The 72,089-nt window shown below is 40.7% G+C and overlaps 3 protein-coding genes and 1 long non-coding RNA gene across 4 annotated transcripts; 2 read left to right on the top strand and 2 right to left on the bottom strand.

The window, feature by feature from the left end:
- Window positions 1–15,253: 15,253 nt before the first annotated feature.
- Window positions 15,254–21,856, bottom strand: LOC113015424 (uncharacterized). The gene is made up of 6 exons (XR_003271105.2): window positions 20,690–21,856; window positions 19,845–20,013; window positions 18,389–18,899; window positions 17,749–17,816; window positions 16,888–16,931; window positions 15,254–15,970 (listed from the first exon to the last, which is right to left on the bottom strand). It is a non-coding gene; the product is annotated as an uncharacterized LOC113015424 (long non-coding RNA).
- A 17,480-nt stretch (window positions 21,857–39,336) lies between these two features.
- On the bottom strand, window positions 39,337–44,811 carry paqr7a (progestin and adipoQ receptor family member VII, a). The gene is made up of 2 exons (XM_026157451.2): window positions 44,530–44,811; window positions 39,337–41,720 (listed from the first exon to the last, which is right to left on the bottom strand). Exons 1-2 carry the CDS (start codon window positions 44,601–44,603, stop codon window positions 40,625–40,627), a joined length of 1,170 nt encoding a protein of 389 aa, XP_026013236.1. The 5' UTR covers window positions 44,604–44,811; the 3' UTR covers window positions 39,337–40,624.
- Window positions 44,812–57,471: 12,660 nt separating this feature from the next.
- On the top strand, window positions 57,472–62,639 carry tmem222b (transmembrane protein 222b). The gene is made up of 6 exons (XM_026157461.2): window positions 57,472–57,638; window positions 58,226–58,310; window positions 59,303–59,334; window positions 59,428–59,524; window positions 59,617–59,747; window positions 62,202–62,639. Exons 1-6 carry the CDS (start codon window positions 57,523–57,525, stop codon window positions 62,287–62,289), a joined length of 549 nt encoding a protein of 182 aa, XP_026013246.1. The 5' UTR covers window positions 57,472–57,522; the 3' UTR covers window positions 62,290–62,639.
- Window positions 62,640–66,570: 3,931 nt separating this feature from the next.
- Window positions 66,571–68,624, top strand: tpbg1b (trophoblast glycoprotein 1b). Its single transcript, XM_026157456.2, has 2 exons — window positions 66,571–67,091; window positions 67,376–68,624. Exons 1-2 carry the CDS (start codon window positions 66,838–66,840, stop codon window positions 68,223–68,225), a joined length of 1,104 nt encoding a protein of 367 aa, XP_026013241.1. The 5' UTR covers window positions 66,571–66,837; the 3' UTR covers window positions 68,226–68,624.
- Window positions 68,625–72,089: the final 3,465 nt, after the last annotated feature.

The raw sequence follows: 72,089 nt of genomic DNA, 5'->3' as shown, positions 1-72,089 counted from the left end.
AAATGATAGATGTTACGACCCGGCTCAAAAGCCGCAACATAAAAACAGAGATGAATAACAGAGTGTTAGTGTGAAGAGGCTTGATCTTAAAATGGCATAGCAGGTTGGCTCAAATGGCTGGTACCACCAAGGCAAAGACTAGTGAGCTCTCTGGACGTTTGCCTCAGGTATGTTTTTATCCACACCTGACTAGGTGTGGCCAATTAGCACCAGCTGAACACACTGAGCAGATTAGAGGCTGCAGAGGGACGTAACAGATGTACATTTGTTCTTTCCTATTATTCTAACTGTTTGAAAATAGATCTTCTCTTGAGCTTCATGTGCTCCTGGTACTTCAGTTAGGTTTATGATGTCATCTTCAGTGATAAAATAATAAAATGATGGCAGAACCTGCGATTTGTTACTGGTCAAACCTTTAAAGTAAGTGATAAAACTGATGAAAACAGTTTGCATCAGTCAGCTACTGACAATCACTGCAACCATGTTCATCAGCCTGTAGCAGATCTGGCAGGCTCCCTGGTTGCTGACTGAAACTGCATCCTCCATTCCTGACACTGAGGTTTCCTTCTACTTCTGTTAAAAAAATTTTTAAAAATCACTAAACTTAACTAAAAGTGAATAAAACTAATGGTCAGTAATGGTGGCTTTGATTTCTGTATCTCAATGGTTGTGCTGCCCCCTCAAATGTCAGTACCGGGATGTGAGTGTGGTATACTTGAGCTGCTCAGGTATAATCTTTCTAAATATCCTTGAAGGAATCACTGGGTTTGATGCACTTTTTTTCCTTTATTTTAGAAGTCTTTGTTGTTGTTGTCAAATTAATGTAATTTCATGTATATGGTTTGGAGTAGAACCTATGATGATTTAGACCTCATGGGGTGAACCCAACACTGTGATGGTTCCCAGGCTGTGGCAGGGTCGGCACGCTTGAAGTACGCGCACTACGCACGGTGCGTGCGGAAGTGAGAGGCTTGTGAAATGGGACGGTCTAGTCTCCGTCGCGCTTCCCAGGTTGCCTAGCAACCATGATACTAACCGCTGGAAACGTGTCATACAATTTTGTTTGACAGAAATGAAGGAGAACATATTTTGTTCATTTGTTTCTACAAGAGCTTTGTGTGATTTGATAAGTATCTGAGGCTGAGACCACAGGACAGTAAAACATGATTTTTGGGCTTCATTTCTGTACTGAACAGTCATTTAAGATTAGTTAGTAAATAACAATTAGCTAATGTTGTTCATGAGACAAAAGTCATATCACTTTGGTAATGTAAATATAATATGGCCAACATTATAGTTATTATATTAATCATTATTAGCTATTACAGCAATGAACATGAACTCTGTGTCAAATACTGAGCCTCAGTACAGATTCAAGTTGCAGTTATTTATATGTCTTATCACCTTAAATCTTCACTCAAAGACAAGTGTCTTTGACAGTGCATCTATAGGTGTATCATATATAGGAGACAAATGCTGTTCCTTCAGTATGTTGGCATTACTAAATTTGGCTCATTGCTTACATAATTTATAAAAAGAAAATGTACAAGCTGTGATAACTGTTTCTGATAAAATGAAGAGTAGACTGATATATTAAATATTCCTTTATTGTCATAACTGCTTTAAGTCATACAGAATAGATATCAGAGCCTTAAACAGGCTGGCTTCTGCTAAATGGGTCAAACTGGGCAGAAGTACATTTATTTTTAGGTCCATTCTGCTGCTGATACATACAAACCGGATTGCAACAAAGTTGGGACACTAAACAAATTGTGAATAAAAACTGAATGCAATGGTGTGGAGACGGCAAATGTCAATATTTTATTCAGAATAGAACGTAGATGACAGATCAAAAGTTTAATCCGAGAAAATGTATCATTTCAAAGGAAAAATATGTTGATTCAAAATTACACGGTGTCAACAAATCCCAAAAAAGTTGGGACAAGTAGCAATAAGAGGCTGGAAAAAGTAAATTTGAGCATAACGAAGAGCTGGAAGACCAATTAACACTGATTAGGTTAATTGGGAACATGATTGGGTATAAAAAGAGCTTCTCAGAGTGGCAGTGTCTCTCAGAAGCCAAGATGGGTAGAGGATCACCAATTCCCACAATGTTGCGCAGAAAGATAGTGGAGCAATATCAGAAAGGCGTTACCCGGCGAAAAATTGCAAAGACTTTGCAGTTATCATCATCAACTGTGCATAACGTCATCCGAAGATTCAGAGAATCTGGAACAATCTCTGTGCGTAAGGGTCAAGGGCGTAAACCCATACTGGATGACCGTGATCTCCGGGCCCTTAAACGACACTGCACCACAAACAGGAATGCTACTGTAAAGGAAATCACAGAATGGGCTCAGGAATACTTCCAGAAACAATTGTCAGTGAACACAATCCACCGTGCCATCTGCCGTTGCCAGCTGAAACTCTACAGTGCAAAGAAGAAGCCATTTCTAAGCAAGATCCACAAGCTCAGGCGTTTTCACTGGGCCAGGGATCATTTCAAATGGAGTGTGGCAAAATGGAAGACTGTTCTGCGGTCAGACGAGTCACGATTCAAAGTTCTTTTTGGAAATGTGGGACGCCATGTCATCCAGACCAAAGAGGACAAGGACAACCCAAGTTGTTATCAACGCTCAGTTCAGAAGCCTGCATCTCTGATGGTATGGGGTTGCATGAGTGCGTGTGGCATGGGAAGCTTGCATGTCTGGAAAGGCACCATCAATGCAGGAAAATATATTCAGGTTCTAGAACAACATATGCTCCCATCCAGACGTCATCTCTTTCAGGGAAGACCCTGCATTTTTCAACAAGATAATGCCAGACCACATTCTGCATCAATCACAACATCATGGCTGCGTAGGAGAAGGATCCGGGTACTGAAATGGCCAGTCTGCAGTCCAGATCTTTCACCTATAGAGAACATTTGGCGCATCATAAAGAGGAAGGTGCGACAAAGAAGGCCCAAGATGATTGAACAGTTAGAGGCCTGTATTGGACAAGAATGGGAGAGCATTCCTATTTCTAAACTTGAGAAACTGGTCTCCTCGGTCCCCAGACATCTGTTGAGTGTTGTAAGAAGAAGGAGATGCCACACAGTGGTGAAAATGGCCTTGTCCCAACTTTTTTGGGATTTGTTGATACCATGACATTTTGTATCAACATATTTTCCCCTTAAAATGATAAATTTTCTCAGTTTCAACTTTTGTTCTGTGATTTACGTTCTATTCTGAATAAAATATTGACATTTGCCATCTCCACGTTGTTGCATTCAGTCTTTATTCACAATTTGTTTAGTGTCCCAACTTTGTTGCAATCCGGTTTATACTTTAGGTTTCTGAATATTAAACTTGTTTCTGCCTTTCATAGTGTGTAACTTGAAGGCCCTGAGTACTTTCTCCCACACTGAAAACACTGGAATGATAAAATATTTTGAACATTACCTAATGAGACTGAGTCAGGACAGGCAATTAGTTATTTTAAACTTTCCTAGCAGTCCTTCACAAACAGGGAACAGTCTGTCTATCCTCTCCATCTGTCAGCTGCTGCTGGCTCTTCCTCCTCCTCTTCCTCACACACTGCTGAGTTTTTCCTGGTGGATCATCAGGGGTGCAAAGCCTCACAGGTGATGTGCTGCAGTGGGTCCCTCAGTCTGTCCTCACTCTGGACACTTGCAGTTGTCACACATGGAAATCAAATGTGTGATAAGCTGCAGGATTCAAACACAAGTGTAACTTATAAATACATGTTATACTTTTATTACACAATCAGAGAGAGAGAGTGCAGGACAGACAGACAGGTGACAGTCTCAGGTGTAGACACTGCTACAAAACGGCACAAGAGAAGGAAGATTTAGTGTTTGTGTTATTACGAGTGCTCAACAAGAAGAGTTCCCAGTGGACACATGTGTGACTCCTGTGATTAAAGCATCTTTCTTTCAGCTTAACGAGTGAACCGTCAGCTCGTTCAAACACATATTAAAGCCCGTTTGGCTCGACACCACCGAACAGAGGCAGCAATATAACATAGCTAACATTAACAGTGCAGTGGATCCTGCTTGTGCCATGATATTTGGCAGCATTCACTGACTTTCAGCTTGTTGTGTTTGTGGATATATGACTGACTTTAATTATCCATAAAAGTATCACATTTTCTGTAAGATTAATGTCAGGTATATATATAGCGGCGTATATTTTAAAGTAAAGGTTTTAAAACCCAGTTAGTACTAACATCGCTAATGGCACATAACTTTGCCGGCATGTAGGTGTGTAAAGTTAGGGTATTATTGTTTTTAGCGTTGCTTTAATGAATTTTGTATATTACAGCAACTTGTTGTGGTATGAGGCCACTTGTATGTGACCGTTTGTGTGGTGGAACCACAGATCACTTGTGAATGTGATTATTCGAGGCTGCTCTGATTTTGTGTTGTAGCAGGTTGAATAATCGTTTTGGATTTGACTTTTGTACCCCTTTATGTTGGTCACATGTTAGTCTTTGTGCAGTCAGTGTGGCAACTTTAAATCCTAATGCAGGGGCATCCTTGCTTAAAGATGCCAACTTAAGAAATGCGAGTATTTAGTTTTGTGTCAGGAGAGCAGGTAATAAACTGCTCAAGTTTTGGCTTTGGCTTAATAAATTTAGGGGTCCTAGAGGAACCCTTTTGAGTGAGGTGGTGTTACGCCCCTCTGCAGCCCCTAATCTCCTCAGTGTGTTCAGCTGTTGCTAATTGGCCACACCTAGTAAGGTATAAATAAATGCATACCTGTGGCAGGCTATTCAGGAAGCCTGTTGCCTTTGTGGCAACAGCCATTTGAGCCAACCTGGGATGTCATTTTAAGCTAAAACCTCTTCTCACTTACACTCTGATATTCGTCTCCTTTTTTATGTTGCAGCCTCGAGCCGGGTCATAACACCTCCCCTTAAGTTTTCCAAAAAAAAAAAAAACAGATAGATGATCCTCAAGTACTTAGGGAAAATATTCTGTGGAGTCATGAGACAGTTTGTGGATAGTTTGAATTCTGTTATTTGTGGTAGTGAGATCATAAAGCTAACACAGTATTTCATAAAATGAACATCAAACAATTGATGGAACCATGATTCTGCTCTGTCTGAAAATCCTGAATGCTTTTCTGGGTTCTCCATTAGGTCATAGTAGTTCACAGCCCGGGATTCCAAGCATTCTGATCAGGTACTACACTGTGACGTCGTCAGACTACATGCCACCGATTGGCTGATAAGTAGCGTCAGTTAATGAGTCATTGAGCGCCATTTGCGAAAATTAAAACCGCAATTTTTGAATTTCGGTGATCATATTTGAATCAGGGAAATTTTGCCCCATACAGTCAGAAATATTGTATTTCTGATCACTTATCAGTACATATCCTTGTTTTTACATCTATAAAAACAAAGCTGACACTTGTGAGACTTGATCAAAGGTGTAAGCATCTCAGCAGATGCCTTTGTGTCAAAGTAACTGAGGATAATACAGAAAAACATGAAGGAGATTTTCCTGGCCTGGGATTTTATAGCAGATAACCTTAAAATATTCTGCAGTATATACATTTGTTCAGTATTGAAGTGAAGAAATTAGGCTTTCGTGTTGGAAATGTCCGGCCTGTTTTCCAGTGAGATATTTAAAAGTATGTATTTAAGTAATGCATACAAAACACTGACTGTTTCTTAAGGCATTAAAGCAGACTAAATTATATGTTCTATTTTTAAGGTTCGCATTGTGGCCTAAGTGAGGAGGGTTTGAGAGGTCTACAGAGCATCATCCTCAGAAAACGACAGAATGTGAAACAAAACAAGCTGCATGCAAGACAGTGTTACATGCAAGTTTTGTCAGGAGCAAAGAACATTAACCTTGATCATACTTCCGACGATGACTTTTACAGTGACTCTGAATTTTCTAATTAAAGCCGGTAATAAATATCTGTAATATATCAGTTTGTCCTCAAAGTTATATCAACTTCCTACCTTGCAGGTTTAATGCTGGGGGCCCCAATTTTTTCAAGTTGGCCATAGACCAGTCATTGACAGTGCATTCCCAAGACTTCATCACATCAATGCATATAGTTTTTTACAAAGACAGCTGGCACATTTTTATTTAATGTCATTCGTAGAGCTAAAAACAACCCTGTTACACTGTTTTTAAACATGCATTTTGGTAATACATAATAGTACACTGTTATGTATCAGAGGGAGATTTTGTACTTTTTACATTTTTGTCATGTTAAGTTACTGTAATATATTTTTGGCTCACAGAATTTACAAGACATATTGAAATGTGATTGATAGAACTTTGTAAGCAAATTTCAAGTATGCTTGTCACAGGTGAGAGTTTTCAGTCTTGAGTATTTTGATGTACATGTTAAGTATATTTTCATGGTATGTATCATTCGTATCAACAGTATCAATAATGTTTGAGTGCATTACTAGTACTTGTGCTTATTTTTAAAATAATCATACTACAGTACAGTAGGCAGTTCAGCTGATTCTGTCACAACAACCCTGATCCACAAATTAACTTTTGGATATATAACTTTTTTTGTTTAGTTCCAGTTGTACAGCGATGTGCTCAACCATATTTTTTTTTAAATTTAGAGTATTAATTGATCCAGTGGTTACTAAGCCTACAGTGTCTTAGGGTGGACCAACATCATTGTCATTTTACCCCCACCAAATTTCATTAAATTGTCTGTATCACTGTAGTTTATTTGTTTTTATATTACCAATGACCACAATCAAATAAAGTTGAAAAATAACTGTCAGTTTGATGTTTTCATGCAGTTTCAATGGATCATTTTGTCACCACAGTTAAAATTTAGCGACATTTATATTTCCATGACAAAGACATAAAACACATTTCTGTTTAATATAGTTATGACTGTAGACTTGATATGTAAAAACTGAAAATGACTGCCAATCATGTAAGTAACTTGTGAAAAAGAACGTAGAAATCTATTTCACAAACAAAAACAATTTCTTATTATGCAACCCTTTCAATACTATAGCCCACACCAGATCAAATTTAGGTATTTGTGACACATACAGCACATAAATTTATTCCACAAAAGGAATAGATGGATGGCCACTATGGAGAAAGGCAGTCCTGAAACTTCATCAGGAGGACAAATCGTTGTGTGCATCAACTTCACAGTGTCTTTTGGTCTTTTATCAAAAGATATTTGCCATTTTTTAGTTTCTTTTAAAGTTCTTGGTTAGGTTTAGGGATTAAAGACCAAATCCAGATTATAATATAAAAATATTGTGACACATCATCAGTAGTGGGCCTTGGATTCATTGGGTGTTTTGGCCCTTACCAGTAGACACCCTCATAAATGGAGGCCCTGCCAGGGTTGATCAGGCCCCGCGGTGTGTCACTGGTTGATGTGAAATTGTTATTTCTCTTCTACTTTTTCCTATTTAGTTTTCTACAATTTATTTTCTTCTATCACTTCACTGCAAAACGATAAGTACTATTTAGGTCTTTAGTGCTTAAAGAGCCTCACTTCTTAAAGAGATAGAAAAGGTGAAAGAGAAAAGAGATAACATAGAAGAGAGGAGAGGAGAGCCGGAACTGGGGCATGTGATCTGGCATCCCATACCTCCGCGCCCAGATCGGGCTGTACCCTCTACATCTCCACTGCCTCCCACAAACAGGAAAAAGAGCTGAGGGTAGAAGCAAAACCTTTTTTCATTCCTGCCTTATGTTTCACTACCATGAGGTTAACTGCACAGCCCCAGGAGCCCTGAAACAGCTGTATCAGTCAACAAGGCTTCAGGTCTATCACAGTACAAATTATAGTGTTATGTTTTCTACCCTTTTGATGCCCCCTGCTTAGGTAGCTCCACCACAGTTTGATCAATTCTGGGCATGTGTGTTGCGGATAGCTGACTGCCCAAGTGATCTCAGCCCTCTTTAACCACAGCCAGTGATTGGCCCACTCAGCAGTGTTAGCTAATTTTCTTATAACCTGCAGCAGCACCTGTCCTCTGGCTCCAATCTCTTTAAGCAGTTTTGCTATTGTACTGGCCCCAGGGCCGTTGCTAGCCATTTGGGTGCCCTAAGCACAAATGCTTTATGGTGCCCCCCCCCCCGCCACTGAAAAAAAACAAAACAAACATTAATACTTTTGAATTTCTCAGTGGAATTTGTTTAATTAAATAACAACAAACATGACAGTTAAACAAATAAATAAGGTTAAAGGAGGTTAAAAATACTGTTACAAATAAATACTGAAACAAAAATTGAACATTGGAACAAGAACAAAGAGCCTGGCAATAATGTGTAATTTTTTTTATAAAAAAATAATATATATAATATAATAGTATTATTATTAATATATTTACAAATAGTTTCACAATAGAATTTAAATAAGAAACTTAAATAAGAAAAATAAGAATTTGAACACAAAAGCCACATTCCTTAAGTAACTATGTTAAACATTTTTACAATTCGTTGTCAGAGTATGCCCTAGACTCTAGGGCATACTCTGACAACCAGAAAATGCAGGCGTGGTGTGACACGATCAGCATCTACAATGTGAGCTGGCCAAAGAGCAGGATCGGTTGAAGGGGGCACACATGTCTCCACAGTGTCACTTTCTGATAGTCTCTCAGTGACAGGACTCTCAGTGGTACTTGTGTATGGAACTGTACCTGAACTGGTGGTTGATGGTTCTTGTTCTTCTTGGCTAGGGATTGTTGCAGGGTCTACAATGGCTGGTGGTTGATGTCCAGGGATGGCACTACTACTGGATGGTTCATCCTGTCCTTGAGATCCTCCTTGAACATATTTAAGCATTGACCCTGCATACAAGAGAAAATATTCAGGGATTTTACAGAAATACAATTTTGAATCTACAGTAGGCCTACGAAAGATTGCATTATAAGACTAATAAATTAAGTAAGTCACTGGTACATTTAAAAATTACTAACTATATTTTACATGTATAGATTTTCATAATGGCAAATGGCAATATAAACATGCTGTACATAATTTGATATAAATGCGCAAGTAGGAAATCTATATTACTGGAAGATATAGGTTTCATATTACAGTTTCACCAACAGATGTCGCCCTTGATCTATGAACCTAAAGAAAGACGAGAACTATTTATGTGTTCAGACGTCAATGGCATAAATAAGATATGCGTCTTTATAGATATCCTGAAATGCAGCAACATACAAAGTAATCTTGTCTAATCTGATAATAATACTTGACTGCATCACTGACCTATCCCAAAGTTAAGGTTAATCAGTAGCATGCATGACGTTAGCCAGCTAGCAACCTGAGGAGGGAAATGCTAGTCTCACGAGTCACGATTGCTAACGTTATCTGAAAACCGTCAATTGAGTGACCATGATGAGTTGCTTTTAGTAGTCCATTCTATATTCATATCCACAACGTAAACAAACTACCCAACATCAATCATTTGCAACATTTGTTAACACAGTATGAACACTACTAACAGGAGCTATCACAGAGTTGACGGACATGAGCGTGCAAGCAAGGGCTACAATAATGAACTTTTTTTATTATTATTATTTAAACATTGCCTTACCGGCAAGCGACGCCTGAGTTTCATCACGCTTCCTCTTCTTCTTTCTTTTCTCCGGTCCCGACTCCTGTTGCCGTTTCGAGGCCATGTTCAAACAGGTGTTTACCAATTATAGAACAGACCACTGGGAGTGGGGGGGGGCACCAGGAGGAGACTGGAGACAGGGCACAAAGCAGATTCACCCCTTTTCTCGGGAAAATTGTTTTATGTTGCTTTTGTATTGTTTAACCATATTAATGCATATGATATTTATAGTATTAATATGGTTTACTTTTTTTTTTTTACGACCCTGATTTTTTTGGTGCCCTACCGGCCATTTGGTGCCCTACGCAGTGTGCGTTATGTGCGTTTGCGATGGCTGATGAGTTTACTCTCACCCACAAAACTATATTTTCAGCCGCTGTCGCACAGAATACTAGGGTGGGACAGGAAAGGAAGATAAAGTCACCAAAGATAGGACTGAAAGATAGACAGGAGGATGGTGTTAATCGCGACTGTTTTTATTGTCGCGGACCCGGACATCTAATCGCTGTCTGTCCTGCGCTCCGGAGGAAAGAGCAGCGCAAAGGCTCTAAAAATCCAGCGGGCGTAGGTCTCATCAAAGTTGTCCCTTTGCCTAAATCGCATTCCACTCTCACCCGTGACTTGCACCATGTGGATGCAGAAATAGAGCCACGTTTTAAACCGTTCATCACGAAAGGCTTTGTTTCTGTGACGGGAGAAGAGGGGGACAAAGTGCCTGTTACTATTCTTCGGGACACGGGTGCGCATCAGTCGTTTATGTTGGATAGTGTACTACCATTGTCAGATAAAACTGCTTGTGATTCGGATGTGTTGGTTTGGGGAATTAAGATGAGCGTTCTTCGGGCGCCGTTACACAAAGTCCATTCGCCCGTGAAAACGGGGCATGTCAAAGTTGCGGTGAGTTCCCAGTTGCCGATTAAAGGGGTTTCGTTTATTTTAGGAAATGACTTGGCTGGTGGGACAGTTTTCCCACCGCCTGAAGTGGTGGAAACGCCTATTTCTTCTGTCACTGAGGTTGCCGCCCCTTTGTTAAATGTGTTTCCTGTTTGTGCAATCACTCGTGCGCAGTCATGCAAATTTGATGACGTTATGGATGTTGCTGACACGTTTATGGCGATGCCAGACGAGAGAATATCTCCCAGCCATGAGAGTGACAGAACAAAAAGCGATGTGATGAAACTGATGCCAGAGCTGGATGAGAAATTGAATAGGGATGCATTGATAACCGCTCAGCAGAATGACTCATCACTGGCTCCCTGTTTTCTATCTGCAGCTAAGAATGCAGGAAGTGAATCACCCACTTCTTATTTTTTGCAAGATGGAGTTCTTATGAGGAGGTGGTCCTCTGACCGGTGTGGTTTGCCTGGTGCTACGCAGGTGGTGGTGCCGAAGCCACATCGAGGGCAGGTGCTTAGCTTAGCGCATGATGCCAGCATGGCTGGACATCTTGGGGTGAACAAAACATATCATCGGGTGTTGCGCAACTTCTTTTGGCCAGGGTTGAAAGCTGATGTGGTGGCATATTGCCGTACCTGTACCACATGTCAGATGGCGGGGAAACCTAACAGACCCATTCCACCTGCTCCGTTGCATCCTATTCCAGTAATAGGTGAGCCGTTTGAAAAAGTAATATTGGATTGTGTGGGTCCCCTGCCAAAAACCAAATCCGGACACCAATACATACTTACAATAATGTGTTCAGCAACAAGGTACCCAGAGGCAATTCCACTACGCACGCTGAAAGCAAAACCGGTGCTAAAAGCACTACTTAAATTTTTCTCTACTTTCGGGCTTCCAAAGGTTGTTCAAACAGACCAAGGAACGAATTTCACCTCAAAAATGTTTGCACAGGTCGTGGAGGAGTTGCACATAAAACATGTAAAATCCAGTCCATACCACCCGGAAAGTCAAGGTGCTCTGGAAAGATTCCATCAAACCCTCAAAGCTATGCTGCGCAAGTTCTGCGCGGGGTCGGATAGAGAATGGGATGAGGGTCTGCCGTTATTGTTGTTTGCAGTCAGAGAAGTCACTCAGGAATCCTTGGGATTCAGTCCGATGGATCTGGTGTTTGGACACGTGGTCCGCGGTCCCCTCCGCCTTCTGAAGGAGAAGTGGTTGTCAGAAACTTCTGAAACTCAGCATAATGTTCTGGATTATGTTAGCGGACTTCGGGAAAAGCTTCACCTTGCATGTCAGTTAGCTCGAGAGAATCTGTCACATACGCAAGCTAAAATGAAAACTCGCTATGATAAAAAAGCTGTTTGCAGAAGTTTTCAGCCGGGTGAGAAAGTGTTGGTGTTGTTGCCTGTGGTAGGGTCCAGCTTATCAGCTCAGTTCGCTGGCCCATATGTGGTGGAACAAAAACTCAGTGACAACAATTATGTGATCCAGACCCCAGACCGCCGGAGAAAGTCTAGGGTTTGTCATATTAATTTGTTAAAATCGTTTCACTGGAGGAGTCCTTCGGGTGCGCCGTCTCCAGTGTGCGCCGCTAGTACTGTTTCTCCCTATGAACCCTCTGATGACGGGCTACTCCAGAAAAGTGAAGCGCTGGGTAGCGGCCGGTTAAAAAATTCGGAGATCTTAAATGATTTAGACACATATTTAGTCCACCTGTCTGAACCCGCTCGAGCTGACATCACTGATCTGATAGAAAAGAACTTATTACTTTTTTCTGATCACCCTCGTCAAACTGCGGTCCTGTGCCACGATATTGATGTGGAAGGACATAAACCGATTAAGCAACATGCTTAACGAGTGAACCCAGTGAAAAGGGCGATAATGCAGAAGGAAGTTGACTATCTCTTAGAACACGGTTTAGCCTTTCCGAGCGCCAGCGCATGGAGTTCACCGTGTGTGCTAGTACCAAAACCTGACAACACTCCTCGGTTTTGTAATGATTACAGGAAGGTTAACGCTGTTACCAAACCTGATTCATTTCCTCTTCCTAGAATGGAGGATTGTATTGATAGAGTGGGATCGGCATCGTTTGTAACCAAACTTGATTTGTTAAAAGGTTACTGGCAAGTACCTTTAACTCCCCGAGCCTCTGAAATATCTGCTTTTGTTACACCGGACCATTTTCTCCAGTATACGGTTATGCCGTTTGGGTTGCGTAATGCACCCGCTACTTTCCAGCGCCTTATGGCCAAAGTACTGGCGGACGTGAATAACTGCGATGCCTACCTGGACGATGTTGTCATTTACTCATCCACCTGGTCTGACCACTTACAAACACTCTCTCTTGTTTTCAGCCGTTTTCGGGAGGCCTCGCTTACGTTGAACCTAGCCAAATGTGAATTTGGCAGAGCCACCATCACATATCTGGGAAAACAGGTGGGTCAGGGACAGATACTGCCGGTGACCGCGAAAATACAGGCGATCGTTGAGTTTCCAGTCCCACAAACGAGAAGGGCGCTGCGCCGATTTCTAGGAATGTGTGGTTATTATAGAGGGTTTTGTAAGAACTTTGCCACTGTCGTCGTTCCTCTCACCGATTTGATCAGTCCGAAGAAGCCTTTTGTGTGGACGCCTGTTTGTCAGACTGCTTTCGAGTCTGCGAAAGCATTACTGTGCAGTTCCCCTGTTCTTACGGCCCCGAATTTCATGTCCCCTTTCAAGCTCGAGGTTGACGCTAGTGCGGTTGGTGCAGGAGCTGTCCTTATGCAGGAAGACCATTGCGGCGTGGATCGCCCAATTTGTTACTTTTCAAAAAAATTCAACAAACATCAGATGAACTACAGTACCATTGAAAAGGAAGCCCTTGCCTTGTTGTTAGCCCTACAGCATTTCGAGGTGTATATCGGATCCAGCTCTATCCCTGTTCAAGTGTTCACTGACCATAACCCATTGGTATTTCTCTCCCAGATGCAAAACTCAAATCAGAGACTTATGCGTTGGTCCCTTCTTTTGCAAGACTTCAACCTGCAGATCAAGCATAAGAAAGGGACGGAAAATGTCATCGCGGACGCCCTGTCGAGAGCAATTTTGTAGTTTAGGAATTAAACAATAGGAGGGTTGTTTAAATCTTATGGAAGGGGGTGTTACGAATGTGTTTGTTTGTGCAGGTGTTGTGTTTTTTCTATGTTAATTTAGCTGTGCCAGGGCCCTGTTCCGATTGGTGCGTGGATATACTGCCCCGGCGTGATTGGATCCAGCTGGAGGACCCGCCCATTAAAAGGAGGCTGGAGTGCTACAGCGGGAGAGGCCCTCGCGTTTCTCCTCATCACCCAGCAGTAGTCCTGTGATAGCCGCTGGCTGCAGTATACGCTTGAAAGTTGTGGAAGTGGAGTGGGTAGGGGTGAGCTGCCATTTCTTTTGATCACCCGTTTTCTCCTGTTTTGAGTTAGTTAAGGAGGTCAGACTCTGTCTTTATTTTTGACTTTATTTTGGTGAGGTCAGGGGTGCGGGATTTGTGTAGGTTTGTTTTGTTTATTGTTTTGGCCTTGGCTCACCCTGAAGTGTTGACACTCCCGTTTTGGTTCTCTTTATTCACCTTGTAAATAAATCACTTCACATCTAACGGATTTGTTGCGTGTGACTGCTTGGGTCTTGGGGAGGGAAGCGAGTGCCTCGCTCATGTTATGGCCTGGCCCTAGACGGGTCGTAACATGAGCTACGGCACTGACTGGCCCCTAACCCTAAATAGTAGTTCAGGTCGTATCTCTCAACAGAAACAGCTTAATGCTCTTTCTCCTATGACGGCCAATATTTGTTAGTAATCTTCTAAAGCCAAAAATGACATAGTCCCAATATACAGGGTTAGGTGCTGTTAGAGCTCAGAGGGTTGACTTAACCCTTGTTAGATTCTAATATTATTTTATGCCATGTTATACCCCGAATTAAAGATTGTGAATTATTATGTAGTTTTAGTTTGCATTATTCTCCTGAATTAGAAGAAGCTGATAACTATTACATTAGTTAAACTGATTTGCATTACATTAAATTGCTGACTTGTTGTGAATGAATGATATTGTTTTATGATGCATTATATTGCTGAGTTATAAGAAATACTGTTCGCAGAAGGTTATTGTCTAATTTGTCTGAGTAGAAGAGAACAGAGTGTGCTGGAGTTTTCTGCCCCATTTCAGCAGGAGCAGATAAACAGGGAGCCAAGGTCGTAGCTCAGGCGCTGTGTGAGAGAGAGCATGTGAATGTTTAGGCTTTTTATGATAAGGTGGAGGCACCAGAGGCTATAAAAGTTTGAGCAATGCTCCACCATTTTGAGATTTTGAGGCTGTCTGCATCAGTGTCCATCTCCCACGCGTGTGTTCATTAAAATCATCTTTTGACTCAACCCGGCCGGACCAGTGTTGTTATTGTGGTTTTTTCTCTTGTCTCCATCCCCAATATTTTGAACCTTAACACCCTCTAATAATCAATGTAGTTAAAATACTCAAAAGAATGTTGTCAGTGGTAATGGGACAAAGCCACATTCAATGTTGATTTTAATTTGAAAATATGTGTACATAATCTAACATGCTTATTATTTGTGGGGACATCACACTTGAAATGATTACTGGTAGTGCAATTTGACATTTTCTGTGTTCTATGTATACATTATATGTGCAAAGCAGAAAAAATAATATTTGCATAGAGAATGAAGTTATATAACAGTGTAGGTGGATCAAGGCCAAGTCAATGTTGAGCATCTAAGAAAATTATGAAAGTTGATACTACTAGTAATGGAAACTTTCAGTCTCAACATCAAACAGTACTACAAGTTCTCACATCTCAATAGACCTTTGATTTTTTATTTTACTTTTCATTGACAGTACTCAGTACAATTTCACCAGCCTTCATACTTTAAACTAAACAGAACACCTGTTTACAATAACAACTTCATATGAGAAACAAAGGGAAACAGACTGATGTGTTTTATGGATTGAGTTGCTAGCTGCGGGTCATATTCACCGTAACAATTATAACAGCCTACACTCACTTTTTAAAGAATGTAGCAAATATAAATGCTGTACAAAAACATTCAAGTTAAGAACACAGAACTACTATTGTAGTTAACAACATAAGATAAAGTCTTTTTTTACGTAACACAATGCATTTTAACAAGTATAAATATTTGTCTAACATTTCTAAACAATCAAACTGCTGAAAATGAACATATCCAGTCTGTGAACAGAGAAGATCAATGTGACATCTGGATGTATGGACCTTTGGTTCCACATATTTCTGAAAGTGTTCCTTGTAGACAGTACACAACTTCAGTTTTCAGACATTATATCTTACTTGTTTGTAACATGGAAAAACAAACATCACAACATCATAAGAAGACTTCCTCAGTGGCTGAAGGAGGTGGCACATCTGGCATGGCAAAGTGGTGTTGAAATTCACTGGCTGGCTCCCACGTGTCATCCCAGATTTTCCCACTGGAAAATATAATTATTGAAAGAAACAACACCAAAAACATTAATATCATGTTGGGGATTACTTCGTGCTTTTTATGTTTAACACCAGAGGTGGAACATGATAAAGACATTTCCTTAAGTACTGTACTAAAATGCAAATTGTCATTTTTATGGATATTTTCAACTTCTGCTACACTATTTGTAATTTAGATGGATTACAAACAAAACACTACTGTACAGTTACACTCGACACATATGAAAGACTTAGTTATTGTTTTTCAGTTGAACATTTCATAATATCCTTTCTGTGAAGTGAAAATAAAAATTGTTCAAATGTGATAATTAGTTTCTTTTGGATTATTATAAAGGCTGTTGTTTACTCTTTAATTTGTAGAGATTCATTGCTGTCACACAATTGTAATGCTAGAAATACAGTATGCAAAACAACTGAAAGCTTTCACAGTGTGATATTAGTACTTCTTTGGAAAGTTCAGAATCTGAATACTCCCTCCACTGCTTAGGCGATTTATCCTTTGGCACACATAAATCTGTGTAAGACATGGACAAATTCTCTCCACTTTGTCAAAATCCTGATAGCTTTTATATATTTCTTACAATTAATGTGAGTGCTCTTATGGCCCCAGCACAGTCCAGCTGGAATTATTCCCAGTACTTTTGCATCTAAGTGAGACACTACGTGTGTTTTCTGAACAGTTTCAAATATATTTCTTATTAAATTTGTTATTTTATGATTCGACAAAGATGGCAAACAACTTTGCAATAATCCTTAATTGATTAAATAATTGAGATAGGATAAGAAAAAAAGCGAGAAGTAAGACGTGACAAAACACCTGGTTTTCCATTTTCATTTGTGCTCCAAAAAGGTAATAGATGGAAACAGAACATTCTCAGAGAATGAAATATCAAGAGCTTCTTACCAAACAGAGCAAGGCAACCAACGCACTTTTACTTCTGTGTTCCCCTAGACAGAAGGAATCAGAGAGGCAATCGTTAAATAACATGGTTAATGGATAGGTGTCTTCATAAAGCTTGTGTGTAATCCAGTGTGCACACCTGAGACACACACAGACCCATGTAAACACACTTTGATAGATGTGTAGGTATGTGTATGTAAGGCATTTCTGTTTATAAAAAAAATAATAATAGGATTTTGAAAAGCATGTATCCATTTGTGGCATTCACAAAAAATTATTTTGATCACAGGTTTAGTTAACTGCGTCTATCTGTTTTTGACTCTGGCTATGTTCTTTTCCTCGGAAAGTTTGACGTACTTGTAACATCATACACTGACATAATCAATATCATCCCATTATGAATTGTTTGAATTGTGTCCATTTAAACACTTCAAACTACACATGATTATCTACTATTTATAGTGAGACAGGGCTGGTCAGCATATATCAGGATCTATAAATTGTGCTTTCTATGATCCTGATTCAACAAGAACAACTGAGGATATAGGCTTACACAGAAAAAAATATGATCCTTCCTCATATACAGTCATTTCTATGTTAGCCATGTAGGTTTTTGTAGCAAGATGTAGCAGTATTCAATGTCTGTGATTAATTTTGCAGAATTGTTTAAGAACAAACACATGAAATACAATACAATCTTTTAATGTAATTCCATTAATCATTTCCCTTCACTAATCTCAAAAGTACATTTGAATTTACCCATGTAGCACAGTTCATGGCTGTAGTGCATGGATGAAAACAACTTGAGATAGGCTCACTGTAAAAAGTCTACTGAAAAGCAAATGAAAACATTTTAAGTATTACCTCATTTATCCTGCTCTCAGTGACTTCTTCAAACTGGAACACCTTCTGCCTACTACATCTTCGACAGCCTAAGAAATGAAAAATTACATTTAAAAAAAACATAAGACTCTGTATACACAAGAAATCAAATATGAGTTTTCACTCAAGAAGTGAAAATCTGTAATATCCTCCTGATTGCCATACTCCATTTGTCCTCTGGGGTCCAAAAGTGAACCCACCTCAGTTGAGTTTTTTTTTTAAAGTACATACCATAAATTGTGAATCAATTCTGTGTAAAAACTTAGTTTCACTTAGGACCAACAAATTAACAAAAAAATTCACCCTTCATTTTGCAATTGAGTGCCACCAGACCTTGTTTATATAAATGCATACACTATTTGTTGAGAGAAACTAAAATGTTCTCTCAAAGTGCGTTTTAGGTTTCTCAATCCAATCAAGTTGAATTACAAAGTCCTCTTAACTAAAGTAAGGGATTGACCATATTTAATTATAGTCTTTTTATAGTGTACACCAAAATGCAGCTAAATAACTAGTGAATAATACTTTGCAATGGTTTGTTAGTTCTCTAGGACAACATATGTATCATTTTTGGGTAAGAAACTGAAAAATCTCAAGACATAACATGCAAAGCAATACTTACTCTTTCTCTTCTTATTTTCATGTTGGCCACCCTCACTTAAGGACTGGGAGACTGTTTTTGTTCTCAATCTTGTTCCTTTATCTCCTTCTTCTGTTCCATGCTCCCAGTCTTTCCAAAAAAAGAAGAGAGACAGAAGCACCTCACAAACAACCTCTCCCACCTCTCCACCACCTTTTAAACCCGCAGACCAGCCATCTCTGCAGTCTCTTCATCCACCTGCTAGCCACGCGATCTCCCAGTCTCCCAGTCTCTGTCTGCTCGTCTGACAGGCTCTTTGGGTGCTCCTCGAGGAGCCTAGAAGATTGATGTTCCTGGGTGGTCATCTCAGGCTGCTCCTTGGCGAGGCTCTCTGCTTGCTTGTTGATCAGGGTCTCTGCCTGTTCTTCACTGGGGATCTCTGCGTGCTCTTTGATGTGGGTCTGTTTGTCAGCACAATGCTCCTTGGTGGCATTCTTGGACTGCACAAGCTGCTGTTCTGTGGGGGTATTGGGGTGCACTGGTGTGGAGGTTCCTATAAAACATATTTACTTTCATAAAAATATTTTTCAAAAAAGGCCTTATATTTAGCAGGAACTACACTTTGGCTACGTTCACAATGCAGGCGAAAGCGCAGCAAATCCGATTTTTTTGACCCTCTGCGACCCATATCCGATCATGGTCTGACAGTGTGAACGGCACAAATCCGATATTTTCAAATCCAATTTGGGTCACGTTCGTATGTGTTACTGAATCCGATACATAGCTGATATTTTAGAAAGCGACTGCTGTTTGAACGGTCCTGTCACATTAAATCGATCTTCCACGTCACTGACACAAGACAGACGCCAATTATCAGCGCCAGAGAAGCACCACAGAAGACATCATGAACGCTTCCTGGCCATCCAGCTAAACTGTTGGGAAGACAACGTTGGAGAAACGTGAACATTTTATTTGCAGATTCTGACAGAAATCTGGAACTACTCTTTGAAGCACCGCTCCTCTCTAAAACAGCAATAAGGATCATTATTAGGCCATATGTAAATAACAAAATAACTTAAAGCAAAATTGGGAAACATAAAGTCTCAAACAAGTCTTTATAATAAGGGCCATCAGTCAAACAATACTGTTTGGTCTGGGTCTAAACAGAGCGCAATGTGTGTGACGTCTTCTTTTGCGCATGCAGGCGCTTTGGGCGTTCACACTAGAGCGCGTTTGCTGTCACATTTTATTTGTAGTGTGAACAAGCAGACAAAAAAATCTGAATTGAGCATTAAGACCTGCAGTGTGAACGAAGCCTTTGATAACATATCCTTCAATGGTTATTTAATGACCTTAAAATATACTTACACAATTTGCTTAAAGATTAATGAAGTATTCTGATTGTGAAAGCAAGTTGAGACGACTTGTTGTGAAAAGTTGCTATATAAATTAGCATTAATTAACTGGACTGAAAGTATACAACAGACTTCACTCTTACCCTTAGACAGTATAAATTCATAAGCCCTCTGCATCTTCTCCAGGAAATTTCTTGTAGTAGAAGTGGGGTCCAAATGGGTAATAACATCTGCTACCCACTTATGTGAATCCTTGTCTTTTTTGCCAATAAATAAAATGGGCTTGTAGCCTATAGACTCAAGTTTCTGCACCTGAAATTAATAAAAAAAATAGTTGGCACAAATTAGTCAAACACAGCCTGTTGTTAAATGGTAAACGAAATGACTCTTATATAGCGTTTTCCTACTCTCGTGGAGCACTAAAAGTGCTTTATACAACATGCAATATTAACCCATATTCACACCAGCTTCTTAGAAGTTTCCATTTAAGCATTCACACACAGCGATCGTGGCTCAAGAGTTGGCAGTTCGTTTTGTAATCGGAAGGTTGCCGGTTCGAGCCCCGGCTTGGACAGTCTCGGTCGTTGTGTCCTTGGGCAAGACACTTCACCCGTTGCCTACTGGTGGCGCCAGTGTCCGGCAGCCTCGCCTCTGTCAGTGCGCCCCAGGGTGGCTGTGGCTACAATGTAGCTGCCATCACCAGTGTGTGAATGAGTGGATGACTGAATGTAGTGTAAAGTGCTTTGGGTTCCTTAGGGACTAAGTAAAACGCTATACAAATACAGACCATTTACACATTCATACTGATATGAATACATACAGCCACCACTGATGTATTACAGTTAAAGTAATTGTTTGTCTTTAGCAAAATGTAGATAAAATATTGTTGCATGTTCTCAAAAGCACATATGATGAGCTGTGTTAATGTGCCAGCAACATCTTATAACAACTTAATGATAATATATGAAACAAAAATTTTTTTACTTACTGCAATACGGGCAGAATCAATTATCCGGCAAACATTTCTGTTTTTCAAGACAACTTGTGCCCACTGGCTATCCAATGATTCTACTTTTTCTTTTAGCTTCTTTTTGCTGGACAGACTTCTGAAGCAGACATAGCAGGTTCTTCTGCTTGCCTGATTGGGAGTCTGGCAAAATGTACAGGGCCTGAATTTGGGGCGTGTCATGTTGAAACAAAGAATAATTACAGACAGAAAAGGCAGCAGACAGACAAAAGGCAAATTATAGGTTAACCAGCACACTGACAACAAGAAAAAAGCTGAAGAGTTAAAGAGACAGAAATGCGGATAGAAACAGAGAGACAGACCAATAAGGACAGCAGTAAGAACAGATACAAACAGACTGACGTGGCTCTTAAAAGTGCCTTTAGGAGTTTTTCAAAAAGCAGATGTAAGAAGGAATCAATCAATAATAGGCTGATTGATGAAGAACCTGTTTAGAAAAAAAAAATATTCAGAATTCAGAAGCACCTTATAAATAAATATATACATTAAACCCTATTGTAACGATTTAGATAAACCCTGTTTAGTGTCCATTTGTATTTCATTTGCAGCATAGATGATCGGTCTGCTATTTAATGATTATGTAATGCTGTTATTAAGTTTAAAATCGAGAGAGAGAGAGAGAGAGCCAGAATGAGAGAGAGAGCCATAAAGAGAGAGCTAGATTGATAGATAACGTCTATCTTCAATTTGAGCATCAACCCAATCTGGCAACACTGACCCTTATTAGAACCCTCAAACTTTACAAAGTGGCAACAACAGCAAACGTCAGCACACACTTCTCTATCACTGTACCCTGGATGATGATATATGATAAGCTTAACTTGATAGGCTAACAGAAATGAATTTAGCTAACTTACAGCACATGTGGTGTGGTAACATATATGCTATTAAATGTTAAGTCATTCGCTGTTCTACGAAATTGCTAATCTTAACCCATGGAACTGCTTTGTGAGCTCACTGTTTCGGGTTTTTCTTTTTGGTTTTAAATAAGAAAAATAATTTAAAAAAATCTACAGATTCAGATTCGCACTTACCTGTGGTACGATCGAGTACGTTGACGTCACTGCCGCTCATCTAATATGATAAAAAAAATAAACTTTCTCAAAAATAAACAAGTGAGTCGCTGTGAATTCCTTAACAGCACCTAAAATTTTTTTGCAAAATGTTTTTTTGCCGAAAATGTTTTTGCCTAATAAAAAAGAACAGCTTTTTTATTAGGCATTTAATTTAATTTAATACGTAAGAGCGTGATTAGCCAAAGCAGACGGTAAAATGACTGCATGTATTCAGAGGAGTTGGAGAAGATATCTTACAGCTGTAGCAGAATGATCGACAGATTTTCAAATATCAAAAGGATTGTAGAACAGTTTATAAAACCGGTGCAATAAATTCACCCAATCGCTAGCTGTGCCATTACCCAGCATACATCGCTCACTCCGTCAATGCAAGAACCTATACACAAATAACAGCCTGTAATTAGTTTTATCTGCAGTAATTTTCTCTCAGATAGTTGCCTGCATTATATAATTTATTGTGTTCAGTATCCTCTTCCGTATTGGCGTAATAAGCAAATGCTTCAGCCAATACCTTTTGATTAGCCTTGTCTCATGCTTTCTTGCTTTGTGGTAGATCTTTGTTCTGTATTCATTGAGATATTTGAATGCTAATCAATAAAATAAAATAAAATAAAAAATAGTAACCATCCACAACTATTTTCAGTTGCGGATGATAAAGGATTCAGAAAGTTTATTCATGCAGGTCCATATAACAGAGAATATGCATCTTCTTTTTGTTTTCATATTATAATTTATATTTAATTGTGTTGTGGTTTGCCGTGTTTTATGTTGTTTCACTTTAAATTTGTAAAAGGAAAAAGCTGAAAATTTAAATAGTTATATAGTATTATATGATTTATTTATTACATTTTATGTGGAGTGAATAAATAAAAGTATATTTATGGTGGCCCCTACAGACAAAGCACATACAAACTTCAAATCGTGTACGAACCCTGAAGCACGTACAAACTCCAAAACAGGTACAAACTCCAGTTGGTCAGGATGCTCTCGATGGTGCAGCGATAGAAGTTCACCAGGATGTCTGAGGACAGGTGGTTCTTCCTCAGAGTCCTCAAGAAGAAGAGGCGCTGGTGAGCCTTCTTGACCAGCTTGGCACTGTTACAAGAATATTTTTCTTTCTATTGTTTTCTATTATTTTAAGTTAAGCAGGACAGAGTTCTTTTAAAGAAAGATTTACTTATATTCTCAAAAGTTAAGCATGACAGGCTTCTGTTTAAGAAAGAGACCTGTTTTATTGTGTTAATGTTGTCATTTTGAGCTAAAAATAAATAGCTAAATGATCATTTGTTTCACATGTGTTGATATCACAAAGAATAGAATATGCATCTACTTAAATCAACTTCAAGTCAAATGGTTAAAAAAATAATTTCACACACAAAAAAAGAGCTAGAAAATTCACCACACTGGGAAGGGTGAAGACAACTGGGTCGCCCGGTCCTGGCCACGAGGTGTCCCTTATTTATTTTTCAGGGAGTTGGCAACCCTAACCATGATACTAACCGCTGGAAACATGTCATACAATTTTGTTTGACAGAAATGAAGGAGAACATATTTTGTTCATTTGTTTCTACAAGAGCTTTGTGTGATTTGATAAGTATCTGAGGCTGAGACCACAGGACAGTAAAACATGATTTTTGGGCTTCATTTCTGTACTGAACAGTCATTTAAGATTAGTTAGTAAATAACAATTAGCTAATGTTTTTCATGAGACAAAAGTCATATCACTTTGGTAATGTAAATATAATATGGCCAACATTATAGTTATTATATTAATCATTATTAGCTATTACAGCAATGAACATGAACTCTGTGTCAAATACTGAGCCTCAGTACAGATTCAAGTTGCAGTTATTTATATGTCTTATCACCTTAAATCTTCACTCAAAGACAAGTGTCTTTGACAGTGCATCTATAGGTGTATCATATATAGGAGACAAATGCTGTTCCTTCAGTATGTTGGCATTACTAAATTTGGCTCATTGCTTACATACATTTATAAAAAGAAAATGTACAAGCTGTGATAACTGTTTCTGATAAAATGAAGAGTAGACTGATATATTAAATATTCCTTTATTGTCATAACTGCTTTAAGTCATACAGAATAGATATCAGAGCCTTAAACAGGCTGGTTTCTGCTAAATGGGTCAAACTGGGCAGAAGTACATTTATTTTTAGGTCCATTCTGCTGCTGATACATACAAACCAGATTGCAACAAAGTTGGGACACTAAACAAATTGTGAATAAAAACTGAATGCAATGGTGTGGAGACGGCAAATGTCAATATTTTATTCAGAATAGAACGTAGATGACAGATCAAAAGTTTAATCTGAGAAAATGTATCATTTCAAAGGAAAAATATGTTGATTCAAAATTACACGGTGTCAACAAATCCCAAAAAAGTTGGGACAAGTAGCAATAAGAGGCTGGAAAAAGTAAATTTGAGCATAACGAAGAGCTGGAAGACCAATTAACACTGATTAGGTTAATTGGGAACATGATTGGGTATAAAAAGAGCTTCTCAGAGTGGCAGTGTCTCTCAGAAGCCAAGATGGGTAGAGGATCACCAATTCCCACAATGTTGCGCAGAAAGATAGTGGAGCAATATCAGAAAGGCGTTACCCGGCGAAAAATTGCAAAGACTTTGCAGTTATCATCATCAACTGTGCATAACGTCATCTGAAGATTCAGAGAATCTGGAACAATCTCTGTGCGTAAGGGTCAAGGGCGTAAACCCATACTGGATGACCGTGATCTCCGGGCCCTTAAACGACACTGCACCACAAACAGGAATGCTACTGTAAAGGAAATCACAGAATGGGCTCAGGAATACTTCCAGAAACAATTGTCAGTGAACACAATCCACCGTGCCATCTGCCGTTGCCAGCTGAAACTCTACAGTGCAAAGAAGAAGCCATTTCTAAGCAAGATCCACAAGCTCAGGCGTTTTCACTGGGCCAGGGATCATTTCAAATGGAGTGTGGCAAAATGGAAGACTGTTCTGCGGTCAGACGAGTCACGATTCAAAGTTCTTTTTGGAAATGTGGGACGCCATGTCATCCAGACCAAAGAGGACAAGGACAACCCAAGTTGTTATCAACGCTCAGTTCAGAAGCCTGCATCTCTGATGGTATGGGGTTGCATGAGTGCGTGTGGCATGGGAAGCTTGCATGTCTGGAAAGGCACCATCAATGCAGGAAAATATATTCAGGTTCTAGAACAACATATGCTCCCATCCAGACGTCATCTCTTTCAGGGAAGACCCTGCATTTTTCAACAAGATAATGCCAGACCACATTCTGCATCAATCACAACATCATGGCTGCGTAGGAGAAGGATCCGGGTACTGAAATGGCCAGTCTGCAGTCCAGATCTTTCACCTGAGAACATTTGGCGCATCATAAAGAGGAAGGTGCGACAAAGAAGGCCCAAGATGATTGAACAGTTAGAGGCCTGTATTGGACAAGAATGGGAGAGCATTCCTATTTCTAAACTTGAGAAACTGGTCTCCTCGGTCCCCAGACATCTGTTGAGTGTTGTAAGAAGAAGGAGATGCCACACAGTGGTGAAAATGGCCTTGTCCCAACTTTTTTGGGATTTGTTGATACCATGACATTTTGTATCAACATATTTTCCCCTTAAAATGATAAATTTTCTCAGTTTCAACTTTTGTTCTGTGATTTACGTTCTATTCTGAATAAAATATTGACATTTGCCATCTCCACGTTGTTGCATTCAGTCTTTATTCACAATTTGTTTAGTGTCCCAACTTTGTTGCAATCCGGTTTATACTTTAGGTTTCTGAATATTAAACTTGTTTCTCCCTTTCATAGTGTGTAACTTGAAGGCCCTGAGTACTTTCTCCCACACTGAAAACACTGGAATGATAAAATATTTTGAACATTACCTAATGAGACTGAGTCAGGACAGGCAATTAGTTATTTTAAACTTTCCTAGCAGTCCTTCACAAACAGGGAACAGTCTGTCTATCCTCTCCATCTGTCAGCTGCTGCTGGCTCTTCCTCCTCCTCTTCCTCACACACTGCTGAGTTTTTCCTGGTGGATCATCAGGGGTGCAAAGCCTCACAGGTGATGTGCTGCAGTGGGTCCCTCAGTCTGTCCTCACTCTGGACACTTGCAGTTGTCACACATGGAAATCAAATGTGTGATAAGCTGCAGGATTCAAACACAAGTGTAACTTATAAATACATGTTATACTTTTATTACACAATCAGAGAGAGAGTGCAGGACAGACAGACAGGTGACAGTCTCAGGTGTAGACACTGCTACACAACAGCACAAGAGAAGGAGGATTTAGTGTTTGTGTTATTACGAGTGCTCAACAAGGAGAGTTCCCAGTGGACACATGTGTGACTCCTGTGATTAAAGCATCTTTCTTTCAGCTTAACGAGTGAACCGTCAGCTCGTTCAAACACATATTAAAGCCCGTTTGGCTCGACACCACCGAACAGAGGCAGCAATATAACATAGCTAACATTAACAGTGCAGTGGATCCTGCTTGTGCCGTGATATTTGGCAGCATTCACTGACTTTCAGCTTGTTGTGTTTGTGGATATATGACTGACTTTAATTATCCATAAAAGTATCACATTTTCTGTAAGATTAATGTCAGGTATATATATATAGCGGCGTATATTTTAAAGTAAAGGTTTTAAAACCCAGTTAGTACTAACATCGCTAATGGCACATAACTTTGCCGGCATGTAGGTGTGTAAAGTTAGGGTATTATTGTTTTTAGCGTTGCTTTAATGAATTTTGTATATTACAGCAACTTGTTGTGGTATGAGGCCACTTGTATGTGACCGTTTGTGTGGTGGAACCACAGATCACTTGTGAATGTGATTATTCGAGGCTGCTCTGATTTTGTGTTGTAGCAGGTTGAATAATCGTTTTGGATTTGACTTTTGTACCCCTTTATGTTGGTCACATGTTAGTCTTTGTGCAGTCAGTGTGGCAACTTTAAATCCTAATGCAGGGGCATCCTTGCTTAAAGATGCCAACTTAAGAAATGCGAGTATTTAGTTTTGTGTCAGGAGAGCAGGTAATAAACTGCTCAAGTTTTGGCTTTGGCTTAATAAATTTAGGGGTCCTAGAGGAACCCTTTTGAGTGAGGTGGTGTTACGCCCCTCTGCAGCCCCTAATCTCCTCAGTGTGTTCAGCTGTTGCTAATTGGCCACACCTAGTAAGGTATAAATAAATGCATACCTGTGGCAGGCTATTCAGGAAGCCTGTTGCCTTTGTGGCAACAGCCATTTGAGCCAACCTGGGATGTCATTTTAAGCTAAAACCTCTTCTCACTTACACTCTGATATTCGTCTCCTTTTTTATGTTGCAGCCTCGAGCCGGGTCATAACACCTCCCCTTAAGTTTTCCAAAAAAAAACCAGATAGATGATCCTCAAGTACTTAGGGAAAATATTCTGTGGAGTCATGAGACAGTTTGTGGATAGTTTGAATTCTGTTATTTGTGGTAGTGAGATCATAAAGCTAACACAGTATTTCATAAAATGAACATCAAACAATTGATGGAACCATGATTCTGCTCTGTCTGAAAATCCTGAATGCTTTTCTGGGTTCTCCATTAGGTCATAGTAGTTCACAGCCCGGGATTCCAAGCATTCTGATCAGGTACTACACTGTGACGTCGTCAGACTACATGCCACCGATTGGCTGATAAGTAGCGTCAGTTAATGAGTCATTGAGCGCCATTTGCGAAAATTAAAACCGCAATTTTTGAATTTCGGTGATCATATTTGAATCAGGGAAATTTTGCCCCATACAGTCAGAAATATTGTATTTCTGATCACTTATCAGTACATATCCTTGTTTTTACATCTATAAAAACAAAGCTGACACTTGTGAGACTTGATCAAAGGTGTAAGCATCTCAGCAGATGCCTTTGTGTCAAAGTAACTGAGGATAATACAGAAAAACATGAAGGAGATTTTCCTGGCCTGGGATTTTATAGCAGATAACCTTAAAATATTCTGCAGTATATACATTTGTTCAGTATTGAAGTGAAGAAATTAGGCTTTCGTGTTGGAAATGTAAAAAACAAAAACCAGTGGCAGACAGCGCTGTAAACAACGGTAGCCTGGTGGGTAATAAGCAAGTGAATAATGCAGAAAACAGACTTCTTTATGGGAATCTATTCCTGAGAGAGAGAGACGGAGAGCTCTGCATGATGTGTGATTTTTATCGTGGTGGAGTTAAAACAGCAAAAGTAAGAGGGAATTTAAGGTGTTTATTTAATGTTTATGTGAAGCGAAACATGAAGCTAGTTTGGATCTTCTTTTGCTGCTGGTTCAGTCAATGTTGTTTGAAGATAGATCAAACCTGCAGCTTCAGAATCTAGCGCAAAAAAGACAAACACAAAGAGCGGAGCCGCCGAAATGTGAAAATGTTTCACTCAGTACAGTGCGCTCCAGCTGTGAGGCTCCAGCTGCTGTTATGCAGCTGATGAATTGGTCATTGTGCACTGACTGGTCCTGGTATTCTCCTAACCCCAAAGCTGTTGCTGCTGAGAAAAATGTAATTTACACAGCTGGAGAAGCAATGTACAGGAAGTACCTCCCCACTCTGCTTTTTCTGATTTCACAGTAGTCCTCCAGTCTGACTCCCAGTCATTCTCACACATCTCCATAATGATGTTGGTGGTACAGGACCACTGTTTTATCTACTCAGACAATCACTATCAGACACGTAGTAGTAAACAAAACTAAAGTAAACAAAATCAAACATCAACATTTTTATGTATTTCAAGATTTTTATTATTTGTATTGTAATGGCTGATGGATGGTGAAGACTTTGCAATATAACTGTTGTTGTGAATATTTTCACAACAACAGTTGTGAATATAAAACCCCAACAATCAAATGATCCCCTATGAGCAAGCACATGGCGACAGTGGGAAGGAAAAACTCCCTTTGAACAGGAAGAAACCTCCAGCAGATCCAGGCTCAGGGAGGGGCGGCTATCTGCTGCTACCGGTTGGGGGGGGGGGGGGGGGGGGTGTTATCTGTATTTTACTGCTGTTAATATTTCCATGTCTCTAATAAGCGTGGTGCCCAAGGTGCCACATCCTTGTGTTGTTTTTTAATAATGGGGGCACGCAGCGTTTTCTGTGGTTTAACCGGAAGAGGAGGGAGGGATGGGAGTAAATTTTTATTTGTATTTATGTCCCACCGCTCTAAGCGTGGTGCCCAAGGTGCAACATCCTTGTGTTGCTTTTTAATAATTGGGGCACGCTGTGGTTTTTGTGGGTTAACCGGAAGAGGAGGGGGGTGTGGGAGTAAATTTTTATTTGTATTTATGTCCCACCGCTCTAAGCGTGGTGCCCAAGGTGCAACATCCTTCTGTTGCTTTTTAATAATTGGGGCACGCTGTGGTTTTTGTGGTTTAACCGGAAGAGGAGGGGGGTGTGGGAGTAAATTTTTATTTGTATTTATGTCCCACCTTTCTAAGCGTGGTGCCCAAGGTGCAACATCCTTCTGTTGCTTTTTAATAATTGGGGCACGCTGTGGTTTTTGTGGTTTAACGGGAAGAGGAGGGGGGTGTGGGAGTAAATTTTTATTTGTATTTATGTCCCACCGCTCTAAGCGTGGTGCCCAAGGTGCAACATCCTTGTGTTGCATTTTAATAATGGGGGCACGCAGTGTTTTCTGTGGTTTAACCGGAAGAGGAGGGGGGGGTGGAAGTAAATTTTTATTTGTATTTATGTCCCACCGCTCTAAGCGTGGTGCCCAAGGTGCAACATCCTTGTGTTGCATTTTAATAATGGGGGCACGCTGTGTTTTCTGTGGTTTGACCGGAAGAGGAGGGGGGGGTGGGAGTAAATTTTTATTTGTATTTATGTCCCACCGCTCTAAGCGTGGTGCCCAAGGTGCAACATCCTTGTGTTGCATTTTAATAATGGGGGCACGCAGTGTTTTCTGTGGTTTGACCGGAAGAGGAGGGGGGGGTGGGAGTAAATTTTTATTTGTATTTATGTCCCACCGCTCTAAGCGTGGTGCCCAAGGTGCAACATCCTTGTGTTGCATTTTAATAATGGGGGCACGCTGTTCAGTTGTGCGAACCTTTGCACGGGAACCGTGATCGTTAGCTCTAGCATAAACGTGAGACATATTTAATAAAGGTTGACTTTCAGCAGTATTTTAGACTCAGCGATACTTTAGACCGACCGACTTTGGAGTTTACTGGTGTAGAGTGTCGCCAAGGCTCTATTTATGCTATTTGGAGGCTCCTTCGAAGCACCTTTGTTGTGACGTTGCAAAGGCCTTTGTTGTGACGTTGCAAAGGCCTTTGATCTGTCCGAGCTTAAGCCCCGCCCCCGACGCTGTTGTCTGTGATGGTTCTCAGGCTGTGGCAGGGTCGGCACGCTTGAAGTACGCGCACTACGCATGGTGCGTGCGGAAGTGAGAGGCTTGTGAAATGGGACAGTCTAGTCTCCGTCGCGCTTCCCAGGTTGCCTAGCAACCATGATACTAACCGCTGGAAACGTGTCATACAATTTTGTTTGACAGAAATGAAGGAGAACATATTTTGTTCATTTGTTTCTACAAGAGCTTTGTGTGATTTGATAAGTATCTGAGGCTGAGACCACAGGACAGTAAAACATGATTTTTGGGCTTCATTTCTGTACTGAACAGTCATTTAAGATTCGTTAGTAAATAACAATTAGCTAATGTTGTTCATGAGACAAAAGTCATATCACTTTGGTAATGTAAATATAATATGGCCAACATTATAGTTATATTAATCATTATTAGCTATTACAGCAATGAACATGAACTCTGTGTCAAATACTGAGCCTCAGTACAGATTCAAGTTGCAGTTATTTATATGTCTTATCACCTTAAATCTTCACTCAAAGACAAGTGTCTTTGACAGTGCATCTATAGGTGTATCATATATAGGAGACAAATGTTGTTCCTTCAGTATGTTGGCATTACTAAATTTGGCTCATTGCTTACATACATTTATAAAAAGAAAATGTACAAGCTGTGATAACTGTTTCTGATAAAATGAAGAGTAGACTGATATATTAAATATTCCTTTATTGTCATAACTGCTTTAAGTCATACAGAATAGATATCAGAGCCTTAAACAGGCTGGCTTCTGCTAAATGGGTCAAACTGGGCAGAAGTACATTTATTTTTAGGTCCATTCTGCTGCTGATACATACAAACCAGATTGCAACAAAGTTGGGACACTAAACAAATTGTGAATAAAAACTGAATGCAATGGTGTGGAGACGGCAAATGTCAATATTTTATTCAGAATAGAACGTAGATGACAGATCGAAAGTTTAATCTGAGAAAATGTATCATTTCAAAGGAAAAATATGTTGATTCAAAATTACACGGTGTCAACAAATCCCAAAAAAGTTGGGACAAGTAGCAATAAGAGGCTGGAAAAAGTAAATTTGAGCATAACGAAGAGCTGGAAGACCAATTAACACTGATTAGGTTAATTGGGAACATGATTGGGTATAAAAAGAGCTTCTCAGAGTGGCAGTGTCTCTCAGAAGCCAAGATGGGTAGAGGATCACCAATTCCCACAATGTTGCGCAGAAAGATAGTGGAGCAATATCAGAAAGGCGTTACCCGGCGAAAAATTGCAAAGACTTTGCAGTTATCATCATCAACTGTGCATAACGTCATCTGAAGATTCAGAGAATCTGGAACAATCTCTGTGCGTAAGGGTCAAGGGCGTAAACCCATACTGGATGACCGTGATCTCCGGGCCCTTAAACGACACTGCACCACAAACAGGAATGCTACTGTAAAGGAAATCACAGAATTGGCTCAGGAATACTTCCAGAAACAATTGTCAGTGAACACAATCCACCGTGCCATCTGCCGTTGCCAGCTGAAACTCTACAGTGCAAAGAAGAAGCCATTTCTAAGCAAGATCCACAAGCTCAGGCGTTTTCACTGGGCCAGGGATCATTTAAAATGGAGTGTGGCAAAATGGAAGACTGTTCTGCGGTCAGACGAGTCACGATTCAAAGTTCTTTTTGGAAATGTGGGACGCCATGTCATCCAGACCAAAGAGGACAAGGACAACCCAAGTTGTTATCAACGCTCAGTTCAGAAGCCTGCATCTCTGATGGTATGGGGTTGCATGAGTGCGTGTGGCATGGGAAGCTTGCATGTCTGGAAAGGCACCATCAATGCAGGAAAATATATTCAGGTTCTAGAACAACATATGCTCCCATCCAGACGTCATCTCTTTCAGGGAAGACCCTGCATTTTTCAACAAGATAATGCCAGACCACATTCTGCATCAATCACAACATCATGGCTGCGTAGGAGAAGGATCCGGGTACTGAAATGGCCAGTCTGCAGTCCAGATCTTTCACCTATAGAGAACATTTGGCGCATCATAAAGAGGAAGGTGCGACAAAGAAGGCCCAAGATGATTGAACAGTTAGAGGCCTGTATTGGACAAGAATGGGAGAGCATTCCTATTTCTAAACTTGAGAAACTGGTCTCCTCGGTCCCCAGACATCTGTTGAGTGTTGTAAGAAGAAGGAGATGCCACACAGTGGTGAAAATGGCCTTGTCCCAACTTTTTTGGGATTTGTTGATACCATGACATTTTGTATCAACATATTTTCCCCTTAAAATGATAAATTTTCTCAGTTTCAACTTTTGTTCTGTGATTTACGTTCTATTCTGAATAAAATATTGACATTTGCCATCTCCATGTCGTTGCATTCAGTCTTTATTCACAATTTGTTTAGTGTCCCAACTTTGTTGCAATCCGGTTTATACTTTAGGTTTCTGAATATTAAACTTGTTTCTCCCTTTCATAGTGTGTAACTTGAAGGCCCTGAGTACTTTCTCCCACACTGAAAACACTGGAATGATAAAATATTTTGAACATTACCTAATGAGACTGAGTCAGGACAGGCAATTAGTTATTTTAAACTTTCCTAGCAGTCCTTCACAAACAGGGAACAGTCTGTCTATCCTCTCCATCTGTCAGCTGCTGCTGGCTCTTCCTCCTCCTCTTCCTCACACACTGCTGAGTTTTTCCTGGTGGATCATCAGGGGTGCAAAGCCTCACAGGTGATGTGCAGCAGTGGGTCCCTCAGTCTGTCCTCACTCTGGTCACTTGCAGTTGTCACACATGGAAATCAAATGTGTGATAAGCTGCAGGATTCAAACACAAGTGTAACTTATAAATACATGTTATACTTTTATTACACAATCAGAGAGAGAGTGCAGGACAGACAGACAGGTGACAGTCTCAGGTGTAGACACTGCTACACAACAGCACAAGAGAAGGAAGATTTAGTGTTTGTGTTATTACGAGTGCTCAACAAGAAGAGTTCCCAGTGGACACATGTGTGACTCCTGTGATTAAAGCATCTTTCTTTCAGCTTAACGAGTGAACCGTCAGCTCGTTCAAACACATATTAAAGCCCGTTTGGCTCGACACCACCGAACAGAGGCAGCAATATAACACAGCTAACATTAACAGTGCAGTGGATCCTGCTTGTGCCGTGATATTTGGCAGCATTCACTGACTTTCAGCTTGTTGTGTTTGTGGATATATGACTGACTTTAATTATCCATAAAAGTATCACATTTTCTGTAAGATTAATGTCAGGTATATATATATATATATAGCGGCGTATATTTTAAAGTAAAGGTTTTAAAACCCAGTTAGTACTAACATCGCTAATGGCACATAACTTTGCCAGTATGTGGCCAACAGTAATGTTTTAACGTTCTTCTTTATTAAACATTTGCGCATAAATAAGTGATATAATATTCAGTACTTACTTTAAAAAAAGTTTACTCTTTACTCTTTTGACCTGAATACTGAAATGAGCTCCTTTGTGGTTTAAGTATAAACTAACAGATCTTTGTAATTATTTTGTCTGAATTAATTGTCAGACATAACCTCTGCAGACTACAAGTGTGAATAAATATTTCACAACACACAGTTTTACCTTTGGAGCATACAGTAATGAATTATGCCACTGAGACCTCGAAAGCACGATATAGGAACGCATTTTCATTGCATGTGTTGCCTTTATAATATTGTATTATCACCACAGGACCTGTACATTGGATTGCAATAAAAAAAAGTTTTCTCTGAATTTCTTAGAACGGAAGGTTTTGAAACAAGACAGAGGAGATAAACTCAAATCCTGAAGTGCCTTTTAAAGAAGACATTTTGTACCAATTATACTTTACTCTCAGATCTATTATAAAGGTGCTGCTTTTGGGAGTGAGTCAAACATGAAGGTCATATCTGCATGTTTAGATTTAGGATTAATATTGGAATAATACTGGATTTTTAGCATAACCCCTGTTCCTTTGTGTTCGTATTCTTATTCCAATTTATTCTATTTATCCCTTTTGTATACTCTGTATTAGGGGTGGGCGATATAAACGGAATAGGGTAGAAACGATAGAAATTTAGCCAACGGTAGAGATTTTAGAGTAAGTAAGGTTAGGGTTTTATTGTTTTTAGCGTTTTAGGCTGGGAGTTGCTCACAGTAAACCACTGGCACCAAACTTGGCAAGAGGTTTGAATTAGGGGTGGGCAGTATAAATAGATTACTGTTATGCATTTTTGTGGATCACAAGGTTTAAAACTACTAATAAACACACACCCACACACACACAAATTAATTTCACCAGAGTGCCAATTTCAGGTCACTTTTGCTGGTCCAAGCCCGGATAAAGAAGCAGGGTTGGAATTGTGACATTAAAAAAAAACAATAATTCCTAAAAGAAATTTAATTTGTAGTTCTAAATAAATTCGAAATGCATTTAGGACATTTTACTCACTTTCTCTTCCACGATGTTATTTCTCTCTCCAACAACGTAGGTTACAGGTCTCTAGACGACACTATCAACATGGCTCTACACTTCATCCTGTAGCATCTGGACTCCCCAGGAACCTACGCCAGGATCCTGTTTGTGGACTTCAGCTCTGCCATCAACACCACCCTTCCAGACCATCTCCGAGGCAAGCTTTCCCAGATGAATGTGCCTGATTCCATCTGCCGGTGGATCACTGACTTCCTGACGGACAGGAAGCAGCATGTGAGGCTGGGAAAGAATGTCTCGGACTCCCGGACCATCAGCACCGGCTCCCCTCAGGGCTGTGTTCTTTCTCCTCTGCTCTTCTCCCTGTGCACCAACTGCTGCACCTCCACCCACCAGTCTGTCAAGCTAATCAAGTTTGCAAATGACACCACCGTTATTGGACTCATCTCGGACGGGGATGAGTCTGCCTACAGGAGGGAGGTTGAACGTTTGGTGTCCTGGTGCAGCCACAACAACCTGGTGCTGAATGCCCAGAAGACAGTGGAGATTATTGTGGACTTCAGGAAGCACACAGCTCCACTCCCCCCCATCATCCTGACTGACACCCCCATCACCTCTGTGGACTCATTCCGCTTCCTGGGTACCACCATCACCCAGGACCTGAAGTGGGAGCCCACCATCACCTCCGTCATTAAGAAAGCCCAGCAGAGGATGTACTTCCTGAGGCAGCTGAAGAAATTCACCCTGCCAACACGGATGATGATACAATTCTACACTGCAATCATCGAGTCCATCCTCACCTCCTCCATCACCGTGTGGTACGCTGGAGCCACTATCAGGGACAAACAGAGACTGCAGCGTGTTGTGCGCTCTGCTGAGAAGGTGATTGGCTGCAGACTCCCATCTCTGCAGGACCTGTACACCTCCAGGACACTGGGGCGTGCAGCTCGGATCACAGCTGACCCTTCTCACCCTGGACACAGTCTGTTTGAGCTGCTCCCCTCAGGCAGGAGGCTCCGGTCCATTCGCCATAAGAACCTCTCGCCATAAGAACAGTTTCTTCCCCTCTGCTGTTGGTGTTACGGGTCCCAGATGTGAAGACCACAATAACAAAAAGAATACAAATCTGTAAAAATAAAGGTAGAGTCTCAGAGAAAGAATCACAGGAGCACTCGTATCTTTTCCCGAATTGCGTCCCTTATTTCCGATCAACAAATATAATTTACATCCAGTGCTTTCACTTGTCAGATATGCTCAATAACTGTAAAAGGTAATTAAAAGGCATTTGGCAAATATATGCATCTATGGTCATTACATTTCTCCAGTTTACACTGTTAACTACACTACCACCGCTGCTGTGCCGGGCTTCAGTAACTTTCAACTAAACCCCACTTAAGGTTACATCGGCGGTGTCAACATAACTCTCAGTAAACACCGAAGTAGAACGAGGCACAAAACCCTCATACACTGTATTTTTAAGACGATACTGACCTGTAAAAATAAAGGTAGAGTCTCAGAGAAAGAATCACAGGAGCACTCGTATCTTTTCCCGAATTGCGTCTGAGAGGACAGGAAGTTGGTCCGCTCTAGGCAACCGCGGGCGAACGACTACAGTGTCAACAGTTCCGCTTATTATTTCTCACTTTTACTCTCCTCAATTGTTATCGAATACACGTAATGAATGTAAAATAATAATTGTCTTAATTGCTGGCATATGTTTTTCTTAAAAATAATAAAATTTACCAAAATATGGTAGCACATTTGTGTGTGGCCATCTTGTTTTCCCAGTAAAGAGGAAGCCTGCCTCAATTGCAGCTCTTTTATAGGCCAGTCTGTATTAAGAAGGTGTGTCTTTAGAGTATTTAAAGGGAGCAGGAATTGGATTGGGAGCCATTTTGAGAAGTTGCTGTCTGCATGTGCATGATGTTGGCAAGAGATAATAAAACAATTACTTTAATTAAGATAGAGTGAAGTCTGCTGTTTCCCTCACCACCCCTCACTGTGTAACAGGCACTGATCACAACCTGCACTCATGTATATATCTATCTACTTAGCACTTTTAATTCTTATTTTTATGTCTATTTAAGCGTTATATGACAGTATGTTTGCACTAAGTACCGCAGCAATTTCCTAATGTTGTAAACCTGCTCAACATTTGGCAATAAAACCCTTTCTGATTCTGATTACAATGACATTAGCATGACCTATTATGCAAATTAGGCGATGACGTCTTTTAGCGACTTCTAGCGACTTTACGGTCAGCCAATACTGATTTTCCTTACTGAGGAGTTGGCAACATTGCGTGAGGCTCCTGACTACGGCAGCCGTAATGCTCCAGCAATCCATCAAGCCATGCGCCATCATAGCTTACCAAAGTCGTACTAAAACATTTTGACAGATTTCTATGTGCCGTGTACTACATAAAATCGGTTCGAGGTCAGAATTCATACATAAGGCACACTGTCGATTTTTGAGAAAATTAAAGGATTGTAAGTTGCCTTATAGTGTGTAAAATACGTTATACAGAAGAAAAGAATATATCACGATATATATCGTTACCGCAGATGCTTCAAATTATACCGTGATATGGATTTTAGGCCATATCGCCCAGCTCTACTCCCCAGTGCCATCAGCAGTCATGCAGTCCCAAACAATGACATCTCACCACCATGCTTGACTGTAGGCAAGACATAATTGTGTTTGTACTCCTCACCTGGTTGCCGCCACACAACCTTGCGAACCATCTGAACCAAATACGTTTCTTGGTCTCATCAGACCACAGGTAATCCATGTCCTTAGTCTGCTTGTCTTCAGCAAACTGTTTGTAGGCTTTCTTGTGCATTATCTTTAGAAGAGGATTCCTTCTGGGATGAAAGCCATTTGATGCAGTGTATGAGCACTAACAGACTGACCCTCTACGCCTTCAACCTCTGCAGCAATGCTGGCAGCACTCATACATCCATTTTTAAAAGACACCCCCTGGATATGATGCTGAGCGTGGCGAGGTTTGTTCTGAGTGGTACCTGTGCTGTTAAACTGGTGTATGGTCTTGGCCCCCACGCTACAGCTCAGTTTCAGGGTGTTGCCAGTCTTCTTATAGCCTAGGCCATCTTTATAGAGAGTAAAAATTCTTCTTTTTTTTCAGATCCTCAGAGAAATCTTTTCCATGATGTGCCATGTTAGACTTCCAGTGACCAGTATGAGAGAAATAACACCAAATTCAACACACCTTCTACCAATTTGCACCTGAGATCTTGTAACACTAATGAGTCACATGACACCAGGAAGAGAAATGGCTAATTGGGCACAATTTGGACATTTTCACTTAGGGGTGTACTCACTTTTGTTGCCAGCAGCTGTGTGGTGAGTTATTTAAAGGGGATGGCAAATTTAGACTTATACAAGCTGTACACTGACTACTTTACATTGTATCAAAGTGTCATATCTTCAATGTTCTCCCATGAAAAGATACAATAAAATATTTACAAAAATGTGAGCGGTGTACTTACTTTTGTGAGATACTGTATATATGTACATATAATAGATACAAAGTAAGAAAAAATCACTTGCATAAAGTTTTAAGAAACTATTGGCAGAAAGATGTTGTCTCAGTTGCGCAGCCTGACAAATTACTTTTCAAAACTACAAATCCTCAATTTAATGCTTTAAAAAAATTTTAGCAGTAAAATGATGTGTAATTTCAATTCAGCTTTACTGTCATTTCAATCATGGCAGAGTCTGTGCAATAGTGCATAATAAAACTGTGGGTCAGTATTATCACCATTTTTGCTTGTACATACTCATATGGTAGCAAACTGTCAATCACAAGACAGGCCTGGCCTGAATCAGACTGAGCTTTATCATGCTGTTTGATTCTAATAAGAACAAAAAAACAAAATTCAAAATAAACATCATTTTGTATTCACTATGATGCGAACCTCACAACTGAGGGCGTAAATCCGGGACAAATCAAGGGCTTGAAATAAAATGTTTCCCTCTGCTGTTACTGCAGCTTACTGTAACTTTGTCTCTGAAAAGGACATGGTGGACTATTGAGTTTATTACATGCTTTCTTACTCATCATTTGTCTCAGAAATATTAATTTCATACACCAAAGCATATTTTGTGCTTATTTTCTATGACTTTTATAGTACTATAGGGCTAGTATAGTACTTAAGCTGTTAGTACTGGCTAGACTAACTGAATGTGAACTGACAGGCCTATACATAGTCAGTCACAAGCTGGTTTACATAAGGTAAAGAGGTAAACTGTGTTGCCTAACTCACGTGATTTTAATTTTTGGTTATTATGAGTTCACTTGGTGAGTTTTGGGTTTGTTGCTCATGTCATGAAAAACGCTTTGCAACAACTACACATCTCTGGGCACTGAAAATGTCTGCCGCGTCTGACATATGAGCTACGATGTTTGATCCAGGCTAATTTACAATATAACAAGAAATATGACTGAGTGACCAATAAAATTACAAAAGCATTATATAAATGCAAGTATATGACATTATACTTATTCTCTTTGTTTCTAGCAGCAATACCAACAGGTACCCTCATTTTGTATTGCTCATTGTTAATACTTTAAGCTGTGGCAAGATTACTACGACCCTGGAGCTGAGCAGCACATTACCTAACACCCTCATTAAAAAAAAAAAAAAAAGCACTGTTATGGCTTCTGTGGTTGTGCAAGTATTGTTACAAATTCACACAATGAATAGAGAAAGGGTTTAATACATGAAAGACATTTCACATTGTTACATACATAACAAAACAAGATTATTTCTGCCTCCAGAGATGCTTATTTGACTAATCCCACTAGTTTACCTCTTGGTCAGTAGCATTATCATCTCCCACAAACACCAGCAAAAACCTCCCTTGCTTTGCACTTATGTGACATTCATAATCATTTCTTTTACATTCTAAAGGCCCGCTTAATCACTGCCAGTAGTGGTTACAGTAAAGGTATATACCTGAAGAATACAAGGGTACAAAAACAAAAGGAAAAAACAAAACTGAACTGAAAACGATTTTCATTATATATTAAATCCCTCATACAAAAAAAGATCTAGCTCTCTTAAATACATTAAGTACATATTCCAAAGTGCTATGATGCTGAAACTTGTGGTGGCACAGCAACAAAAAATGAGGTTTAAATCTTAGACTGGCAGTCGACATCAACATTCCAGTGTGTCCTCAGAGCTTTAAAGCCTACATGCAGAAACCCAACGCTCTCCTTCGAAGACTCCGCACACTGTGCTATTATTTGATGGAGTAACCTTCAAGGAAAACTCAGCCTTCAAGGCAACTGAAGAAAATGCCTACCAAGGCACAAAGTGAAGGTCTGAAATACTGCAGCTCTCTGGCAACACTATATTATAATAGGACTTAGTTTTACTGTAGTGTTTGAACAGGAATTATGTAGCAGACTTTATCTTAAAGAAATGCAGATTTTAGCTGTGATCAGTAATCACCTTTAAATAATACCTATAGTTACATTGTTAAAAACCAACGTAAATCCATCCCTCTATCCATATATCCAGTTTCTTTTGTTTATCCAATTCAGGATGCTTGGAGGGGGGGCATTATTTTGCACATTATTTGCACCTGAATTTGCAATTTGCAAAATAATTACTTGCAAATTGCACAAGATCCTCTCCAGACATTGCTACAAAAATATCCTTACAACATGACAATTTAACAAAGTACATATCATCTGTTTAAATAACACTACTGTAAATTGACAGAATAACATGTAGGCAATCATTTTTTACTTTTAATGATCTTCCTAAACTTACAGAATTGTACTCTTTTAAATAAAGCACCAGGCTTTGTTAATACATGAAAATTCTGTGTTATTCAGAAATAATCCATAAGAATATAAAAATTCTAATATCACTGTTTATCCCTCTTGCAATTTGCTACCTATTTATTTATTATGCTGCAAAAATAATCAGTTCCCTTTCTATGAAAGGAGTGACACTAAAGGAAGGCTTGTATGATTATTTGGACTTTAATTTGAAGTCCAGCACTTGTTTCACTTTCCTCAACATTAAAGCAGCAATTCCAACACACATAATCAAAGTGACCACATACAGCCCCACAAATAGAACAACATCACCACTTCCGTGCAGACTTGAGTACAACTTCCTGCGGCCCACAAAGTCCAGGTAGGAGGCGTGGATCTGACACAGGGTGCAGCAAGATAAGAAAACGTGGAAGATTTGATGACTCTGTCCCACAAAATCACACCGCCCGGGGAAACAGCGCTCCAGCAGAGGGCAGGTGAAGAAGAAGGCACAGCTGAGGAAGAACGCCACCTGGCCAAAGTGGTAGATGATGGCTGGATCACTGCTGGACCAGAAGAACAGTCTCTTGGCCACTGGACTGATGTCCCAGGAATAGGCGAGTGCTGAAGGCACCACCTGGCACACCTTACGCACCCACGTTGGTAGGCTGTGGTTGCAGTATTTGCCGTAGCAGCATCCCAAACATGAAAGGCAGCTGAGGATTGCGGCGGTGGGCATGAAGATACCACTCACCAGTCCATGGACGCTTTCATCAACAGCATAGTAAAAGTGGACTACAGCGCTGCCATACTGATACTGCGCTACCCCTACGTAGTCCAGAAAGTAGAAGCAATAATGAGCAAGGTCAGACTTTCCTCCCAGTAAGTGAGCTACAACACTGAATGCAGAGTAGGTCAAAGAGGACAGGACGAGGATGAGCAGGGGCCACGAATGACGGTCACTGATAAAGTCCACAGTCTCAGTAAGCTGGCACAATTTAATCAGCAACACTAAAAATGCCACCAGGTGAGTCCAAATGTTTAAGGTTTCATTGTGGCGCTGAAACAAGGACAGGAAGTAGTAGCGCCAGTTTTGGTTGAGTGGACGATAGCCGGTGCAGACGTAGCGTTCCCGGAAGTAGGAGGGAACCTCGGTGTCTCTGACGGTGCCGGGCATGGAGGGTGCAGCGTCAGTCAGCAACTGGGGAAACTGCCGGATCTGCTGCAGGCTGATGAACACTCGGCCGATGCTCTCCATCACAGTGGTTGCCATGATTGTCAGTAGCTGGCTGATGCACACTGGGTAGTTCCTGCAGATAGGTTTTTAAGAGTTAAAACCCACAAATTTGTTTTATTTTCAACCATTTCATTATGCTCCACCAACAGTGATACACATTGGCAAAGCAGGCTGTTGGGATGATTCCAGGGATTGTTTGAATAGATCTTTTCTGGATTCAAAGCAGAAAGCACAGTTAGGCAGTTCTTCTGATGTAAAGTATTTTAAAATAACCCTGTATATATGTATGTATGTATATGTATATGTATATATGTGTATGTATGTATGTATATATGTTAGGGGTGCAACGATACACAAAATTCACGGTTCGGTTCGGTTCGGTTCGATACTTTGGTGTCATGGTTCGATATTTTTTTCGATACAAAAAAATGTTCATGCTTTTTTAATTTGTCATTTATTAAAATTATAAATATATATCTTAACTCAAACGTACAGTTTTTAAATTTAATGTTGCTGAAACAACAAAGGGATAAAATAATAAATCTATCTGATTGAGGAATCACTCATCTTTGGAAAAGAGAGTTTATTGCAGAGAAATGGCTCTTTCCAAAATAAAAGCTATACTATACGCTTCTTCTGGGCTATATTCTCAGCAGCATATTAAACATATCAGGTCCCCATAAGGAGAATCATGTGCTAACGGCTGTCTAAATGACTCGGGTAAAGTTTGTAGCATGCGTGCTTGTTGTTTTTCTCTGCTTCCACTTGTCTTTGCACTAGGATGCTGTCGGAGTAAATGTGCAGTCATATTCGTTGTGTTCCCACTAGTGCTTTCAGGTTAATCTGAAATGACGTTAACGCCACAACACGGCAAATCTCCGTTAACGAGCTACCATCCCCGTGCGTGGGGCTGGACAGCGTCAACATTTCTTTTTATCACAACTCTGGTTTTCGTGGCTTTTCAACACAATTTAAAAACTGTTATAAAGTCCACACTTTTCCCGTCAAATGTTCCGTCTGTCCTGCTCACATCTCCAATGGTTGTACACGTTGTCATTAACGTGGCTTCACTCCACATCAGCCACGCCGCCTTGGCAGCTAAAACACCGGTGTCGGCACTTAAGGACGCTGTCATAGCCTGTCAACGACGTTGATTGGCTGCGTATATACGAATGTGAATCGCATTATTGGCTGGACTATGGGATAGGTGGCATCGTTCTAATCACATACGGGAGCAGCCAGTCACTAACTGACTAACACTGCAAAACAGAATTGTTAAAGTATTAATTTTAATTTCAATGCAGGTAGATTTTTTTTGTGCGCAAAGCAGATTTTCTGTGCGCAGAGACTGCGCAATTGCGCACGTGCGCAGCTTAGAGGGAACATTGCTCCCAGGGACATGTTAGGCAAATCTATAACCACTACACTTTTAAGGTAATAGACAGTCCTGATGCTTGTAGAAACACTCAAACATAGAGCCTGCTTTACCTCATGCAGATGTCATATAGAGTCACTGACAGGTAGAGTAGTTCCACTCTACCTATAGGAGCAGTTTTGTGTTGTTAAGCTATGTCCTAATGCTCTTTCTCTTCCCACCTTAAGCTAATGCGCGTAACAAGACAATATATCTACGCTGAGGTGTTTTAGTCATTACCCCACTCCCCTCCAAAAACCAGAAACATTTTTCCTTATTTACATCTTTAATGATTGGCTGCAGAGCTCTGAGAGAAGCCGCCACTTCATGTGTGCTTGTGCATGTGTATTACTAAGTTTTCAATTAGAGCAGTTATTTTGCTCTCAAGTGATTATCTTGCTGTTACTGCGAGGGACCTGTTTTAAAGAGTACTCACAGTAAAGCATTTTGACACACCAAGAAGAATGAGGCAGCTTTTGTTGTATGGGTTTAGAGAGAGTTTGTGTCTCTATGTTTGGATGAACTGTGCGGCTCTTACAGCTCTTGATTCCTGCAGAGACTGCTGTACCTCGGAAGTATCAACAAAATTTGTCATATAAACCCGTCAGCTTTCCCCCCCTTGTGTTACAAACAAAGCGCGCCCCTTTCGTTTGCAGCTGTGTGCTTTATCCTCTCTTTCAGGTTATTTCAGCTTGAGCCAAGATGATGCAACAAATAAAACATTTGGTCCACAAGTCCTATCTAGAAGAAGTAAAAGTTGTAATGGGCTTCAAGAGGGGAACCAATGGAAAGATGATCAAAGGTTAAAGATCCCCTTATCTCACTCAGTACACTGCTGGGGTGCAGTGTGTGACCAAGGTGCTACTCTGCTGTCCTGCTGGATTGGCAGGTGAATTTTGCTGTGGTGACTTTTGACAGAAATCATGTGACCAGACCTCAGAGAAAAGACTCAAACCCTGGAACCCGTGGGTAACTAATCAGCTGTTTATGTTAATGTCTGGCCCAAGTTGCGTCTATTCTTTGTAACTGGCCGCCCTCACTTAACTGTAGCAGGCTAGAACCGGTCCTGAGCTCGGTTCTCCAGCCTCCTCTTCCGGTCTGTATTTCAGCAAAGGAAGGATTTTTTTTAAGTTTTGTATAATAATTTGCAGTGGCAGGCTATTGTAAAATAAGAACGCGACATCGAGAAAAAACGCAGCACCTCACACCAGTTTACTGCCTACATAAGCCCCCCTTCCCATTTTTAAAAGCATGCTACAGCCTGTTGAATATCAAACTTCCTTCGCTAAAGTTGTGTCGATTTACCAGATAATCGTGTGTATGCTACCTGCAGAGTCTTGGGGAGAAAACATCCCAAAACAGTTCTTTAAAGGTAAAAAGGAGACTTATTCGACTTAATGTGTCCGTAACATTAGCGGTCTGTTTAGTGTTCAGCTACCCATGAAGTCATAAATGGATGATGTCTCACCTGCCAGCCTGAGTTTTGTCGATGTCCGTCGGTAAAACGACCGCTCCTTCCTCCTCCGCCTGCCGACAGTACATTCAACAGATTGAATCGCTCTTCTGAAGACAGTCGAGGCGCTGGAAATGCGGCCGGAAGTTTAGTCTTTTACCCCACCCAATTAAAAGCGTTATTTTTCAGTCGTACGTCGTTGTTATTCCTGTTAGCAGTATAGTTTTGTTTCCGTTGCAAATAAATAAATAAATACATACATAATAAAATTTCATCCCTCCCCAAACACCCCCAACACTGAACTAACAACTGAACCTTATAGAGTCCAAGTGCTAAATACCCCTAATGAATGTAAAACCAACACACTGTCTCCAACACCTTTCCAGTTTTCACGCATTAAAGCTAGTCTCTTGAGCAGGAGAATGACTTTGTTTTAGTTACAAAGAGGCATATCAGGGGTACTTCCCAAAGTATAAAACATATGCTCTAAAAACTAAGTACTGTAAAAAACAAACAAACTACTGATATATACAAGTCAAATCTAATAATAATTGCTAGAAATACGACGATTTGCTTTTTCTGTATTATAAAATTTTAAAAACTCATTGGAAGCTATTCTACCCCTATCTTTTCGTTGCATTCGAGATTCTTAATTGTCTGGGATGGTTGTTAAACTTAATGTCGTTACAGTTTTATTTTGGAAAATGTATACCGGAAGGTGAGTCGTGCTCTTATTTTTCTGACACCGGATGGATTTTGAGGAAGAAAGTGGTTTTCTAAAAACATTAAAACGAAGTACCGAAAGAAAGTCTCCGAAGTGCGTTGCCTTAAGCCTGACCCACGTGCACAAGAATATGTTATAGATAAATATTTTTAGAAGCTGTTTTCTCATGAGCTTATTAGGAAATATGTCTTACTCTACATTTGGGAGGACATTAGAAAATAAATTTGAATCACAAGAGACCTTTCCAGACATTTAATTCAGTCTCAAAAGTCCCGGACAGATGCTAAATCAGTTCATTTGTTTGAGGGAAGGGCAGAGGAAGGTGGTTAGACAGCCTCGGGGTGATTTTTCTGGAACATTCGTTATCATTGACTTTGCTCCGGAGATTTAGAGTTTACACAGACACGATTACATAACCTGGCATTCAAGCTATGACCACACCACTTAAGTATGATTTGAACAGTGAGGCTTGTACAAACGTGTTTTATTATTGTAGTCATTTTGACTAAAAAAAGTTCTCACATTAAAAAAATTCGATTAACACACTTTGTCAGAAAAAACAAAGTTCATCCTAAAACATATTGCCTTTATAATATTGTATTATCACCACAGGACCTGTACATTGGATGCAATAAAAAAAAAGTTTTCTCTGAATTTCTTAGAATGGAAGGTTTTGAAACAAGACAGAGGAGATAAACTCAAATCCTGAAGTGCCTTTTAAAGAAGACATTTTATACCAATTATACTTTACTCTCAGATCTATTATAAAGGTGCTGCTTTTGGGAGTGAGTCAAACATGAAGGTCATATCTGCATGTTTAGATTTAGGATTAATATTGGAATAATACTGGATTTTTAGCATAACCCCTGTTCCTTTGTATTCGTATTCTTATTCCAATTTATTCTATTTATCCCTTTTGTATACTCTGTATTAGGGGTGGGCGGTATAAACGGAATAGGGTAGAAACGATATAAATTTAGCCAACGGTAGAGATTTTAGAGTAAGTAAGGTTAGGGTTTTATTGTTTTTAGCGTTTTAGGCTGGGAGTTGCTCACAGTAAACCAGTGGCACCAAACTTGGCAAGAGGTTTGAATTAGGGGTGGGCGGCATAGACCGCGATAGCGCATGTTGATGATGTCATCAAGCTGCGCCTATTTTGATCGAAAGCATTGCAGCAGCTGCAAACAACATCATCAGCAAATTATGCCGGGCGACAGTAATAGCAAAGAGACAAGCACTTTTGGAATATGGGGAAAGCCAAAAAATGCGCTTTCTCCACTTCCCTACAATTGATTCATTAGTGCTGAATTCTCTCGCAGCTGCTCTATTCCCATGTTGTTGCAGTATATTAATCACTAACCTCATATTGCGGATGGATCATCTCAGTTGCTCTCCTGTCTGAAGTTTGGTCTGTTTATAGCATTCTGCCATGCAACTGCATTTGTCCCTAACCACCAGAACTCCTCACGTTAACTTTTATCGAGTGGTAAGAAGTTAGCGTTCATCCTTCAGCTTCACTGTGCTAATGTTATGCTAATGTAGCTGTTTTGCTAATGGTCACGTAGCACATCATTAGCAGAGCTGTACGTTTTCAATTTTTCAAAAATGGTAAATGGCCTGTATTTGCATAGCGCTTTACGCATCCAGTCATCTACCCATTCACGCACACATTCACACAGAAATCTGTCAGAACATGGTATATCTGTTTAGGTGGAAACTAGCGAGCTAACTTCCTGCTAACTTCTAACTCCGTTGAATTTAATAAGTTCTGATTTCATGGATGTCTGGATGTTAATTTTAATTTTTACACCTGGTAAAGCAGCAACGCCGATCATTTTATTAAAGATGAAAGAATTTAGACAGTTTTAATTCTCAGTGATGCCGCAGTGTTCGTTTGACTTTGGGACCTGATGTAATGGAGTTTAGGACCCAGATTACTCCGCGAGGCTCCTGACTACGGCAGCCGTAATGCTCCAATAATCCATCAAGTGGTACGCCTTCATAGTTTACCAAAGTCGTACTAAAACATTTTTGACAGATTTCTGCGCGCCGTGTACCACATAAAATCGGTTCGACGTCAGTAAGCACACCCAGAATTTATACATAAAGCACACTGTCGATGTTTGAGAAAATTAAAGGATTGTAAGTGTGCCTTATAGTGTGCAAAATACATTATACAGAAAAAAGAATGTATTGCGATATATATCGTTACCGCACATGCTTCAAATTATACAGTGATATGGATTTTAGGCCACATCGCCCAGCCTTAACTCAAAGGTCTATCTTATAAAGACCTTTTTTGTTTTTGTTTTATTTAGACCTGGTTTAATTCTGGCCATTGCAAAGCCTGGGTCGTGTAGCAGCCAACATCTTCTCCAGAGAGGTTGTCCCGGTGAGGGAGAAGTTCATGGCCCACTTCTCGGCGGAGGGAGCAGTGTCTTGGCAGCCAAAAGAATAGCCTATTTGAAGTCCCAGTGACTTCCCCACAACGGCTCTTTTAAGAGCCACCCACAAACCTCTAAAGAGCGTTCCTGCCTTTTTAAAATTTTCTTAATAAGTGGAGCTTGTCTCCAAAATAAACTAACCTCTCTTTATTCTCTTAAATAATTGGTCTTCACTATGTTCCAATATAGTAGTAAATTTTTTTATTGGCCAATATTAAAGTTATTATTATATTTAATCAATTATATCATTATTAGTTATTACAGCAGTGAACATGAACTCTGTGACAAATACTGAGCTTCAGTAAAGATTCAAGTTGAAGTTATTTATATTTCCTATCAACTTAAATCTTCACTCAAAGACCAGTATCTTTGACAGTGTATATATAGATGTATTATACATAAGATAAGATGACCTTTATTAGTCCCACAGGTGGGAAATTTGTTTCGTTACAGCAAAAGTGCAAAGTTATGTAGCAGAAATTAGAAAACACTGGAATGGAATAAAATAAAAATACTATATACAATAAGATTAGATAAAACTATAACAAAATAATGAAATAGAATAATATATACAATAGAACAAAATAGAATACAAATGCTATATACAGCTGAGTAAGAAAATACAAAAGTACAACTTTGTCAGAAAAAGAATTGCACTTATAGCAGTCTTATTGCACATGTGTGGGTTTGATCAGCTGCAAAAGTCTTTGTTGTAGAGTCTGACAGCAGTGGGGAGGAAAGACCTGCGAAACCTCTCCGTGGGTGCCGCAGCCTGCCACTGAAGGAGCTTCTCAGTGCTGTCAGATTCTCCTGCATGGAGTGGGAGATGTTGTCCAACAGGGATGAAAGCTTAACCATTCAAACATTCTCCTGTCACCAATGGCGTGTCCAGCGGGGTGGCCTGGGGGGGCACAGGCCACCCCCCAAACCAGACTGGCCTCCCCAGGTGCCACCCCAAAGGCAAAACAATAAAATTCAATCAAATATCAAATGTCCGATTATGTTTTCACGGTGACGCTCAGATATCCGAGTGTAAGTGAATGCAGCATCGCTTCTGCGCTATGCGCATCACGTTAGCAAAGGTAGGAGAGCCAAGCGCGAAAGACGGCACTGCGGGAAACAATTCTTCGGTGAAAGAAAATGAGGACAGAATAAATGTCCCGGTAAGTAATATTAAGTTTGTTGAGTTTAGTAAACTTCGGTGAAATTAGAATACCAAGGAAAAAATAACACTTAAAGAATTATTGCAGCTGTGGAATATTTCAGACAGTATGCTACTGAGGGCAGCTAACATAAGAGTTATGAGTTATAAGATATAATCTAAGTCGTAACATTGCTGTATGGAGCTGCAGATTTGGTTGCAGGTTAACATAGCTGGACTGGCCATCGGGCATATCCCCAGTGACTTATTTTTTATTTTTTTTGTAATGGCATGAACAATGAGAGGTGGTGGATTGGCCAGATGCAGGTCGATGTGTAGAAATAACTCCGTTGTTTGGTGGTGGCTATGACGGGGCTTCCACAGAGGCAACAGGTGGATGAGGGAAGGGGAGGCAGGAGGAGAGACCCGAAGCAGCCGCCAGTCCGAGTGTCAGGTGAACTGAACTTCAGGTAAGAAGTTATGACCTGCAGTCTATCTGGGTCAGATATAAACCAAGTTTAGGTGGAGTTTATTTTCATGTTGCTGACTTTTTACTGTCAGTTGCAATAACTCATACTGCGTTCTAGCCAGTTTGACGGAGTTTTTATACAGCTGGGTGGGTGCTATGATGTTACTGATAGTGAACTTTATTTTATTCATAAGGTTAGTAGAGTTGCCAACGGCTCCTTAAAAAATGGAATGGTCCCTCAATCAGAGAAAATATTACGCGTTTCGTATTGAGCTGAGAAGAGACGCAGTTTGTCCCGGACTTTAGCTAGAATGGAAAAAAGACACAAAGCTGGATTTATTCTGTCGTTACGCTGCACAGCTGCCTCTTCTTCTTTCATTCTCTCCCCCTCCCTCTCCTGTTGCTACTTCAATCATGAAACTGATCAATGATCAGCTGATCGGCTTTTCTCTCTTGTTTGTTTATCGCCCACTTTGCGCCAGAAAGAGGAAACCAGCAGATATTGCGCTAAACAACAGCAGCACATTTAAGCTTGATCAGCTGTTGTTAGAATGTATTTAATATTAATTTCTAGTATCAGCTGATGTTTGCTGGAGCCACAGCTGTAAAGCTGCTGGTCATGATGTCTGTTTAGATATGTGGTGAGAGGGAAACATGAAGATGAAACCAGGAGATGTCCTTACTGAATCATCAGAGCTGAACAGGTGATGGAGAAACAGGTTTACCTTTTAGGTGACATGAATGAGTTGAAGGGAAGTTATGAACTGTTTCTGAGAGACAAATAACACCAGGATCCTTTTCTAAGTAGCTGACAGCTGGTAACTGTGCAGGGGCGGGTCTAGCAAAGTTTTGCCAGGGGGCCAGGTAGGGCATTAACAGGGAAAGGTGGGCACAAAGAAATACTTTTCTTTCTTATTCTCATTTAAAATACCTAGTTTTTATTAAATAATTATCTAAATCTTACAACCAAAGTTTTTATCTGACGTAAAATGTATAGAAATCATACATATACCAACAAGACTGTACATCACTGTCACAACACGGTTTGTTTTCATTCAAAGTCTTTATGGCTTTACTACCTGGTGGGTCGGTCTGTAGTGAAAATGCCCAATTTTTTTGTCCCAGTCCAGCCCTGCAGGTTAATACTGGCAGTGTCACCATGCCAGCTGACTGTATTTTATCATCAGCCAGTGTTGTTCTTTATCAATATTACCAAAGTTTACCATAAGGCAGCATAGAAAGTATTTACTTGCTTTCAGGTTTTATTCAAATGTTAGTCTTTTCAGTTGTTTCCCCACTTTTTTCCTGTTTCAAAATCAAACACCAGTTTGTGAGAAGATTATCTTCTTTTTTTAACAGGCAGATAAAGTTTTGCATTGGCATTGGCTAATTTGTCAATTGTTTGTTACAAATGTTCGTATTTTAATTTTCAAAAATGTTTTTGCCCAAAACATATGTGCACTATATGTCAGTAAAAATACTATGCAAATATTGTTGTCCTTGACTGCTGAGTAAACACTGACAAAGCACTGATTGTATCTCTTGTACTTTATCAACGCAGTATCTAAAAACTTTGCACCGTAGTGGTTAAAATCTCATTCTAATAAGAGTTAAAAGTGCATTTGGTTATTAGGTTTATAGGATTATTGAATTATGGTTAAGGGTTGGTAGAATTTTTTTTTTAAACATTATCTGCCAATTAAATCTGCCACCCTTCTCCAAATCTGTGCCCCTACCTGGCCCCCCCAGAGGGCATCCTACAACATAGCTGGCCCTTCGAATCAGCCTGTTCAGTCTCTTCCTGTCCCCGGCAGAGATGTTGCCGCCCCAGCAGACCACACCGTAAAAGATAGCTGAGACATAAGAGACAAATATTGTTCTTTTAATATGTTGGCATTACTAAATTTGGCTCAATGCTTACGTATATGTGTAAAAAGAAAGTGTACAAGCTCTGATAACTATTTCTGACAGAATAAAGAGTAGACTGATATATTAAATGTTCCTGTATTGGGTGAGAAAATCCTACCATGTCATAACTGCTTTAAGTCATACAGAATAGATATCAGAGCCTTAAACGGGGCGATCGTGGCTCAAGAGTTGGGCGTTCATCTTGTAATCGGAAGGTTGCTGGTTCGAGCCCCGGCTCCGACAGTCTCGGTTGTTGTGTCCTTGGGCAAGACCCCGTTGCCTACTGGTGGTGGTCGGGCCACCAAACCACGCCTGCGCCACATTCACAGAGCCACCAGTTAATTGTGGCATGCTTCAGCTCAGTGAGATGAGCAGCCGTTCTCAGACCAGGAGGCCCTGTTTCAAATCCTGCTTATGGCAACATTTTCTTCAGTTAACACTTCAACTGTTTAAACTCTTTTCCACACAAATTTCAGCTTTTTCACCTCTTTTTAGCAAAATTTTCAGTTTTTCACTACTTTTCAGCACTAATTCCAGCTTCTTAAGCTGTTTTAGCACAAACTTCAGCTTCTTTCCCCCTTATACAGTAGAAAGTCTGCTGATTCACCCCTTTTCAGTACAATTTTTAGCTTTTTCACCTCTTCTTAGCACAATTTTAACCCTCTTCTGCTCTTATCAGCACAATTTTCAGCCTTTTCACCTCTTTTCAGCACAATTCAGCTTCTTCTGCACAGTTACCCTTTTTTTTACTCTCATCATATCTTTCTTTTGGATCAGAAGTGGTTTGGTGCAGTGGGATGCGCAGCTGCTGGGAGACCTGGTGGCAAGGGTTCGAGCACTACATGGGACCGATGCTGCACATCTTCCCTGCCTGCATGTAATCTGCTTTCTTGACACTCTTCAGTATAGTCTTTTAAATAAAGTAGAGTTTACCTTCTACACCTGTTTTCAACAGAAAGCTCTCCTTCTTCTGCTGTTTTCAGATTCCACTACACGGCATTCACGCTGCATTTTCGCAGGAAATGGAACTTTTTCTAGTTATTCTAGTTGCTCAGACCTTTGCTGGTTAACTACTCCCTCAGTTTTCAGCCGATTTTCACCATTCAAACTTTAAACTGTTCCGCTCCTTCTCCCGATGTATGCTATAAGTTTTGGTGCTCATAACCTTTATACTTTTTCAGATATTAAGCTTTTTATGCCATTTTTGGACCTATTTTGCTGAATGGGACCACATTATCAGTGTGATCACCAGTTTAGCTTTCCGGGGTGAGCAATACTTTAGCTCAGTGAGATGAGCAGCAGTTCTCAGAGCAGAAGGGTAAGGTTCGAATCCCCCTTATGGCAACATTTATTTCAGTTAACAGTTTAACTGTTTTTACTCTTTTTAACACAAATTTTAGCTTTTTCACCCCTTTTCAGCAAAATTTTCAGTCACTTCTGCTCTTTTCAGCACAATTTTCAGCTTTTTCACCTCTTTTCAGCACAATTTAGCTTCTTCTGCACAGTGCACATTTTTTCTCTCATCATATCATTGTTTGAGCCCAGAGCTGGTTTGGCTCAGTGGGATGAATCGCTGCCGTAAGATCTGGTGGCAAAGGTTCAAACCCAACATGTGACATTTGCTGCACATCTTCCCTGCTTTCTTGACACTCTTCAGTCTAGTCTTTCAAATAAAGCAGATTTCTGCATAGAGTTCAGCTTGTACACAGTGTTTTCAGCAGATAGTTCTCCTTCTTCTGCTGTTTTCAGATTCCACTGCACAGCATTCACAGTGCACTTTTGCAGGAAATGCAACTTTTTCTAGTTAGAGAGAAAGAATCTGTCTCTAATTCCATTAAAAATGTGTTTTCTTGAGCAGTATTTGAACTGTAAATTTGTACTCATGCTCTAATCTTTCACATAACATCCATAACATGTGTGTGTAACTTCATCTACATTTACTTGAGCAAGCAGAGTGTCTTTTAGTGTTACAGACACATCAGCAGTAACCCTGTTCCTCTTCACAGTTTTAAATATAGACCTAAGTGTGCTGATAAAAAAAATTTGTAAAGACTACAATGTTTGCCACTCCCTCCTTCTCACTGTTTATCTCTCACAGAAGTATTTGCACACTTCCTGTTGTTAACCACACTCGTTTAGTAATACATACTCCCTGTTTCTACTTTTTCCCCCCCACGCTCTAACATTCTCTCAGTTAACGTTAACATTGTCTGTTTTTGATGCTGTTACATTGGAGTTTATTTTGTTATATTGATACTTGCTACTTTTATTTTATTAAAAATCATTTGTAAGGGTGGAGAAAAGTTGTTGCATTGCTACACTAAAGCGGATTCTAACATTTTCAAAGGCATATCGGACATAGTGAAGACATGGATTTGGACAAAAACACTTACGTTAATATGGCAGTTACATTGTGTATAAAGGAGAATATGAACTAAATTTGAAAAGAGTCAAAAGCAGAAGTACATTCCTAATAATGTACTAAGAAAAAGTAGACTCCTGTAAAACTAGAATAGTGTGACATCTAGTGGACAAAAATGTAAACTCAAATTAACACAAACCTTGCAAGCACCAGCTGATAATCATATATGTGTGTGTGTGTGTGTGTGTGTGTGTGTGTGTGTGTGTGTGTGTAGCTGTGTAGTCTTGTAGCTGTTAATAACTGTTAATATGACACCCCATAATCTTCCTATAATAATCTGTGTGTTTGTTTCATTGTCCAACAATTCCTGCTGCACAATCAGGATTTAAGCAACAAAACTAGGCACACAGGTTGGTCTCAGGCCTCTCAAGGCTCTTACCTATAGCAGATGGTATGATGTCATTTGGCAACAATTTTATGTATTTATTTACATTTATGCAACAATAGCACCTTATGAAACCATTACAATAATTTTTATTTTACAGCTGAACTGTACTATATTATGGGTATGCACTAATAATTACAATAATAAAAATAATGATAAAATAAAACAAAAAACAAAAGCTGAATTTTAAGTGAGTTACTTGATTTAGTTTTGAAAAAATCAGATGTCACTGTCAGAAGAACAGAGGAGTCTGCTATTCACATATGTTGCACTGTAGAGCATTATTGCATGAGGTATGGAAGATTTCCTGCTTGTGTCCTTATGGCAGCGGTACTGAAAGTGAGAAAGTGCTGTGGAGCGTCAGATACTTGTACTCCTCCACCAGGCCATTTGGATTTACTCCTTCTTCTGAACATCATTACCAGTCTGGTCTTATTAAGTAAGCCTGCAGTAAGATGCAGTGTGTTTAGTGAAGTGTGGATTAATTTAATCCAGTGTAAATTGTGATTTAGGAAAGATTTGCATACAACTACAATGCATTTGACCTCATACTCAGCTCATATCAAAGTCTTTTTAAAAGTAAACCCCCTCATCATTGTACTTTAAGCTCTGCTGTACCAGCGATTCTTCAGTCAGTCATTCATATCACAACAAACTAAGTGCTACATACTGTGTGCAGCGAGCAAAGATATTTGGGACTTTAGCCCCCAAAACAAACAGACCTAAAAATGTGAGCCTTCATATAATATCAAAAAAGATATCAATATCCCCACTTCAGCAAATTACACTCAATGAGTGGACTGATTGATTGTAAGAAGTAGGTTTGTGTGCGTGTGTGTCTGACCAGCACTTCCGCTTTTGTGACTGTAAAGTAACAATGAGGGAAAGCCCTGTGTTGCTGCAAAGCGAAAGCAAGGAGTGTTTTCCTCTCTCTAGTTACACTCTTAGCCAATAAAAAGGACACATTTTAACCTCCTTTCCTTTTTCTTTTTTTTTACACATCCTTTCAGAAGACTTCACTAACTAAATATGTTTCTAAAAGTGTGTAATTAGACCCTCTTGTCATTTCTTGGATGTGTAACCACTGTCCGGGGAGCTGAACTGGAAACTATCGGATGCTTGACATTTTACTTTCCAAACCTATGACTGAAAAGAATACTGTGTCACCGAGTTACAGTCCCTAAAGCAGCCCGTCTCCAGGCCTAATTGGGTTGGATGGCTCAGCCAGAAATCGAGGTGGCATTTTGCCGGAGAATTCCCTCAGCTCCCCAATGATGAGCCCAGTGTGCCTTCCTTTATCAACGTCTGCCTGCTTTTGCTGAGTAGTTTGTTTTTGCCCTTCGCACAATTTATCACCTGTCACATCTAATGGGACCCAGTATAGAGTACAGAGAGCCCTGGTGGATCCCTTGGGTTCATCTTTGTTTCCATTTCCACCACTGCCATAGATAACTCCTTCAATAGCTGGAGCCCTCCACCTCCACAGTGCTGGAGGGTTTCTGTGCGCTGGCATGGAAACAAATAAAGGCCTTTGCAATAAACAGGATAGAAGTTCCATTAAAGCCTTTGTGGTGAGATTGAATTTGGATGATAACAACGGACCTATTTGACTCAAAACTGGGAAGTTTTGTTGGCAAAGTCTTAAAGAGTCTGAGTGAATGTATTTGTTCCCCAAAGTTACAAAGTAATTTAGATACACAGAGCAGGTACAAATATGCCCAAAAGGTCATGGAAGGATGAGTGAAAATCTGTAAGTCTCACAAAAATGTTTTCTCTGCCCCCTTCAAAAGGAGTGGTGTCATCATCATCATCATCGTCTTGTTTCTGCCCTATCATATCTCTCCTCTAAGCGGAAGGTTTGGCTATTACTGCTTTTGAAGGATGTTTCTAAATATTTATCCACAGCCACACACTGTATAATAGATCAAACTCATTCCACAGGATCAATTAATTTGAGATGGAAAACTTAGATTTAATTTGAGTGTTTTGACTAAAACAGTTTTTAGTTTCAGTCATAATTTAGGCATCTAAGTTCTTATAGTTTTACTCAGTTAAATAGCATAAGATTATAGTGTTTCAGTTGACTAACAGTGTAGGTGTAACAGTTTGGCGTGTTTTTACTAGTGAGAGTCATCCACACAGTTTTCAAAGCATCTTACTTTTCTTGACATCAAATGCAAAACGTGTCCACACATCTACCTGTTTCTTGTGTTGACATTTTATGGCATTTTCATGAGTGTTACGACCCGGCTCAAAAGCCGCAACATAAATAAGGAGACGGACACCAGAATTTAGGTGAGAAGAGGTTCTATCTTAAAATGCGTTGCAAGTTGGCTAAAATAGCTGGTACTACCAAGGCAAGGGCTAGCGAGCCTACCCTGAAAGCCTGCCTCAGGTATGCTTTTATCCACACCTGACTAGGCGTGGCCACTTAGCAACAGCTGAACACACTGAGGAGATTAGGGGCTGCAGAGGGGGCGTAAGAATGAGAAACAGGGACCATGGGAGCTAGCTGTACCATTTCCCATCGAGTTGGATTAAATGATTAGCTTGTGTTAAGTGTAAAATTAAGCCTTTTCATGTTTTTATAACCTTAATACTATAGGTTTTCACATGCGTGCACACGTTCTTATCTTCTTCGGCTCTTATTATCTTGGTTTCCCTGACGACCACCTCTTTTTCCTCCTTTCAGCACCTCTTGCCCACACCCTGCTCTCAGATGAGTGTTAAAAACTGTAAGTACAACTCGGGGAGCTTTTCTTGAGTAAAGCACTTATGGGCTGTATCCACTTTGAAAATGGTGAAAAAATAAAAGGGATAAATGTTTTTTTTTTGTCAATAAAGGAAATAATAATGGAATAAAAACAGAAACATTTCCACGATACCCGTTTCTTCGGTTGTACATTTTCAGAAAAGTTAGTGATCCCAGTTTGTTTGGGGGATTTTATGTTTTTAAATTTTGTTTTATAATATAATACACATACTCACAAAAATGCATTTTCCTTACAAGTGTGGAACCATTTAATGGGAAATAAACCGACTTTCCATCAGCATAAGATTAAGATTGCCAAGAAGCATTGTTAGAACAAATAATCGACCAAACACAACTTTCCTTACTTTGTGTGCAAACACACACGTATCCCACTGGTGACTGATTCCTCATAGGCATACAAGTATCCCGGAAACAACTGCTGTCACGAATCCAACAGGATAGTAAAGCTAGAATAGTGAAGTCTCATCAAATAAGAGAAGGCGCTTCCGGTTGAACCTTTCAAAGTAAACGCTGTAACTTTTATAAAAGTGCTTTGCCCTTTTAGTCTGTCTCTATTTTTCTCAGATGTGGCGATAATGTCAGTGAATTTAGCATATCTGTTGATACTGATGCCGTCTTTACGATTTTTGCCAAACTAAAAGTAGATGTAGTGTTTTATTTTGACAGTAAGATTTGTTTTCCGCTGAGTATCCGGGTAGCTTGACGCGGTGGGACAAATGAAGTTCATAGTCCACAGCTGGTGATGGCGGATGTTGAAAAAGAGAGCATGAAGAATTACCACATAGCTTCGGAGAAAATTAACCCGGAGGCCAGTCGCTATCCTTACTGTATAGTGTGGACACCTATCCCCGTGTTATCGTGAGTTATCGCTTTTTGGCTAAATGCTCCAGAAATCGCACGAGGTGACAGCAGTAGCTTAGCTAGCTAGCAGACGCACAGTACCTTCCTGTTGCTGCCCTTCTTCTAAAACGATTTATATTAGATTATCTTCGCTGCTAACAAATGTCTAAGTTACAGCTGTGCACGAAGAACTGTTACATTTAATGAACACTGTTTAAACTGAAGATGTTTGTACGAATAAATATAAATATGCAGATATTTGGATCACAGATACGAAGCAAACAAAATGGTAAACATGCCAGCTATTAAATGATATGCTTAAAGTCAGCCGTTGAGGATTTTGGGTCATCAGTGTTATAGTTCTGCGAAAGTATATCTTACTGAAACTTTGAATATCACAACGCAGTTGCTTTAAAACTCATACTATCGCCTTTATTTTCAGTGATATTACTAATAAATAATACACTAATCAAAATTGTGTGTGTGTTTGTATTGGCTTGTCTAATCTCAACGTTTGCAGTCAGGCCCTCTTAAATAGTACTTCAATGTGGTGATGGTAACTTTGCAGGTTTGTTTGTTTGTTTGTTTGTTATTGTTTCTCTCAGATGGCTGTTTCCCTTCATTGGTCACATGGGTATCTGTACTTCCACTGGAGTCATCCGGGACTTTGCTGGGCCTTACTTTGTTTCAGTGAGTACTGACTGAAGTTCTGCAGCATTCACCAAACAATCCTTTAGCCCTTTATGCTAGATTTACTATGGTAAAATGCCCTTGTCCGTGATAGATATGAGCGTAAAGAGCTCACTATTAGTTTTAACAAAGGGTCCAATAAAAATCGGACATGCTGTGCCTTGAGACCTGTTGCCTTTAAATCCAGTATTTCTCACTTCTGACACAGAATATAAAATAGAAATGAATAGATGGCTGTACATCTACTTGTATACACTGTGCAGTATGAGCAAATGAAGGCACAGCGCTATTGTGTTTTAATGTGGGACATCTAGGTTTTCCAGTAGGACCAGTAAGACTGTTTCACAGTAGTGTAGGCAGTCATTAATTAAGTGTGGTTTTAGTGCTACAAAGTACTCTCCCAGTAATCTCATGAGCAATTTCATACATTTGCAGTGCCACCGCTGGATTATGCTGTGCTGTGGCAAAAATAGCGATGTTTGCCTTGTGTGTCAGAAAACATTCTGTCTTTGCAGCTGTAGAAATTCCTAAAGAGAGCTTTGTTTTGCTGCACTTTTGTGTTGTCAGACTATCGTTTAACATGTTCTTTGTTTTGTTTTTTGTTTTTTTGGAATATTCAGATTTATTTATTCCGAAATGTCATTTTCTTTTATGGGAATTGAAGGTACACTATTCCTTGTAATAGAAGAAAGAGTAAAGAGAGCTTGCAGCTTGGATCCATTTTGACTTGTATACGCAAACACAATAGTGAATCCTAACAAACAGGATGTTAGACCCATTTCCTAAATTGATGCTAAACTACATATTCCGGCTATTAGGGTGCTGAAAATGTCTCTTATTCAACCTTACATAGCTGAACAAGTTTTGCCCTAATGGTGGTGTCTTTGTTTAGTGCTTTGATGTAACCCCCCACCCAAAAGAAAAACCCCAAACAACATAAAACAGCTTTCAGTGAGCACAGGTAACTTAAAGAAATATTTCATCTTTTGCAGGAGGACAACATGGCTTTTGGACAACCAACAAAGTAAGTAAATAAATATCGTATTTTTATTTTTATTTTTGTCTCTTTACATCTGTCATACACAACAATAAAGTTTGTTTTCCTCCTTAAATCCAGATACTGGATGCTTGATGTAAGCAAGGTTTACGCCAGCGGCTCCAATGCCTGGGACACAGCCGTGCATGACGCTTCAGAGGAGTATAAACACAGGATGGTAAATATGTGGTGTTGTGTGAATGACTTTGCCTCAACTGTGAAGTGAAGAAATAGTGGGAATGATTCTTGATAATGTTGTCTTCTCCAAAGCACAACCTATGCTGTGATAACTGCCACTCGCATGTCGCAATGGCTCTGAATCTGATGCGATATGAAAACAGCACCTCGTGGAACATGATCAACCTCTGCCTCCTCGCTCTCATCCACGGAAAGCATGTGAGGTAAGAAAAGCTCAGCGTGTCTGAGAGACTGAAAAAGATAGAAAAACAGTTGATGTGGAGTTTTTAGTGGGCAAACATTGCAACAGGAAATTATTGATGACATACTCTGGTGTATATCTGATATTGTTTCAGTACTGAATTCAAATAGCTAGGCTGGATAGTGGATCCATTCCTTTCAATTCTGCATTGTTCTGCGTGTACTGCACCACATGTCAGCAGCAATTCCCTGGCTTACTGGAACCAAACGTAACAGTGCATGAAGAAAAACTAAGATCAGTCTGGAGGCATTTCCGGTTTGCTATGGCAACAAGCTCTGTTTTTCTCTTATGTGCTCTATATTTTCTTTGGGATGAGATGCACATACAGTGAAACAGAGAGCAGAGAAGGGAGAGAAATTGGAGTAATCCTAACTAACAGCAGCCAGTCCCCAGCTCATGCCCGATCAATGATTTTGCTCAAAAGCTTCACTTTGTCATACCAAAGATTGATCTTTTTTTTTCTTTTTTTTTTCTCAAGCTTGTTAGAATTGTACACAAACTTTTTATTTTGCTTTATGGACTCTATTTCCGTGCATGTTTCTGTGGTTCAATAAATCACTTCACCGGTTTCCTGTTTTCCTGACGAAGTATAAAGATTTCAGGGGAAGCTTACAAACCCATGTAGAGGCTCAGGTCATGGTTTTTTCTTTTCTTTTTTTAAAACATCTTGTGGCACTCAACTGTAGACTGTTGCTAAAAAAACAAACACAATTATTAATCACATGAATTTTCTATCAAAATCTAACCTCAGTTACGATGATCTAGTGATGTTTTACTCGATGTTTCATTTGCTCCAGATAAGCATGAACAGACTAACGGTATCCTTTTAAAAAAAATTCATCTTCCGGGGAGCAATGAAGTGAACTACTTTCAGAGGAATGCGCATAGTATTAGTGACTACCATCCTTATTCTCGAGATATCTGAAGGCTGTCTACCTTAGAAGGAGGTGATACAGTGCAAGCCCTGTACTCAACAGCTGCTCTCTTCAAAGCCTGCCTAAGAAGTAGGGCTGAAGCCTGTGAATGAGGTTTCTCTGTGGAATCCCAGGGGTTTGGACATAATTTCACAGGTATGCCTTGAACCTGTTGTGTCTCAGGACAAGAGAGAGAGACCTGATTCTTGGGAAATAATAAGAGTGTATATAGGACATTACTGGAATGTCTTTAAATTATAGCATGACAATAAAAAAACTACACATCCCAGCAGAACTGCAGTAATTGTCAGAAAGTATCGGGAAGCGAGACCTCTGAAGTTGTCGCAGTCACTCAGTTTTTTTTGTTTTGTTTTTTAAATTATTCTTAATTGAAAATGTGCTCTGACTACCTGCTTGATCGTTAAAATTTTAAAGGGTTGTTTAGTATAACTTAATCACTCTTACTTACTTATGCAAAGCAGCCTCAATATTTAGTCTTATTTAATCTAAGGATATTTCTTGTGACTGCTTTACTAGTCGATTAAATTCAAGAAAAAAAATCATGCTATTCCGCTAGTCTTAACACAGATGCCACAGAAACGTGTAGCCCTTTGTGCTATATATACTAGTGTGCGTACACACACACAATTTAAGTTTGCTGAGTGCGGCTTAACATAAGCATCGCTAACATCATCGACCTTCTTTCCTCTCAAGTTGATTAAGAGTTGAATTTTATTTATATAGCGCCAAATCAGAACAACAGTCGCTTCAAGGCGCTGTATATGTAAGGTAGACCCTACAATAAAACATACAGAGAAAAACCCAACAATCATATGACCCCCTGTGAGCAAGCACTCTGACAACAGTGGGAAGGAAAAACTCCCTGTTAACAGGAAGAAACCTCCTGCAGAACCAGGCTCACGGAGAGGGGCCATCTTCCGCGACTGGTTGGGGCGAGAGAAGGAAGACAGGATAGAAGACATGCTGTGGAAGAGAGACAGAGGTTAATAACAGTGTGTATACAATGTCGTTAAACGTCCCTGTGATCAACTGAACATTTGCTACTTTGCTCCGACACAGCGTACATGCAACCCTTGCTTTCTAGAACATTTAGAGATGTCTTGTGAGGCTGGCATCAGTTACTTTCCATTTTGCTTGTTTATCCCAAAAGTCCAGACACCAGTGTGTGCGATGTCTGTGCTCTAATTAACGTATTTTTCTTAGTTTTTTAGCTTTCCACACCAGCTGCTTGTTTTGCCTCTCAGCAGGGTTAAAAAAAAAAAAAAAGACGTGTCTATCATCTACACTGATTGTTGCCATAGCTACAGGAAGAACAAGGTTGAAGATGCCATGTCCCTTGTCTTCTGCTGGTCATTATAAGGGCTGTGGTTGGGATGGGAGGGGGCTCATAAAAAAATAAGAGCTCATTCCCGCGATTTGTATTTGTGTACATCACCGCATGCTTGTTTCCTCACCTTGGTTTTCCTGTCATCTCTCTCCAGCTGTGCAGGCTTTCTGAAGACCTGGCTGCCTTTTCTGATGCTCATGGGCATCGTCCTTACAGTGGCCCTGGCCCTCAACCTCCGGTGACCTGGGAGCAAGTCTAGGGACATGGTGGAAACCCCCTCGTGGGTCAGAGGTGGCGCTGACCTTTTGAACAACACAGGAGAGGGGAAACCAGTAACAAAGACTCCTCACCTCTGAGAGAAGATTGATGGACAGGATTGTTTAGGACATGCCTGATTGCTGGCTCGAGCATGATCACTGGCTTTACTGCCGTGTGGATGCTAGAATGTCCCAGTGATGGAAGTCCATTTATAATCGCCTGCAATGACCAGGACTACACAAAAGCATTTATTGGATTCTGAATATTAAAAGTGTGACTGGCGGTTTTAAGCCATTGCCGCCTGCAAAGTGTAACAGTAAACAGTTGAAAAGAAGTACCTACATTGTTGAACTCTTTGAGGGAAACACATCCATGCCTTGCTTTCAGATTTTACTCTGATTGGGATTGTAATCCCATGATTCAGTGCTTCCAGGATGCCAAATTTATAGCGGGGCGCGCCAACATGTTAGTTCAGTTAGCTGCCTTTCTGCAGGAATCTATTGCATCTCATGCTTGACCTAACGTAGCTCTTCCACAGCACTGCAACGTCTACCTAAATACACAAAAGCAGTTTGTTTTTGTGCATTTTCTTACTCTGTAGGATATCAAAGAGTTTGCATCTTCAAAAGGGAAATATTTTCTCAGATCTGTTGGACATGCATTACACATATCACCTCATGATACTGTTATCTATCAGTGCAACAATTGTAGCAACCTCAATGAATATGGCTGTGGTAGAAAATTAGAGAATAGATGAGCCTTTTTGTGTGACCAGCACAGACTGTGTCCTTCCATATCTTAGTCTCTCAGTAGTGGAACAGTTTGTCTGTGACTCTAAAGGTGTTGATGAAAAGCCAGCTGATGTCAGAGGTATGAAACCTGCTGCGATTTCGTTTTGTTGTCCCTTTGCTGCGTTCGACTTTTACGAGAAAAAGCCAGAGTCAGTGCCTCGAAACGACCTCTCTTTGCATTTTCAGCTTTATGGTCATTTATGACTCCTCCTTCTAAAAAAGAAATGCACATGATGGTTGGCACTCAAAATCCGTTGCCATGGCTGTCGTGAACGGCTTCAAATCCCCTCATTGTTTGCAATCAAACAGGGAAAAAAGTGTTGAGCCCTCTCTTTGTCTGCGGTGCTGCCAGAAGCAGCAGGTAGCCAGGATCCTCAGGTTTTTTCACGCTCACCGACCCCTGTTGAAAATCCCCCGTTTCCACCTCGGCGCCTGACCAGCGTTGCTCGCTCCTGCTGTTTTTCACCTCTGCAGATCAGATTGGAAGGTCATTGTGAAATGTCAGCACTGTTTCGCAAAGCTTTGATGTATACCGACCAACATCCTGCAATAATCCAAAGTAGATGTCATTTAAGTGTGAGCTTAAAGGGGTTTTCTGTAGTAACTCCAGGGCTAACACCATTTTCAGGCTCCTGTTGGAAGCAGAATTTCTGTGGCCTCTAGTTCTGTGTTTCACCCATGTTGCCTGTAAATACTTACACATCAGACTGTACATCAGGTGCTCTTTATATACTTTGCTAACTTGATCACTCTTCAGATTTGAATGGCCCTCTTTACTGTACTTGTAATGTCTGCTTGGCAGTGAGGCAGACCTGTGCCTGGATGAGTGTGTGTGTTTGTGCGTGTTCTGCACACTAGAGAGAGCATGCACTTGCATGCCAGCATGTGTGTATTGCATGCATGCGAGAGTGAAACTGTTGGAGAGGGATGTTCGTGGTTGGCTCATAGCTATCGCTTCTTGATTATTAATCGGCTGCATATCATTGCAGCAAACTGCCTAGTAATTGATTTCTATATTTATTACTCAGTCTTTCCCTTAATCTCTTTAAAATGTTCTGTATTCACTGGTAAAATTGAGTGAAAATAAATAAAATATTAGATTGTACCAGACCTGCCTGTTTGTGTTTGAAATGGCCAATCTGGATCCCAACTAGGTTGGCAGCTCTCTATAAAATATAAAAACATTATATTTAGTAATACTTTAAAGATACAAGAAAAAAAAAATGTTCTAGGGTAGAATCGCACCCAGCCATCTGCAGTAGCCTTTAGTATAAATGAGTTGCCTTCTCAACCAGGTGAGATGTAACAACACCCACAGGGAGAAAAGGGAAGCTGCTTTTTAAGACTATTGTAACATGAAAATTGATTAAAAATCATCAGTGATTCCTTGAAGTATCAGTGTAAGCATAGCACACTATTTTCTAATATTTTGTAGATAATTAGATTATTTTTTGGTTATTAATTTGCATAGCTGAAAAACTGCTATGATGATCAAAGAGCGAGTACTTTAACTAGCTGGGATCTGGATTGTCAGCTTTGGGAGCTCAAAGTTTAAAAAAAAAAAAAATCTAATCTGGTAAAGTATTTGTTTTGTTCTGAGGGGAGAGTTTCATGTCTTAAATGGTTGATTTCAAATGTGTGCATTGCTCCCTTTGACAGAACAGAACAAACTGCCTGTAACTGGAGTGAAAAGAGAAGGAGACACCAGTGCACGACTGAGCAACGGGAACACTTGTGCCACCAAGTCTGGGAAACTGATGCCTCGCCGGCACTGAAGAGGCAGCAGCAGTGAATTATATCTCTGCTAGCTTGGGAAGTCATCATAACATGGCTCTTATTTCTTAGAGAAAAATAATTCTGATGAATAACCTGAGTGAGCATGCAAAGACCAGAACCATTTATAGCGCAAAAGGCTAATATGATCAATAAGACAATTAACGCAGCAAACTTGGACATGAGACGTGTAGTTGTAACCTACATGAGGCCTTTTGTGGAGATAAATTTAAATGAAAGGTGCTTTTTGCATCATAAAATGACATTTATTTGCAGTGGTAGAATAGGTCAGTAGCCCTTTAAAAATGCATATGTATGCCCTAAGATGTCAACTATTTCTTTTAAATGACTGAGCTGAGCAGACTACACTGCTGGGTCCAAGAAGGAGCATGCCTTTAAAGAAAACGTGGAAATGTGCTCATTATGCCTAAACTGCAGTGATATTTAAGGTGCAGACTTGGTGGACCTGTCTGTGGAAAATCCCAGTAGAAACAAAGAGTAAAGTGAAAGTCCCTTTGGTGTTCTGTAATTGCGCTAAATGTCAGAAAACGGACGGCAAACGGTGTCTTTGAATGTGAAACCTGTCCTTAATGAAGCAGCTCATTTAGCGCACTTTGAGGCATAAAAGGCAGTGGAGGAATGAACGGTCCTTTTGAGAGCAGCCGGCATGCCTCACAACATTGCCGCCTGTAACACATAAATATGAAGGTATATTTCTGAAAGAGAGATTGTGAAGATCAGCAGTACTTTGGGCCTATTTAAGGGCGGCCATGTGCGGGAATGCCACACTGAGTGGGGATGATGTGAATGGTTTTAGATGTTGCCTCCTGCGGTGCCTTGTTGTATCCAGGAGCCGGGTCCTGGAATGCGGAGACCTGTGGCCACAGCGATTCAGACCGCTCACAAAAGACAGTTGGGATGCTATTATTAGCGTCACCATCCATGTATACTTATACCAGTCTGCAATGTCAAAAACCCTCCTTTGTTTCTCTAATCCCAACATATCTTCTGTGCTGCAGATCATACAGATGCGAACTCTGAATGTGTCCGACTTCCAGCCTTAATGCGTATAAAAGTTATTATAGATTTGTGGCTCTGCTTTTCTCTCGCTTGAATTCGCATCATTCAGTTGTGACTGCTGTGTTTCATCAGGGCTGTCAGCAGGAGGGATGATGCTTTAAGACTGAGTCATGATATGCGAGAGCCTTGCTCGTCTTTAAATACTCTCGGAAGTCATTCAGGTAGTAGTTATTGGAAGTTGTCGGAATAAATTTATAAAGAAGAGGAAGTCCTCGCAGCTCTCATACTCAGCTGCCAAGTGGCCAAAAGTCTCATTATCTAGTAGATCATCGTGGTGTTAAAGAAAAGGGGGGATCAAAGGCTGAAGGTTGGCCCCCAAACACTCCTCCCCCACATTTAGCGCACACCACCTGGGGAGCTGGGAATGACGAGTATGTTTGCCCGTTCTTTGTTCTGAAATAAAACTGTTAAAGTCCAGAATTCATTACATTCACATTTATATTTGAGTGCAGAAAAAATGGGAGAGAGAGCGAGCGCTGAAATCCCGGCCACTTTCTCCTCCTCATCCATCCTTCATGCCTGCGCTCTCTGCTCAGGGCTGAGGGGAAGATCTCGTAGATCCGGGCGGAGAGAAGCCCCTCCCCGCAGATCACTACACTCCTCGATGGTCCTTTTAACTTCATTGCTGGAGCAGAAGCAACGCCCCGAAGGATCAAACACCCCCTCTGATCTGCACGACCCTCACTTTTGTTCTCATGGAAATCAGAGCCAGCCTCCCGGCCACACTTTCTGCAGAGATCCAAAGTTAAAGGCGCATTCCCGGCCGGGACAGCTCGTGATCATGATGTTTCGGTGGAGCTGATCGTTTCTCCCCGTGTGCGTGTATTCTTTGTCGCTGTTTCTTGCCGCCGCTCTCTAACCGGACACTTTTTTGTTTTCCTTTCCAACATGCTGGATTTGACGCAGGGCATTGTTTTCTGCGCGCTCCTCGCCTCCGTATACGCGTCTTGCCCTCCTCGCTGCGAGTGCTCAGAGGCGGCTCACACCGTGAAGTGTGTCTCCAAAGACCTGCAGAGTATCCCGGCTGGGATCCCGGGATACACGAGGAATCTGTTTATAACGGGGAATCAGATCAGCCGGATCGGTCCGGAGTCTTTCAAAGGGTTGGAGAATGTTACCAACCTATCTCTGAGCAATAACAGGTAAGAAACTCTCCCTGATCTCTGGGGCTCTTTGTTATTGTGCTAATGCAAAGCTCCGAAGGACTGAAACTGTGACAAAACTCTGTTTTCTCATTCTTCACATGTCCCCCATTGTTCTTGAACTGCACCGATCCATTGGCTTAAGTTCTGTTACCCGTGTGCATAGTAGTAGACTGTGTTCAAATGATCACGTTCAGTTTTCTTTCAGGTTTGATTCGAGGTAAATGTGCTTTCATTCTCTGTCTTGATGGTGATTGCTAATGATGTGTCATCTTCAAATCCAGAATTTCTGAGGTGGAATCCCTCACCTTCAAAGGACTGCACAGGCTTCGCTCTCTGGATCTGAGCAACAACCAGCTGGCTGTTATTCATCCTGAGGCCTTTGCCGTCCTGAACCAGTCTCTGCGGGAGCTCAACCTGAGCCGAGCCCTCTACAACCACTCTGCAGTGACCAGCTTGAGCACGGCTTTCCACTGGAGCTCCCTGGAGACCCTGAGAGCACTGGACCTGTCGGACAACAGTCTCATCTTTTTGCCCCCGCGCATTTTCTCCTACCTGAGCAGCTTGCGGATGCTCCGGCTTTCCAACAACTCCCTGGTGGCCATCCACAACTCCACCCTTTCGGGTTTAGAGCAGCTGGAGGTGCTCGACCTGACGCTCAATGCCCTCAAGACTCTGTCAGAAGAGGGCCTCCAAGAGCTGGACTCCCTGCCCAGAGCTGCTCTCCTGCTGGGAGAGAACCCGTTCACGTGCACATGTGGAATTGAATCTTTTGCTCAGTGGCTCAACAGGTCACAGAATCACATCAGAGACGTCGAGAGCCTCGCGTGCGTCTTCCCGGCCAGCATGAGAAACACGTCCTTGCTTGCCGTGGGGACGATGACTCTGGGATGCCACGAGAGAGATGCTGCCGCAGATCTCGCTCTGCAGACCTCTTATGTCTTCTTGGGTATAGTCCTGGGCTTTATCGGCCTCATCTTCCTCTTTGTACTCTACCTCAACCGCAAAGGCATCAAGAAGCGAATCTATGACATGCGAGACGCCTGCAGGGAGGTGTGGGAAGGCTACCATTACCGCTTCGAAATGGACTCTGACCCCAGGTTATCACAGGTCTCCAACAGCGCTGATGTGTGAGAGGACATTTTGCTGTATTTTCTGATGAGACAGACTTTCTCACCCCCACACATATATATAAGTAGAAAAGTGTATAAAATGTACAGATGTGTAAATATATACAAAGCAACATGTTCAGAGCCTTTGAGCCATGGTGACTGAAGCATGCACTGTTATCGGCTATCGCTATTCCTTTGCTGTCCCGAGTGGGCACGATTGTTCCAAAAGGACTATGCCGGCTGACTTTTCTTATATCTGCTCCTGCTCTTTATGTACTCCACAAAAGTAACAGCAAGTGCCTAAAGTCAGGTATTGTTTTCCACATGGCACAGTCATTCAGTATTTAGCTGTTTGAAAAGAAGCAACAAAACGCTGCCATACAAACTCGACACTATTAAAACAAACCTCTGGGAATTTAAAGCACAATCACTCATTCATCTTTAAACCATTTCACCTCCTCCCTCCCAGGGTGCTGGAGGGGAATTAAACCACCAGAAAGCTTTTCCAAACGCTCTCCTTAAAAATAATAATAATAAAAAAAAAATATCACCGCTCCGCTCCTCTTTGGCAGTCGGATAAGAGGGAGGGGTGGACAATCCAGCGCAGACCAGCGGAACTCTACCGGCCCCCCTTCTGCTATTTTTTTTCAATGAAATGTCGCTTTGTGTCAGTTCCTTGAGTTTTATTGTCAAAATGATGAGAACCAGTCCCCGGGCCCGGGGCCGCTGAAAGCAGTCTCCCTCCCTCTCTCCTTCCTTAAAGACAACAGGCTGCTCTGGAGGCTCTTTGAAAGAGAGGTCTGGCTCTCCACATTTTTCTGTTTAAGGGATTTTTTCTCTCTCTTTCCGATGATAAGATACAGATGATTCTGAAACACCAGCTACATTGTTTCATTCAGCAGTTTGCTCTGACCAGTTAAGGGCATTAAGTCTTGTGAAAAGGAAGAAGAATATGTTCTTAGCTTTTCGTTTTTCATTTCGAGAGAAGTGTCTTTTAGGGGAAGTTGTTTTTCCAATAATTCTTCGTTCACCTCTTTAACATCCAGAAGGTCACCGGTAACCATCTAGGGTCAGGGGTAGGTTTACGGTTACTTTACCACCACCCCCACAAACCCTGGGCTCAAACCCTACCCCTGACACTTAGGTGGACTGCTGATGATGCGGTGGGGGGTTAGAAATTAAACATAAATGTACATGCATGTCAATCCAGCATGGCCAAATAAATCAAAATGTATCCTTACAGCATATTTATTTCAGCCATTGTGGTCTTCATAGAAGACAAAAGCGATTCTCTCAGGCCTTTTGAGGCTCCAAATTCAGACAAACACACACAGAGCGGATGGCAAGCTGCCATTCATCAGTTTGTTTATTACCCACATTTCTAGCTGTCTGTGGTGCAAAGGAGGCCTGCAGTTAAGTGAAACAGCCTCGCCTTTGTTTGATGCCAAAGTAGCATCTTCATCCCATCAAGATGTTCTCCATACTCTCCTGATAGCCAGAAGCGTTTATAACCTGGAACCAGTTCACTGCATGTGGAATGACAAAGCATTAGAAAGTTGTACATGTCCATGCTGTCATTTAGCCCAAATGTAACCTTGTGCATTATGCAAACAGCAGAAATGAACGTACTGTTAATGTCCGGAGGTATCATTTCTCCCGAGCTGCGGCACCACATTAAGCCGGGCATTTACTCGGCGATGAGAAAACAATTGAGGCTCGTACGCCGCGCACAAAGGGACGGCTCGGGTGGCGAGACGCCTCAAATGAGCTTTGTTTCTCGGCGCTGAAAAGACGCCTTGTTGACACTCATTCTGTTTCTGTTTTCACAGACGGCCATTATGCTGTCACGTAATAGGATTCACTCACGATGACAAAGTCGAGCGCTCTGATCCAGCTATTGTTCAAGTGTCATCATTCCTAATAATCTCCTCCTGGGGGGAAAATCCCGGGAAAAGTTTTCATTTGGCATTACGCAACGTGTCACAACCGGGGCATTAAGCCGGCCACGGGTCATTGGTGTCAATTTGCAAGACAGAGAGAAGAAGAATGATTCCCTGCATGTCATTACTTCCGTTTTCACTCATTAAAGTGTGGATTTGAAGCAGTGCCTTTTTGTCTTTTTACGAGTCTGCCTGTCTGAGAAATGTATGGTGTGCTTGGGCTGTGGGAGACTGCCTCAGCAGGAATCCAAGGAAAGAGAGGAACTTACAGACCCATCCAGGCGCTCTCCATTACTCCCTGTGCTAAAGAGAGGCTTGTTAAAAACAGGGGGAAAAAACTACTCCAATTACTCCTCTCCCTCAGACTGCCGCACGTATCTGATTAAAAGATCATGTCTCTGTTTCAGTTTTGCTCACCATGTTTTGCGTTCCCACAGGCTGTTTTTTTTTAGGTTTCTTTTGAGGAAGCAGTTTTAAAAAGTGTAACAGCTTTATGTTCCCGTGCAGCGTGCGGTTGGCGCAAAATACATATTCAAAGGATTTCTTTCTCACTTATTCCTCTGGAGCGCAGCAGGCTTTTGATTTTATACGCCTGCTGTCTCGGGGAACATCTTGGCGCCATTACACTGGGCTTTAATGGCCGTGATAGAGAATATGCCTTGAAAGCGATCGCCACATCTGCGAGGAATTGAACATGTTAAAAAAAAAAACGTAAAAAAATAAACCCACAACAGTCAGCAGCGTGATGACAGAGACAAAGTGGCATTTCCACCTCCCCCCACTCCCACTTTCCTCCACTAGCATAGTATGACAAGTACAGCTGTCTCTCCCATCATGGGGATCATGTCATTATTTACATTTGGTATAACTGAACTGTACAAACACTGCTTCAGATCCAATGTGGTGCGCCAAACCTTAGTCTTGCTAGACTTTTACTATAACAGCTATCTTGATTGTGGCGTGAGGTCAGCGAAGTCATTGGCCCAGCTTCTCAGATGTTGCCTATCCATCATCTCTAACAAGTCTGCTCAGTGAAGGTGGAGACTAAAAACTCCAGTGGGGTACTTACCCATTGTTCTGCTGCTCACTTGATCAATGAGGCTAATTGTGTTTGCCAGAGGATGCAAGGAAGGAGGAGTTGGTACAAGTGGCCCAAGTGCCCATTAAAACCAACTGGCCTCCCATTTATCATTTTACAAGGCCTGGAGCTAACTGCACATTTAGAATGGTGCGTAGGCATACACACTGCCATCATAGTATCTGCAAAAAACAAAAGATGTGTATGTTTGGTCTTTCCTCAAACAAATGAATGGTGCAAATTAATAGTTTGTATTTCGCTTTGCAAAGATATATATCAGATATATACCATCGACAATCCAAGCAGGTGTTGAAGGAGAGACCGCAATAAGCGGCAGTATCACCTCAGCTTCAATTTTCTGACACAAAACAAGCGACGAGGACTGAAATTTCAGTTTGAACTTATTAAACTCCACAAATGGATTCGATTTGTGCTTGATTGCACACTCCCTCTGTCCCCGCTTTGTGTAAAACCGAGTGTGTGTGTATGTGTGTATATGTGTGTTTCCGCATGTCGCAATGGGATTCTTCATGCTCTTGAAATTCAAACAAAACCCTCTTGGTGCATAACCACAACGAGTCCCCAGACCCGTGATAAATGAGAAACAAATGCTTCTCAACAGAGTTTTGTATGAACGCAACGCTTATGTAAAACATTCCACAGCAACAATGCAGCTGCCCTCTGAAGTCATCATAATCGCATCTCTATTGATCTCCAAATTGACTACGATTTTAAAAGAAGAAAAAGCACTGGTCTGCCAGGCCTTATACCCCCACCCTATCCCCTGTGACTTATCCCCCTCCCCGTCCCCTTTTCTGGGCCTCTACCCTGAGAGCAGAGTGTCCTAAAGCCTTGTTGTGGGCTCTGC

Source organism: Astatotilapia calliptera, chromosome 22, assembly GCF_964374335.1.
Source record: "Astatotilapia calliptera chromosome 22, fAstCal68.1, whole genome shotgun sequence".
Taxonomy (NCBI): Eukaryota; Metazoa; Chordata; class Actinopteri; order Cichliformes; family Cichlidae; genus Astatotilapia; species Astatotilapia calliptera.
Note: the sequence above shows the minus strand (reverse complement) of the source record. Positions and strands in the feature narration are given on the sequence as shown.

Coding starts and splice junctions, on each gene's coding strand:
- paqr7a (XM_026157451.2), bottom strand. CDS start 44,603: ATGTACTGTCGGCAGGCGGAGGAGGAAGGAGCGGTCGTTTTACCGACG. Junction 41,721..44,529: donor GACAAAACTCAGGCTGGCAG/GTGAGACATCAT, acceptor ACCTATCTGCAG/GAACTACCCAGTGTGCATCA.
- tmem222b (XM_026157461.2), top strand. CDS start 57,523: ATGGCGGATGTTGAAAAAGAGAGCATGAAGAATTACCACATAGCTTCG. Junction 59,335..59,427: donor GCTTTTGGACAACCAACAAA/GTAAGTAAATAA, acceptor CCTTAAATCCAG/ATACTGGATGCTTGATGTAA. Junction 59,525..59,616: donor AGGAGTATAAACACAGGATG/GTAAATATGTGG, acceptor TCTTCTCCAAAG/CACAACCTATGCTGTGATAA.
- tpbg1b (XM_026157456.2), top strand. CDS start 66,838: ATGCTGGATTTGACGCAGGGCATTGTTTTCTGCGCGCTCCTCGCCTCC. Junction 67,092..67,375: donor CTATCTCTGAGCAATAACAG/GTAAGAAACTCT, acceptor CTTCAAATCCAG/AATTTCTGAGGTGGAATCCC.